This window comes from Coptis chinensis, chromosome 2 (genome assembly GCF_015680905.1).
Source record: "Coptis chinensis isolate HL-2020 chromosome 2, ASM1568090v1, whole genome shotgun sequence".
Classification (NCBI taxonomy): domain Eukaryota; kingdom Viridiplantae; phylum Streptophyta; class Magnoliopsida; order Ranunculales; family Ranunculaceae; genus Coptis; species Coptis chinensis.
In genome coordinates this window covers 67710588-67782026 of record NC_141457.1, presented here as the reverse complement: position 1 = coordinate 67782026, position 71439 = coordinate 67710588, and the positions used below count along the sequence as shown (strand labels likewise).

The following is a 71439-nucleotide window of genomic DNA, read 5'->3' as shown; positions in this document are numbered from 1 at the left end:
TTCGCTTTCATTTTACTAGGTTGCGTCATAGGAAATCTTGGTGCTTGATTGTGTTTGGATATGTTTTCTGTGATATTTATTTATGGAATGATCCACAACTATTTTGGTTGTTGATATATGGTAAACTGCATGTTCATACATATGTTTGGATAAGTCTCGAGTATCTGACTATAAACGACTCAACTTTTGTGTTTGGTGCATTTTCTTTCATTTCCATATATTGGTGAGTGCACCATTAAGGTAACCGGGCCCTCTCTATGGAGTGTGTGGCTGTAAGTACCGAAACCTAAGTCCACGTTTAAACATAATTCACGTTTTCCACTCTTGCATGTTTTCTCGGATTTTTGAGTCATGTTTCTCTATGGGGTGAATTATGTCCTTCTTGTTTATTGTTTTCTTTTTAAAATTAAAAATAAATATATATATATATATATTAAAGAATAAACAAAGTAATATAGGAAGTCTCGGGAATCTGACTTTAAAAGACCTACTGCTAAAAACAAAGTTTCTAAGCTTCGTTGTAAAAAATTTGTTTGGGGGTGGGGTGTTCGTGTTTCCGTCCTAGAATGTTTATGTCCCATTAGAGTTGTTTAGGCCGTTTAATTGTATAATGATTCGGGTTGACATAATCCATGATTTTAGAGTCCAATTGTTCGCATAACATACGTCATGCACGCACTTCGAGGCGTTTTCCACTATCTTATATGTCATCCACGGTCGGAATAGAGTGTTTTATGGATCATTGGATTGGAAATTCTCTCCTGATCATTTCCATATCTCATTCGCAAAAATTGGACCGGTAACAAAGCGGCAATTTTGATTTAAAGTTTCGCAAAAAATCGAAAAAAATCAAAAATTTCGATTTGGGCTTGGGCCCAACCCGCGCCCACCGACAGCGCGACTGCGCCCTTACCTTAGCCAACAGTCGCGATCTTCTTCCCCAAATCCGCCATTAACACCCAAGCTCCAAACAAAACCTAAACAAAATCAAAATAAAAAGAAAACAAAAATTAACCCACGCCCAAAATCAATACTCAACCCAAATCGACTCCAAACACGTCCGACTACCACTACCACCAAATTACATCACCAAAAATCCACCAAAATATCAAATTTTGGTGCTGCCGCGCCACCACTCCACCACCACCACTGGTTGTTTCAACCGGTCTATTAAAATCCCACCACCACATCACATTTAAACCCCCACTACATTCCAAACTTCCAATGGCTCAACAACGCCGAATTTTGCGGACAAGCTTTTATCCCGACCACTTTCGCGGTCGTTCTACGGTGACGAAATGATCGGTCGAGATCTGGAATAGCTTGTGGTTTTTCGAATTTGAAGCCTATTACCCGAGGATTTAGTCGGACGATTCTACGATCTACGAGGGAGTTGGAAGGGACTAGGATTTTTTTGTTGTTGTTAAGAGGCGGAAGGAAGTGACGACGGGTTGTTGGCTGAGATTCTAGGCATTCGCCTAGAATCCATCCGATCACCCCGCGGGGAGTCCCAACATAATGGGGTAGAGCCATTGATGCACGAGACGGTTATTGGAGGTTTGACTACAATGCGAGATCGCGATTGTGTTCGATGAGCTTCCCTTAGGACCAACCAACCGGCCGCAGCTCGATGGATTGGTCGGAACGCCCCGGGAAGGAGAAGGTCACGACATCGGCTGAACTGCCTCCATATCTTATGGATACTCGAGGAGTAGAAGTACGAAGTTCTCAGTATCTTAGAGTTTCGCTTAGCATGATTAGGGGAGTAGTCATTTTGCCCTCTCCCTGTGTTGATAACAAAGATCATGCTGAAGTTGAGAGCAGCTCAGGCGACTGATCGGACATACATCACCATCCACCGTAACCCTCGCATCTATAGGGAGTGTGTCCAATGGGTTTGGAGGTTGGCTGAGGATAGAGAAGAAGAAGAAGAGGCTGGTGGAGAGGAGAATGCCGAGGAGGCTGGGGGAAATCAGAATGCCTCGGAGGATGAGGAGGATTTGACGTGTTTTGACGCGGATGCCTTGGAGAGGTGCTGGTCAGATGCAGAACGCATGGCTGTGATTCATCGTGGCATGCGTTCGCTCAACACTATCTGCGAAGACCTCCGAACTTCGACAGTAACGATGCATCATAAACCGAGGTCCGCACCCAAAAGAGAGGGCGAGAGGTGGGGAACAGATGAGGGCCGAGCTAGAAGCTCGGCGCCCGATTCGGATGTCGACACGATTCCCACCTCACGGGGATTCTCCTTCGAGGATACACCCCGAGACACGCGCCATCGCCCGAAAAGGCGAATGGTGCTTCGGGTCCATCATCGAGAGCTCGGGGAGCGATCTCCGGACCGTGTGCCCTCTCGCTACCGGTTCGGAGTAGCTAGGGATAGTATAGTTTGATGTTTTATGTTTTATTTGTAGTTTCATTACTGTCATTTATTTTTATGTAAGTTTATTTCCGTAATTTGAATTTTGTAGTGAAATGTACTCCGAATGAATTATTTTTAATATAATGGGTTATTTTCATTATGCGTGGTTGTTTAATATTGACCCCACCTTCCCAACTTGTTTGAGGGTGGTTTTATCTATTCCAGCATGAGTTTTATATAACCCTCGTGTTAGAATTTATTGCGGAGTCAAGGTGAAAATATGGTTGTTTAGGCATATAAATGAATAAGTATCATGGTAGGATGAAATCTAGATTAAATAGGTACATTCTATCATAAAATCAACCTAAAAGATACTGGGTTTGAATTAGAATCAAGGAAATGAGTTGTTTCCGTTTTCGGGTTTGGAAATTTTAGGATTTCCGGAAACTGCCGTAATTAGTTTTGGCAACTTCCCGATCCATTTTAGCAACTTAAAACCTATATAAACTTCATACAATCTACACTCACAACTCACACTACACCTAAACTCCATCACTTACCTTTCACTCCCACGATTCCCACGTTTCGGCTCATTTTCCGAGATTCAAGAACTCCGCGCTTTTCAAGGCTTCTACAGAGGCGCTTTTCGCTCAGATATTTTTTTCTGAGTTTTTGTCGAGGCGCCAAGGCTTCAAGCCGAAGCGACGAGCTCAAACACTGGAAATTTCAATTTCTTCAGAGTGCACTCGCGCCCTGACTTCCGTGGACCAGGAAATTTCCAGTTTTTGTGAGTAGTATCCGGATCATTCGCAACTTTTCCAGAGCGTAATTTTGAGATGACATCTCCAACATTGATACCGGAACAGTCTTTCGAAGATTTGTTCCAAAACACTACTTATGGTGCTTGGTTTTGCGAGGCGATCACATTCGTTGGCTGGGAGCCGCTTATGGTAAGACCGGATGCACTTTATTCTCCAACACTAGCATCTTATTTTTACGATAACTGCATTTTCTTTGAAAGACCAGATGGAGAACAAGTGTTCTCCATCAACATTGATAATGAACCAATGGAAATTACCGGGTTCTTGCTAGCATTTGTTCTTGATCTGGCTATGCCCGCTGAAATATAAGACCCATGGTGCTATTGGGTCGATAATATGTATGTCTACACTTACGAAGTTTTTGCATGAGTCGATGGGCGGGCATTTTCCGTATTGAGGACCAAGGGGAATATAACCTCGCCTTTGGTAGCCCGGTCCATGAACATAGGAACTGTTATGTTTTGGATCATGCTAAACATTTTAGGGGAATGACGCTTTTTTTCTTACGTGGAATGATGCCACTTGCGCCGCGTCTTCCTTGCTTTTTAGCCACGGGACGTATGTGTCATGACCTTCCCCGAACCTTGATGTCTAGTTTAGCACGAGCCCATAGCATGAGGCATAAGTACATTCTTATGCCTATTCTGATTTCCCGTATTATGCTATGTTTCTTTCCTGTTTTTTGTACACGTTTCCACGGATTGGATTACGGTGGGACATTAATCGCGACCCCACCCACCAATAGTATTATTCGATCTTTCCGTGCAATGACTTGGCAAGGGTGGAGGATACAACCTCATCTGGTTGCACCTTACACCCCGTCAGACCAAGTGGCTCTTAATAGGTTAGCAATAATAGATGATAAATGGCGGGAAGCCTGACAAATTATCATGGCATGGCAGGACGCAAAGGAACCTCACTTCCTTATGGAAGAAGAGGATGAGGAAGATGATGAGTAATGCGGGAGATAAGGTAAGTTTTCATTCTAGTTAGTGTCTGCTTATGTCCCAAGCAATTTCATTCTTGTTAACCCCATAATGGGTAAAACTCGTATAGAGTTGCGTCAGTTTTTATTACCTATATTAGTACGTTCTAACTTTGTTTTGCAGATATCCCTGAATTTCAATTCACGCGTTTCAATGGTATTTTTCCTACCCTATTTATTTAAATGCTTTGAGGACAACGCATGCTTCTTGTTTGGGGGGGGGGGGCATAGAAACACGTGTAATTAAGGCATCTGTTAGGATATAGATAGAGTTAATATGCATTTGTTTTCTAGTTAAAATTTTAAAAATTCAAAAATATAAATAAATAAGTTCATGCTATACACTTAGGAATAGTGGTATTGTTTTCCTTCTTTATGCTCTTATAAAGAAAAGAAGTTTCCATCCAAGGAAAAGAAAAAAAATAGAAATAAGTAAAAACTCCAAAAATAGAATAAAAGGGAGTCAAAAGCCAAAGAAAAGAAAAAGAAAAATATGGCTAGGGATGGAAACAAAGTATAGAAGTAAAAGAAAATAACAAGGTTTTCTCTAAGTTACATAATATGAAAACTCTATTATCTCAGATTTGTCCTTTTTGAATATCCATTTCCTTCCTTCTTAAACCATCTCCTAATCCCAAGAACACCTAATAAAGACCTCTAGCTCAATTAGGAATAGGCTAGTGTGATAGTAAAGTGGCAGATGTGTTTGATTGACTCGCTTCCTTGTTGTCATTTGAGATTGTAAGGTAAAGTGTGCCCACTCAAGCACTAGAGTAGCTAAACTTGAGTGGAAAAATCGAGTGTTGTATCTTGACTATTATTGTGAGAACCTACTTAAGGACGCTTATTCGAAGTTTTAAACGGACCTGCTAGACATTTCATAGTATTACTCATTGTATATATGTTTATTATAGATGATTGATTATTATGCATATATTAGCTTAGGTTTTTGACTTGGTTATTCTTGTTCATAGCTAGTGAGATGTATAGATAATTTGGAGCATGAATAAGGAAACAATAGTTTTATTTCTTAGTCGTTATAGTATAGATGAAGTTTGTGAGTACCTTCACTGGGAAACTCTCACGAGGCTATAACTCGTCCACTAGGAAATTCCTAGTGGTTTAAGGCCTTGTTGCATATGGTCAATGCAATCGCACTCAGCGAAACGAGAGTAGATAGAACTCCATTTTTGGTCACTTATTCTAATTTCTCATCTTTGCTTGAGGACAAACAAAATGCTGTTTGGGGGTGGTTTGATAAGAGCCCAAAACTATAGTTTTAACCCTTTAACAATCATACTTTTAGACCAATTATGTGAGTAATAATTAAGAGTTAACAATGATTACGCGATTTTATGTATTTCAGGCTTCAAAGTCCATTATGTGCAGAAATGTGCCACTTTAGTGAGATAAAGGAGCAAAGGTCGGTTACTAAGGAGTTCCGTGATTAAAGGCCAAGATTCAAGAAGACAAAGCCTTTCTAAAGCCCAGTCAAAAGCTGAAAAGTCGACGCGGGCAGAAACAGCACACAAAGTCAGCAGAACTTCCGAAGGCCGTATCTTTGGACTTAGACCTCGGAATGGGGCCTACCTTATGTCAAAACAACCAGCTCGGAAAGCGCTTTCCAATGGTCTAAGCCGTGATCCAATCAGAGGAGCAGAAGTGTACGAAAAGTCTATTGAAGCCAACTGCAGCTGAAGAGGCCTTTTTGGACTGAAAGAATTGGGTTTTGGGCCTGATTCTCTGGCCCAAAACATGGCTCCAAGCCCATGCACGATTTTTGGATCTGAAAGTATAAAAACCAAAGCTTAGCTCTTTGTTAATAGTAGATAGTTAGACCTAGAAATAGATTAGATTAGTAGCCTCCATTAATGAATTCTAGATCTAGTTTTTCATGTAGATTAATTAAGTTTAGTTCCATTTCAATTATTGTATTAGATTAAACCTTTGAATCTTGTTCTTCATTTTGATTAGATCAATAAAGTAGTATTTTTATCAATTTCGATTTTTGTCATTTCCATTTCTAGATCTAATTTCAATTCCTGTCCTTATTTCATTTGAGTCATTAAATTAGATTTCATTATTGTTTAATTAAGTAAATTTCAATTCTTTATATCATGTTTAGTTTAAATGTAATCGGAAATGATTGCGTAATGATTCTCGGCTAAACCTCCATTAGAGGGGGTTGAGAAGCCTTGATGAAAGCTTGATTTCGAATATCGTAGAATCGTCGTAATTTCCTTTCCACTCTAGAAACGATTAGTTCACCATGAGAATTGGTTTAATCGTTCACATGCTAGTTATGAATTGGTAGGAATGCCATGTGTAATTAGGGATTAGGAAGAACCAATTTGTTCGCTGGGCAGATTCAATTCGGATTACGACGATTCGTCGTTAATAGGATTAAGTCGAGTTAAGGTAGAATCAATCCCCCTCTAACTCCTTATCATAGAATCAACGTAGCATTCCCTTAGTTGTTCTAATAGTCGACTAGTGCATCTTGTGGGTAGTTGCATCGTAGTCTAGTTGCCTTTTCATAAATCTCTCATTAGACTTTAGAGTTAAGAGTACTTATACGTAGAGAACAATAACATGTGGAAGGACTAGGAGTGGAACGAATCACTCTACTCCACTATATCTCATAGGATTGAGAGTAGAAATCTTTGATAAATTAGGCACGTAAACTATCGTTTAGTTTTACTTACGTTTAGAGTTTCATCGCTTTATTCATTAGTAAAAGTAATCTTTTTACGTTTATCACATACCAAAAACTGGTTCACCCTCGTCTGTCAATAAACTAGGCTCCCAAAATCCAGGTGGACAGTGTAAAATCTGCCTAGGAATCTGTCCTTCTTTAAGTTCTATTCCTTCCGCCTCAACTATTTCTGCACTAAACAATTCTAACTCGCACAAAAGCCTAGTGATAAAAGCTGGAAGGATGAGATACCCATGATTTGCATTTTTGCTCTCCATAATATTCTTCATTATAGTTTTTCCCAAACAAAATTTTGCTATCCCTCTTCATTAGCATAAATAGAATATGACCACCAGGTTTATAGATCGTAGAAAAATTACTCGACCCAATGACATTATCACAAATCCAATGATATGTCAAAATTTGATTCACCTGAAGGGAGCAAACTCAGACACGATTTGCAGAATCTACTTCTACTTTTTCTCCAAGCACGGCTCGATAATCACATGATTGTTTCGCCTTTGTTTGTGGTCCATAGTGTGCTGAAATTCCCATTTTTTCGACTAGAAAATCAGGAGTGATGATGATGGTGGGTTGGGTTGAGTTATTATCCCAATACAATTTCATTTTCCCATTCACCTCTTCATAATCGATTCTGCAGTCGTAGAAACGGCGAACAATACCTTCATGATATTTTTCTCCATTAGAATAAAATAGACAGTCCTAACCCCGAGTTTCGCATTCTTCTTTAAAAAATCCGTTCATGGCATTGTTATCAAACAACTCTCCATAACAAAGTTCAGCGTGAATCTTTCGTTCGGTCGTCATGTTCAACTGTTTGTGAACTTGTCCTCGAGCTGTCGTAATGTGTATGGCCAAAAGAGGGGGTAAGATAACACAACAACACCCCAGGAACAATACTGCAAATATTTTCTCAGTAATAAATTGTCCTGTACACAAAAATCTTGTTTCTCCGATTTTTTTTTCAAGCCTAACTATGGCACCATTCCTTCTTCACAGCCAATACCCCTAAATACCTTCACGTTTTTCCCATTCTCCTTATTCAACAGCCAACCAATAAAAGAAAAAGAAAAACTGAAAAACGAATTCAAATCCAGAATTTCAGCCACCCATAACCGAAGCTTAGCGGTGATAAGTAGGCATCGCGGTTAATATGGAAATCAGGACGTCCAAATTGGTAATTGACCGGCGGTCGATCTTGCCGGTGAGCAAGTGTTGAACGTCTTGGATAGGGCTGGAAGTGTGCGTCTGGTGATGGGTGGAGTTAAATTGTGATGAGGTGGTTGTTATTTGTGATGGATGCGGCTGGAAGGGTGTGTCTGGTGATGGATGCGGCTGGAAGTGTGTGTCTGGAAGAAGAAGAAAGAGTGGTGGGTGCGGCTGGAAGAGGAAGAAAACGTATTTTTTTTTTTAGTTGTTGGGCTTTTTTTGAGTTTTTAGGCCCAAAATAGATTACAGAGATAAACATAGTAGGATTTGGTTCCGAAACTAAGAGGTATTCTACCTCACTTGATCGAAACAGAGAGGAATTTCACCTCACTAGTTCGCACAGTGATACAGACGCATCACATAACACTACTAAGCTCATATAAATTAACTTCTTATTCATAAAAAAAAAAAAATCATATTCATAAACTATTGATAATATAAATAATTAAAAGTAACTAATCTCATGACAGTAGAAAATAAAACTACTACTACTTTCTTCCTAATACTATACTATACCATAACGACTAAAGATAAATAGATTAATTCTCCGTACTCTTGATACTTCAAGCTCTTTCCCGAACCTTGTCATTGCTATAAATGTGCTCAAAAATTATCTTCCAAACTTTCTTGTTGGTACAATTTTTGTAAATATCTTCATCACTCCAATAACACCTCGACAATAACTTTCTTCCGTATTTGATGTCCAATTTAACCGTATAATCCCAAGCCAAGAGTCTAGAGCGCCTAAGAGTGATGTGTAGTGCATTGACTGTTTGAATTGGGATCCAATCTTTGTAGTGATTCTCTAAGCCTGGACACAAGTGACGTACCATCTTGCAAATAAAAACGGGGAGCACTAGCTTATTGGTGTTCCTAAGAAAGACGTATACGATTTGTGTTAGCATTCTATAGAATACGTTGTATAATTCTCCGTTCTCCAAAGCCTTTAGTAAGTGTAGGCTATATTTATCAGCGTAAAATAGATTAGGATCACCGAAGATATTGGCAGAGATCCACATCAAAGCTAAGGCACGGTTTCGAGCAATGGTGTTTATAAGGATGCGCTTGCGATCTATTACTTTCAAACCTGGTCCTAGTTGCTTCTCGCAAGGCCCAAAATATCGATATCGATGAATATATCAGTGTACCCAAAAACCGATATATATCGGATATATCGGATATTTAGGATATATCCATTTTTTTTGGTAACCAGTCCAAACTATTTAAAATATCGGAAATATAATATCGGAAATATCGGATATATATCGGAAATATATTGGAAATATCGGATTTATATTTTAAAATGGTCAAAAAGTCAACCGATATATATCGATTATATCGGAAATATCGATTATATCGGCGATATAAAGTTTCATATCGGAAATTCCGATATATATCGGAAAAAAAGGGTTCTATATTCGGTGGATATATGTCGGAAATATCGATGTCGGTGTACCAAAATACCGATATATATCGGCGATATATCGGATATATCGGCGATATTTTGGTCCATGGCTTCTCGTAGGTGAGAGCCCTATTATTTGGTTCTTGGTTTAGAAAGTTCCTATTGATTCCTCGACTCATATCCTCCACCAATCCTGCTAGTTCACGCCTAATCTCTTCATCTTCTACTCCAAACATCCTTGCAATCACTTCGGGGCTTATGCAGAAGTGCATGGTTTTAAGAGATCCTACTAGGTATCCCATAGTACTGAAGGTTTGAAGACAAGAATAGAATTCATGAACCATCTGAGGAAAGTAGGTGTCTTCTGGTGTATAAATCAAACCAGCCCAGTTTCTAATTTCTAATTGATTTCCGAAGTAATGTCCTAAAGAACATTAAACAAATCTTGATAGCACTTCTCGGTATGATCTTGGCATCCGGGAGAGATTGATTTGGGTGAATTCAATAAATCTGGAATGTACCTAAGTTCATGTAATTCATTGTAGCACATGGTCGGTTTATGATTTGAGAGGTATTTGCGGTGAAAGCGGTGAAATATGGAGAGTATGGGTCGATTTCTTTTGACATGTTTTGGCGATGAGATACAGAACGAAAGAGATGTAGAACGTATTGAAATAGTGAACTCAGGAGACGCTACAAAGTATGGCTTTATAGGAGAAGTTTCAGAAGTGTTCCACTTCTCTCCTAGTCAGAAAAGCAAAGCTATAGCTTCCTGACGCTGGGTAGATTTCTACTCCTTTTTGAACTCGAATTCTATAGATTACCTGACTCTCTCTTCTTTCTTTGTACGAAAATATTTAGTCTTTTGGGTTATGTTGGACTATCCTAAGTCCTCTGATCCTAGTTAAAATGGAATTAGTATAAAACTAATGAGAGCTAAAGTGGAAGTCCATCTTTTTATAGTTGAAGCAATGTGAGTTCAGTGAGGTTTTTGCTGTGAATTTTCAGCACAGGCTCAGGTACGCATCTCTCTCTCTCTCTCTCTTTTTTTTTTTTTTTTTAAACGAATAATTTACTATCTATTTAAACTACTTGGGTTGCCTCCCATAAGCGCTAAGTTTAATATCGCCAGCCGACACAGAGGGGGAAAAGTTAAGTTTACCCCCCTAACTAAATTAGGCTCATCTTCTAATGTGGTCTGATTTGTTCTATCCTTCGTTTTCTAGCGGCAGAAAATAAGAAATGAATGGAGCTTATTGTAACTGGTTCTGCTAGTACAAGGATATAATCTTGCAACACCGTGGGTAGTTTATCCCATAAATTGTTTTCCGGATCAGGTATGTTTTTGTATATTGGTTCTATAAGTAAAGTTTCCTCTATATCTCGTGTAGGTAGCTCTAAAAATGGTTTTAAACGGTGTGCATTTACTTTAAAACTAGTACCTCGTTTTGGATCCTCTAACTCTATTGCACCATGGTGTGTAACGTTTCTTACAAAGTAAGGACCTGACCATCTAGACCCATGAACTTCCCCGGAAATAATTCTAATCTAGAGTCATAGAGTAAAACTTTTCTCGACTGAGTAGAAATCTTTCCTTAAAATTTGTTTATCATGGGCTAGCTTTGTTCCTTTCTTATAGTTCTTTGAACTTTCATAGGCGTCACTCCGTATTTCTTCTAACTCGTTTAGCTATAACTTTCTTTGTTCTCCAGCCTTATCTAATTCGAAGTTCATGGCTCTAACAGCCCAAGAGGCTCGGTGTTCTAGTTCGACAGGTACGTGACAAGTCTTGCCATAGACAATACGATAAGGGGACATAGCTATAGGAGTTTTGAATGCAATACAATAAGCCCATAAAGCATCATTAAGTCTACAATACCAATCTTTCTTCGAAGGGTTAATTGTTTTCTCTAGAATATTTTTTATCTCCCTATTCGAAACTTCGGCTTGCCCATTTGTTTGTGGATGGTATGGAAGAGCAACTTTATTTGTTATTCCGTACTTGGACATTAGATTTCCAAATACCCGATTGCAAAAATGCGAGCCATTATCACTAATTATAGCTCTAGGAGTTCCGAATCTAGGTAAAATATACGCTTTAAGGAAATCTACAACCACTTTATGATCAGCGGTCCTTGTTGCCACGACTTCTACCCATTTGGACACATAATCAACTGCCACTAGGATGTATAAAAAACCATTAGATTGAGGAAAAGGGCCCATGAAGTCTATACCCCATATGTCAAAAATTTCACATATGAGAATGGATTGTTGGGGCCATTCATTTCGTTTGGTTATTTTTCCTAAATGTTGGCATCTAGAACAGGCTTTACAATAGGTTATACCATCTCTAAACATGGTAGGCCAATAAAATCCACACTGCAAAATCTTAGCAGCGGTTTTTCTTGAACCGAAATGCCCACCACAAGCTTGGTCATGGCAAAAAGATAGAATAGATTGTTGCTCAAATTCCGGGATGCATCTACGGATTATCGATCCGGGCAATACTTAAATAGGTAGGGTCATCCCAAAATAATCTTTTACTTTGACGAAGAAAATATCCTTCTGGTTTGGTCCAATGAGATGGGATTTGATTTGTCACTAAATAATTCACGATGTCGCATACCATGGTACTTGTGAAATATTATAGAGGTGTTCGTCGGGGAAAGTTTTCTCGAATAGGTGGGGATTCTACGAGAGACTCACACACTAGTCTAGATAAATGGTCAAGAACTACATTTTCCTTTCCTTGTTTGTCGTGGATTTCTAAGTCAAATTCTTGTAAAAGAAGGATCCAACGAATTAAACGTGGCTTAGCATCTTGTTTAACTAATAAGTGCCGGCCGCATGATCGATTATAAACTATAACTTTAGATCCAATAAGGTGCTAACGAAATTTGTCAAGGGAAAAGGCGATAGCTAACAACTCTTTTTCAGTTGTGGAATAGTTTCTTTGAGCATCATTAAGTGTTTTACTCGTAGGATATTACATAAGGTACTTTGTCCACTTTTTGGCCTAGAACGGCTCCTACGGCATAATCGGATGCATCACACATAATTTCAAAAGGTAATCTCCAATCAGGAGGTTTGATAATTGGTGCGGTTGTGAGTGCATGTTTAAGTTGTTCAAATGCGGTAAGGCAATCTTCCCCAAATTCAAAATCACTATCCTTGACTAAGAGATTTGTTAAAGGCCGTGCAATTTTGCTAAAATCCTTAATGAACCCTACGGTGGCGCGGTCCTAAGAAAGCTCGAATATCTTTTACAGATTTTGGGACAGGGAGTTTAGCTATTAACTCAACTTTTGCTTTATCCACTTCAATACCCGCATCAGACACGGAATGACCTAAAACAATCCCTTGTTTTACCATAAAATGGCATTTCTCCCAGTTAAGTACTAGGTTGGTGTCATGATATCTTTTTAAGACTAAAGATAAATGGTGTAGACAATCGTCAAATGTAGGTTCAAAAATAGAGAAGTCATCCATAAAGATTTCTATGAATTTTTCTACCATGTCACTAAAAATACTCATCATACAACATTTGGAAGGTAGCGGTGCGTTACATAAGCCAAAAGGCATAATGCTTTATAAGCAAATGTTCCAAAGGGACATGTAAATGTAGTCTTCTCTTGATCGTCAGGATGAATAGGGATTTGGTTATATCCAGAGTATCCATCTAAGAAACAATAAAATGCTTGGCCGGCTAATCTTTCTAGCATTTGATCTATGAAAGGTAAAGGAAAGTGATCCTTTCTAGTAACACTATTTAGCTTTCTATAGTCAATACATACTCTCCATCCGGTTTGCACTCTAGTAGGCACTAACTCATTGTGATCGTTGGCTACAACCGTTATACCTGATTTCTTTGGTACTACTTGTACTGCACTAACTGATAAGAGCCCAAAACTGTAGTTTTAACCCCTTAATAATCATACTTTTAGACCAATTATGTGAATAATAAGTAAGAGTTAATACTGAGTACGTGTTTTTATGCATTTCGGGCTTCAAAGTCCATTAAAAGAAATGTGCCACTTTAGCTAGATAAAGGAGCAATGGTTGGTTGCTAAGGAGTTCTGTGATTAAAGGCCAAGATTCAAGAAGACAAAGCCTTTCTAAAGCCCGGTCAAAGTTGAAAAGTCAAAGTCAACGCGGGCAGAAACAGCACACAAAGTCAGCAGAACTTCCGAAGGCCGTATCTTCAGACTCAGACCTCGGAATGGGGCCTACCTTATGTCAAAACGACCGGCTCGGAAAGAGCTTTCCAATAGTCTAAGCCTTGATCCAATCAGACGAGCAAAAGTGGATGAAAAGTCTGTTGAAGCCAACTGCAGCTGAAGAGGCCTTTTTGGACTGAAAGAATTGGGTTTTGGGCCTGATTCTCTGGCCCAAAACATGGCTCCAAGCCCATGCACGATTTTTGGATCTGAAGGTATAAAAAGAAAAGCTTAGCTCTTTGTTAATGGTAGATAGTTAGACCTAGATTAGAATTAGATTAGTTAGCCTCCATTAATGAGTTTTAGAACTTAGTTTTAGAATTTCATTTCTTGTTTTAGATTAATTTCTTGAATAATTGAATATCATTCATTAGATAAATAAAATAGTTATTATTCTTGTCATTTCGATTTTTGTTATTTCAATCTATTAGATCTAGTTTTAATTATTGTTGGTTACCATTTCTTAGTTGTTAATTAGATTTTAATTATTGTTAAATTTAGATTAATAAATTTCGAATCTTGATATTATGTTTAGTTTAGATTCATATGGAAATGATTGCGGAATGATTCTCGGCTAAACCTCCATTAGAGGGGGTTGAGAAGCCTTGATGAAAGCTTGATTCCGATTATCGTAAAGTCGTCGTAATTTCTATTCCACTCTAAAAACGATTAATTCGCCATGAGAATGGGTTTAATCATTCACATGCTAGTTATGAATTGGTAGAAATGTCATGTATAATTAGGGATTAGGAAGAACCAATTGTTCTGCGTAGCAGTTCAATTCGGATTACGACGATTCGTCGTTAGTGAGTTAAGTTGAGTTAAGGTGGAATCAATCCCCCCTAATTCCTTATTATAGAATCAACGTAGTATTTCCGTAGTTGAATCAATTATAGTTTGTATCTTGTGGGTAGTTGCATCGTAGTATAATCCCCCCTCGTAAAACTCTCATTAGACTTAAGACCGATTAATTAGACTAGGAAACATTCCATGCTGGAGAACTAGGAGTGGAACGAATTTGTTACTCCACTTTATTTCGATAGATTTGAGAGTAGAAACTTTGATAAATATAGACACGTTAAAGTTTTAGTTTACTTACGTTTTGAGTTCATCGTTCATTTCGTAGGTAGACTATTCATTTTATGTTTTATCAAATGGCGCCGCTGCCATCTTAGTTTCACTTTAGCATTGTTTTCATAGTATAATTAGTCATTTTTAAGTCCCATTTCACCCACCCACCCTTGTTTGATTCATACTGTGGTTGTTCATTTCAGCATTGAAAAGTTTCGCGAAAAATTACACGTAGCGCGACTGCGCCCATACCGAGCGCGACCCGCGCTAAGTTACTGGAACACGGAGCGTGACCCGTGCCCATACTGAGCGCGACCCGCACTAAGTTACTGGAACATGGAGCGACCGCGCCCAAAGCGAGCGCACCCGCACCCTAAGCTGAAATTTGCCGAATTTCCACAGGTTTGGTTCGAATTTCGATTTTTCAAGTTTTTCAGTGTTTTAACTTGTTATATACACTGAACATGCGTAAACAAGACGCTACTCATAAGCGAAGCAAGGACGCAATCAGGTATTCCTTTCTTCCACACCTCGCATCTCCAGTTAGAGGTTTCTACTAGTATATCAGAATTGTTTGGAGTGTTGCATGTTTAGTTAAGTTCGACTTAGTCTTGCATGAGATTAAGGTCTGGTCGAAGAAAAACAACTAACGTAATTACACGGTAACGTCAACAAACAAGTTTATCTAGTTTCCCACCCACTACACCTCTAGCTACTATTTCACATACACCACCTGATATTATGGATGAAGAAAGAGAGACTCCTCTATCTGACTTTTATAAAGCCTTGAGCGATAGCCCTAAATATTGCATCGTTCTAGCAGACCTAGTGGGGATTTCCGTGATCCCCCAAATATATTTAATTTGTTACCCGTTTTTCATGGTTTAGACCATGAAAAACCTTATCGGCTACATACGCGTAGGATTGAACAAGTCCTTACAATATTCCACCATTCGGCGGTTGGTGTGGAACAAATTAAATTGAGGGTATTCCCTTTCACCTTAGGCGATAAAGGCGTCTTGGTTAACGCCCAAGCGCTTAATTCTGGTGGACTCGTGGGCCAAACTTGTCAAATTGTTTATGGAACATTTTTACCCACCCCTAAAGACGGGATGAAATGCTTTCCAAGATTCACTTCTTTCTCGACGAGAATCCTCATGAATAATTTTCAGAGGCTTGGAATCGTTTCACCGATCTCCTTATAGAGTGTCCACACCATCACCTAGCAAAAGACACGTTAGTTCGTGCCTTTTCAAAGGACTTCTACACCACCATAAAGAAGTCCTAGACATAATGAATGGGGGTAGTTTCCTAAGTAAAGGAGCCTCCAGAGGCATATAAATTTTTGGAAGATCGGACTAAAGCGTAATAATTTTGGGGTAGTGGCGATTACTCCCCGCTCCGCTAGTTCTTCTTCAACAGATTAAGGCTACCAAGTATGTTTGAGGTTAAATTAGATCCCGAGCTTAAAACTATAATTGAATCCCTCACAAAAAGGTAGAGGCCATTTCGTACAACAAAAGCCTATCCCGTCATGAATGTAAATTCAAATCCATGTAGTTTCATTGGAGTCCCGAAGCATCCCGACTCCCATCGGCCCCTATAGCCTATGAACATTCTTGTTCCATTAATAGTGAACCTAACGCCCCTTGGAGACAAAATCCCAACTTCGGTTGGAGAAATAACCAACAAGTCACACCTACAGGGTACAATAATCAATATGTTAGGCCAACACACAGTTATAACCAAGCTCCACCACAACAAGGACAGGATCAGGGTAATTATAATAATTATAACAACCAAGTGCAACCTCGACAAAGTCAAGCACAAGGTCAATGTAGTTATAATAATTATAATGCTAATAGAGGTATCGTTCTAGTAAATAATAACTATCACAATCCGCCCATAAATAATCAACGCGAGATAGTTCCAGTCACACCACCCGTGACTACTACACCCACACAACCGGATCGTCTTGACACCTTCATACAAGTGAGCCAACAACTTTTTCAAACCATGGCTCAATCTAACCAACACATTCTACAATCCGTTAATAATTTAAACCAACAGTTAGCCCAAGAGAAAGCTCCAACCAAAGGCTGTTTCCGGGGCGATACCCAACCCTAGAGCAAAGAAAACATCCTTTTGAGGTAAACGGTAATACTAGTACGAAAACTACAACCGTAGGTGAGCTAAATGCCATCACCACTCTCCGTTCTGGAAGAGTGGTTGATAACAAAGTAACTATGCATATAGTTACCCCATAAGTACTCCCTACACCGGATATCAAACTAGATACCGAAATAGAAACTGAAGAACCTACCACTGTAGAAGTACCAGTTAAACCATAACCTAAGAAACAGAAAGCCAAGGTTACACATCAAGTCGAGACATACGCTAAATATAGAGCGAAACCACCGTTCCCTCAGAAATTAGCCATGCTAACCAGGGATACTAACTTTGAGGAGATTAGGAATGTTTTCAAAAATCTAACGATAAACCTTCCTTTTCTCAAAGCTATAAAAAAGCTACCTAACCACGCTAAGTTTCTTAAGGAGTTGTGCACTACTAGGCGTAAGACCAACATACCTAAAGATGCCTTTCTAACTGAATAGTTCCCAACTTTATCCGAAAATAATGGAATTGTTAAGTACAAGGACCCTGGTCGTCCTACTGTACAATGCACCTTAGGAGATTCTCACACGACGACCGCTTACTAGACACGGGGGCTAGTGTTAACTTACTCCCATTTTATTTGTATAAACAAATAGGTCTAGAGGAGATGCAACCTACTAAAATGACATTGCAATTAGTCGATCGGTCTATTAAGTATCCTAAGGGTGTGGTTGAAAACGCGTCTTTGGTTAAAGTCCAAAATTTTTACTACCCGGCCGACCGTTATCCTCGACCACGAAGTCACTAACGACTCTGTGTACCTATCATTTTAGGGCGTCCCTTCTTTGTTACGCCAACGCTCATAAAGCCGCGATGGTTCGATGTCTTTGTCCTTTAGCCATCTTTTCGTTGAGGTAAATGTTTTCAAAATGAGGACACAGTATCATGATTCATCTACAAATGGCGAGGTTAGCATGATCGAGAGCTTAGCTCAAGATTACTTCAAAAACATGTTTCCGGAGAAACAGATTAACAAATTCCTTTCCTTCGGAAATTCCGACTTTAACAATGACTCCCCGGTAGTAGGCTAAATCGAAGAAGAATTCACGCAACTCTTTTGCACCGCTTCTTTACCACTTCAGCGAGTCCCCCTTGCCAACAACCATTCATCCCTTGATCTTTGGACGGAAGATGAATTTTTCAATCTCTATCCCGGTGATCCTTTTGAGCCACCTATTGAGGAATGTCTTGCATATATCAAGATTTTTGATGATATGGACTTGAGAGCTCTAGCTGAGAATCATTCACCTTCCATCACCAATATTCCCCACCCTCCACCTTTTCAAAGGAACCTCGAGTTTGCACTCGATCCTTTAGTTTCTCCCAGGCTTCATGATTTTTAAATCCACCTAGTAAACAAATACTTGCCAAGGATAAACCACTTGACACCTTCATTTTCAGACTTGAGACAGTCCCTAACTACACCATGAATGAGTTTTGTGCTAAACCCACATCCTCATTTTTTCCATGCTTTCCTCTAAAACTTATCCCAATCCACCCTATTTTCCACAACCATTCACTTTTCCACACTTATTCACTAGGACACCCTCTCGTTCAAAGATGAAACATAAGGTGCATGCTCGGTTATGTTATAGGTCTATCCGACTTCGCTTTCATTCCACTAGGTTGCGTCGTAGGAAATCTTGGTGCTTGATTGTGTTTGGATATGTTTTCTATGATATTTATTTATAGAACGATCCACAACTATTTCGGTTGTTGATATATGATAAACTGCATATTCATACATATGTTTAGATAAGTCTAGGGAATCTGACTTTAAAAGACCCAAGTTTTCGTACAATACCAACTTTTCGGGTATAGGCCAAACAAAATTTTCGAACTTAAAAAGAGTTTTCCAATTTTGTTTTAGGGGCATGATTTTTGTATCCATTTCAAATCATGTTGCCACCCTAAGCCTGTCGTGTTTACTCCAAAGAGAGTTTGTGTTAGTTAAAACGCATACCGGTTTAATTGTGCTTCATATTATCATATCATCTTTACAATATTTCTCATTCACAGTGCGCCAATTTTTGCCACGCGTTTCTATGGTAAATTCTTTCCTTATCTCTTTACACTTTGAGGACAAAGCGTTGATTGTTTGGGGTGGGATAGAAACATTTGCAAAAATTTGACACTTTTAGGATGTAAATTACGACTTTTATTTATAAAATATTAAAAATTATAAAAATTAGTTAGTTACATAATTTAATTGTGCTATTGAATTGTTTCATGAACCCCCTTCTCCCAAATTGTTTGGGGGTGGTATAGAAACACGATGTAAATGTTAAGCACATATTAGGTTGTATATTATGTATTATTTGTCTTAAAAATAATAAAAATAAAAATAAAAATAAAAAGTTTATGCTATACACTTAGGAATATTGGTATTGTTTCTTTCTCTATGCTCTTAATAATCTAGAAGTCTCACGTAGCTTTTGCATTAGAATAGTTTTTAGAAACTTAGGTTAATATGTAGGTAATAATCTTTGCATTTATCTATAAATATATTACATGAGTATCTATGATTGTTGGGTAGTAAGTTTCTGAAATCTAGGCTAGAGTACTTATTCTACAAATCCTGTGAGAATATAGCCTAAAGCCTTATATGAGTGAAACATTTGAGAAATGACACAAGGGAGAAGTATATTCCGAATAGAGAAATCACACGTCCACTTGCTTGACCACTATACCATGTCCTAAGAGAGAATTTAGGCCCTTTTTGGATCGATATAGCTAGAAATTCCGACCTAAGTATATTTTCCGCTAGTCACCCCACTGAGCCTTTCATTAGCCCTTTCATAAACCACAAATCCTTTACCCTGTTACAAAACAAAACAAAATAAAAAAATTCAACCTACCCAATTTAGATAAGTCTGAGAATAGAATAAGGAAGAAAGAAGAAGAGAAAAACCTGTGTAAACAAAAGTTAGTTAATTGCTTGGAAAATAAAGAAAAGAAGTTTCCATCCAAAGAAAAAAAAAAATAAAAATAGAAATAAAATAAAAACTCAAAAAAAAAATAGAATAAAAGGAGTCAAAAGCCAAAGAAAAAGAAAAAAAAAAAAAATATGGCTAAGGATGGAAACAAAGTGTAGAAGCAAAAGTAAATAACAAGGTTTTTCTAGTTACATAATATGAATACTCTATTATCTCGGACTTGTCCCTTTGAATATCCATTTCCTTCCTTCTTAAACCATCTCCTAATCCCATGACACCTAATAAAGACCTCTAGCTCAATTAGGAATAGGTTAGTGGGATAGTAAGTGGCAGATGTGTTTGATCAACTTCGGCTTTCTTGTGTGTCATTGAGATTGTAAGGTAAAGTATGCCTTGCACACATTGGAGTAGCAAAACTTGAGTGGAAAAATCGAGTGATTTTTGTCTTGACTTTTATGTGAGAACCTACTTAAGGACGCTTATTCCAAAGTTTCGAAACGGACACATTCATGCATTTCATAGCATTACTCATTGTATATATGTTTATTAAGTAGATGATTGATTATTATGCATATATTAGCTTAGGTTTCGACATGATTATTCTCAGTATTCATTGCTAGTAAGATGTATAGATAATTGAGACATAAATAAGGAAACAATAGTTTTATTTCTTAGTCGTTGTAGTATAGATGAAGTTTGAGAGTACCTTCATCGAAAACTCTCACGAGGCTATAACTCGGCCCACTAGGGAATTCCTAGTGGTTTAAGGCCTTGTTGCATATGGTCAATGCAATCGACTCAAATAAACGAGTAGATAGAACTCCATTTTTGGTCACTTATTCTAATTTCTCATCTTTGCTTGAGGACAAGCAAAATGCTATTTGGGGTGGTTTGATAAGAGCCCCAAAAACTGTAGTTTTAACCCCTTAATAATCATACTTTTAGACCAATTATGTGAATAATAAGTAAGAGTTAATCGACGATTCGTGTTTTTATGCATTTTCGGGCTTCAAAGTCCATTATGTGCAGAAATGTGCCACTTTAGCTAGATAAAGGAGCAATGGTTGGTTGCTAAGGAGTTCTGTGATTAAAGGCCAAGATTCAAGAAGACAAAGCCTTTCTAAAGCCCGGTCAAAGCTGAAAAGTCAAAGTCAACGCGGGCAGAAACAGCACACAAAGTCAGCAGAACTTTCGAAGGCCGTATCTTTGGACTCAGACCTCGGAATGAGGCCTACCTTATGTCAAAACGACCAGCTCGGAAAGAGCTTTCCAATAGTCCAAGCCTTGCCCAATCAGAGGAGCATAAGTGGACGAAAAGTCTGTTGAAGCCAACTGCAGCTGAAGAGGCCTTTTTGGACTGAAAGAATTGGATTTTGGGCCTGATTCTCTGGCCCAAAACATGGCTCCAAGCCCATGCACGATTTTTGGATCTGAAAGTATAAAAACAAAAGCTTAGCTCTTTGTTAATGGTAGATAGTTAGACCTAGATTAGAATTAGATTAGTTAGCCTCCATTAATGAGTTTTAGAACTTAGTTTTAGAATTTCATTTCTTGTTTTAGATTAATTTCTTGAATCATTGAATATCATTCATTAGATAAATAAAATAGTTATTATTCTTGTCATTTCGATTTTTGTTATTTCAATCTATTAGATCTAGTTTTAATTATTGTTGGTTACCATTTCTTAGTTGTTAATTAGATTTTAATTATTGTTAAATTTAGATTAATAAATTTCGAATCTTGATATTATGTTTAGTTTAGATTCATATGGAAATGATTATGGAATGATTCTCGGCTAAACCTCCATTAGAGGGGTTGAGAAGCCTTGATGAAAGCTTGATTCGATTATCGTAAAAGTCGTCGTAATTTCTATTCCACTCTAGAAACGATTAATTCGCCATGAGAATGGGTTTAATCGTTCACATGCTAGTTATGAATTGGTAGAAATGCCATGTGTAATTAGGGATTAGGAAGAACCAATTGTTTCACAGAGCAGATTCAATTCGATTACTGACGATTCGTCGTTAGTGAGTTAAGTTGAGTTAAGGTGGAATCAATCCCCCCTAATTCCTTATTATAGAATCAACGTAGTATTTCCGTAGTTGAATCAATTATAGTTTGTATCTTGTGGGTAGTTGCATCGTAGTATAATCCCCCCTCGTAAAACTCTCATTAGACTTAAGACCGATTAATTAGACTAGGAAACATTCAATGCTAGGGAACTAGGAGTGGAACGAATTTGTTACTCCACTTTATTTCGATAGATTTGAGAGTAGAAACTTTGATAAATATAGACACGTTAAAGTTTTAGTTTACTGACGTTTTGAGTTCATCGTTCATTTCGTAGGTAGACTATTCATTTTATGTTTTATCACTAACCCACTTACTATCTGATATTGGGTATATAATATCGGCATCTAGAAGTTTGATTATTTTTGCAAGTACCACTTCTTTCATGTTAGGATTTAGACGTCGTTGTGGTTGGCGAAAAGTTTTGGCATTTTCTTCTAGGTGAATTCTATGTTGGACAATTGAAGGACTTATCCCTTTTATGTCACCTATGGACCATCCTATAGCTTCTTTCGTTTTCTCTTAGAATTTCTAATAGTTTAGTTTCTTGTTTACTAGTTAAGTTTGAAGCTATCACAACGGGTAGTTCCTTTGCCTCATCTAGGAACACATATTTTAAGTTTGCAGGTAAAGGTTTTAACTCACGCCTAGGTGGTTCCGTTAATATAGGTGGTTCAATTATATCCTGTGTCTTTTCTTTAAATTTATTAGATGCACCTGGAATGTTCTCATCTAGCAATGCATTAACCTGACATCTAACACTATCCTTTTCATAATCAGTAACTAATTGTGATAGGAACATTAACAGTGGATCTTCTGGATAGGTTTGTTCAAATGTTTTGGATGTTAATTCCTCAATCATACACATATCATCTACCCCTTCGGTATCATCAGGATGTTTTATAAGCTTAAAAACATTTACTTCCACTTTTAGATTCCCAAATGTTATTGTCATTCTCCCATTCCTACAATTTATTAGAGCTTCTGCTGTTGCTAAGAATGGTCTACCCAAAATGATAGGAATTTGGTTTCCATTTGTAGGTAAAGTGTCAAGAACTATAAAATCAACGGGGTAATAAAAATCAGAGACCTTGATAATTACATCCTCGATTACCCCTCGTGGAATCTTAACAGATCTATCAGCTAACTGTAGTCTAACATTTGTTGGTTTCAAGTCTTTTAACCCTAGTTGTTTGTAAACTGAGTAAGGTAACAAATTCACACTAGCACCTAAATCCAATAATGCTTGATTAGTGTAGTCCTCTCCTATTCTACACATAACTATAGGACTACCGGGGTCCTTATGTTTTACTACGGCTTGGTTCTGTAGAAAGGATGAACACCCTTGTGCAAGGAAAACTTCTTTTGGGATATTTGTTTTCGTTTTTACTAAGTCTTTTATGAATTTGGCATAGGAAGGCATTTGTTTAATTGCACTTAGAAAAGGAATATTGATATGTAGATTTTTAAAAATATTCATGATCTCATTATATTGTGCTTCCTTTTTGTTATCTTTTAACCTAGAGGGGAATGGTGCGGGTGGAATTTTTTCAGTTACCTGCTCTTTGGTTTTCTCAGTTTCAACTGGCTTTTCCTTATCTTTTGTTATAACAACTTCATCAGAATCAGGTATGTCAACTTTGTTATCTACTTTCTTTCCTAACCTAAGGGTAGATATCGAGTTAACTCCCTCTGTGGGTGCGGATGAAGGGGTGGTTTCAACTTGATAAACATTTCTACCTTTTGGGTTTTGTTCAGGTTGGCTTGGTAAGGTTCCTTTGGGTCTCTCGGCTAGACTAGCTAGTATCTGATTGAATTGTTGGCTTATCTGTTGAGTCATAACATCAAATTTTTGGTCAATCCTTTTGAATTCATTCTCGGTCTTGGTGGCTAAAGCTTTCATGGTTTCATCTATGGTGTTGGGTTGGGTTTGGTAATTAGCCATAGGATCAATGGTTAATTCTCTGTTCAAGTTTGTTTGTTGTTGTTGCTGTTGTTGTGGTTGTGGATAATACTGTGGAGAAGGTACTACCGCGCCTCTATTATTCATGTATTGTTGCCTATTGTTCCCTTGATTACCTTGAAAACCATATTGGTTTTGCTGTGGAGACATGTTTTGTCTCCATGAATTGTTTGAGTTATTCCTAAGATCTGGGTTATAGTTGTTGTTGTTGTTAAAATTATTTTGATAACCCTGTCTTTTGAATGTATTAAAAGCACAAACATCATCAGTACCTTGAGCAACAAACATAGAGCAAACTGAGGTGTCATGATCTGTAGTAAGGCAATTTTCACAAAATTGATTGACACTCATTGCTTGTTGAGGTTGATTATTCTTTGGAGGGTTTAAAGTGAATGAATCAAATTTCTTGTTTAAGTTTTCGATTCCTGTGGTTAAACTAGCAATGGCACCTTCAAGTTTCTCATTAAGTTCATTTTTAACCTCATACATACCTGGTTTACTAAAACTTATCCCCCCATCTACCCATGCCATGTCCTCATGGTCATTACTATTGGCCCAATCCTTAGAACTCTCAGAAAAGTTTTGCAAAAAAGTGTATGCTTCATCAGGAGTAAGACTAGTAAATCTTCCTCCATTCATTGATTCAATTAACTGACGGTTCATAGGTGAAAGACCTTTTATAAAGTAATGTACTATATTAAGTATGTCAAAGCCATGATGTGGACAACGGACAAGTAAATCATTAAATCTATCCCATGTTGTATGAAACTCTTCATTAGGTTTTCCTTTGAAGGTTGAAATAGCCAATTGCATGGCTTCAATTTTATGTAAAGGGTAATATTGTTTCATAAACTTTTGTGATAGTTGCTCCCAAGTAGTTATAGAATTAGAGGGTAGGTATCTATACCAACGTAGTGCGGCATCCTCAAAAGTCAATGGGAACAACCTTAATCTAGTCTCTTCAGGGGAAAGATAAGGTGCTTTAAAAGTACTTAATATGCTCAAGAACTTACTCAGATGATTATATGGTTCTTCATTTGTTTTGCCATAATATCTTGGCAACATATTAAGAATAGTGGGCTTAATCTCATAGTTATTGTTATTGTCGGGCATCACTATGCAGTTCGGTGGTTGAACCGCGATAGGTTGAAACAAGGTGCTAAGAGTTCTTTGATCAGCCATGGCGGCTAATGGTACTCTCTCTGTTGTATCCTCGAAGTCTACTACTGGTGTGTGTGTTTGTTTGAGAATCAATAATCGGATCCCGAGTTTGATGGTGTGGTCTCCTCCAAAACCAGAATTGGAAGATTGTTACAAGAATTAGCTCTTCTAATTAAACGTTTACGAGGTGAATCACGAAACCAAGTTTTCATGTACTAGATAATAAAGCTATTTAAAATAATCTAATATGCACTTAATTAACTAAATTATATTATTAAACTATATGATGCTAACTATTAATGCTAATTATGAGACTGCTAACAGGGGATTCACGGTGGAAGAGAAGCACTTACTGTTACAACAAGCAAAACAAGTCCAAAAATTTTGAAATTTTTATAGCTACTACCTGATATGTCCAGAAAGTAGCCTGTAAAATTTCAGAGCAATCAGAGCTTGCTAAGTTCCTCTTCTGTATTGTTAAATCCTGCAGAGTCCAGTGAAGAAGTTTTCTGCACACACTGTAAACAATCGATTAAATAAATACTTAAAAGAAAACTAAAAATTACAAATTTTTTACTGGAGTCTTCTGACATGTCAGGGATAATTCTGTAAATATTTTGGATTATTTGAAGTTTTACAGATCCTTCTTCTCGACTGTTCTTCCAGAGACCTTGGTCCTGAAAAGCTGCAGAAACACACTGAAAACAAGCAACTAGTTAAGTGGTCAAAACAGGTCAACAATTACTCAAATTTTTACTGGAAGCTCCTGATTTGTCGAGGTTCCTCTAGTAAAAAATTTAGAATTTTTGATATTGTGCAAATAACTCTGCTCGACTGTTTTTACAGATGCTTGCGTCCTAAAAACTGAAAACGAGGTACTGCAAAGATGATGTTAGTTACCCAAGTAAGACAAGTACTAAAAATTCGAAAAAATTCCAATAAATTACTGATATTGTACAGATCAACTCTGTAAAATTTCAGAATTTATTGAAATTTATAAATACGTTTTCTGTCTTGTTCTTTTCTGTTAAACAAATACAAAACTTTATGAAAATACTTTCTACTATGCAAATCTAATTGAATTATGCTAAATTAATCTAATTATGCTAAATATGCAATTTATACTATATGAATTCCTAAATTAAAATAAACTAAATTAAATATTCTATCACCTAATTAATTTAGAGCGGGCAGCGGCGCCATTGAAAAAGCATGCAACACGTAGTTAGGCTTGAAAATTTTCGGAGAAACAAGGTTTTTGTGGACAGGACGATTTTTTTTTACTGAGCAACTATTTGCAGTATTTGTCCTGTGGTGTTGTTGTGTTATCTTACCCTCTCTTTTGGCCATACGACACGACGACTACCGAGGACAAGTTCGCAAACAGTTGAACATGACGACCGAACGAAAGATTCTCGCTGAACTCTGTTATGGAGAGCGGTTTGATAACAATGCCATGAATGGATTTTTAAAAGAAGAATGCAAAACTCGGGGTTGGGACTGTCTATTTTATTATAATGGAGACAAATATCATGAAGGTATTGTTCAGCTGTTTCTAATGAATCGCAGAATCGATTATGAAGAGGTGAATGGGAAAATGAAATTGTATTGGGATAATGACTCGAACCCACCATCATCACTCCCGATTTTCTAGTCGAAAAAAATGGGAATTCAAAGATACTATGGACCACAAACAAAGGCTTAAAACAATCATGTGATTATCGAGCCGTGCTTGGAGAAAAAGTAGAAGTAGATTCTGCAAATCGTGTCCGAGTTTGCTCCCTTCATGTGAATCAAATTTTGACATATCGTTGGATTTGTGATAATGTCATTGGGTCGAGTAATTTTTCTACGATCTATGAACCTAGTGGTCATATTCTATTTATGCTAATGAAGAGGGATAGCAAAATTTGTTTGGGAAAAACTATAATGAAGAATATTATGGAGAGGAAAAATGCAAATCATGGGCATCTCATCCTTCCAGCTTTTATCACTAGGCTTTTGTGCGAGTTAGAATTGTTTAGTGCAGAAATAGTTGAGGCGGAAGGAATAGAACTTAAAGAAGGACAGATTCCTAGGCAGATTTTATACTGTCCACTTGGATTTTGGGAGCCTAGTTTATTGACAGACGAGGGTGAACCAGTTTTTGGTATGACACCAGCTCATCACGACCCTGATTCCCCACCTCCTTATTTTGAAAACACTAGTGTCTTTGATGCTCAGATGGATCCGAATGTGCGAGACATGGGTTTAACACTATTTAAGGGTATGCACAAATTGTATAATTATCAGAAAAACAAGGAGGAGATGAATATTCAGTGACATAAGGAGTTGATGGAACATATTCTTATGCTCCAGAATAACAAAGTTGAAACATCCGTTCAAAAGAGAGGTCGTCCAAAATCGAAATAGAGTCCTTTATCTAGGATTATGTATTCCAGTACTTCTTAAAATGATCACTCATGTACTTGATTGTCTATTATGGTTTTATCACTCTTATTTGTAGGCAGAGACAAATCTTGCAACAATGAAACTATTAATTTAAGTTATTATTATTAGTATTATTATTATTATTCATTGTTTAAAATTTTCAGTCATGTCATTTGTACATGTAACTCTTACATTCTACCTCCACCTTTTTGGAGCCATATAACTCTATGGACATGCACATGACAAATATTTAGTCGTTGTAGTAATTTTATTCCTCACTTAATCATTACTCCTATTTCTTTTGTTAAAGATATAAATTCTACAGATTTGGTGATGTAATTTTGCTCAGATTTAAGGTAATATCCCTCATTTTCTCGATTATTTCAATTATGGTAAGCTTTCAGTTATTTTATTTAGTCATTGAGGACAATGCCTAATTTAGTTAGGGGGGTGAGAATTAAAATTTTGCAATATTTTAATTACAATATTTGGAAAGTTTATATGTGAATTATGGTGATTCTAGGTAAAAAGTATATTTTTATCGTTTAAACTGGCTAATGAAATTAGAAATTATAAGTCATGACCAGGATTAGTAAGACTTTTAGACTAAGTTTCTATTACTAGAAATAGATCTCACTGATAAAAGTCTTAGTCTAGAGTAAGTTCATATAATACACCACTAGAGGAATTTCAAATGAAAAAGCAACTTAAACTTCTACCAAACTAGATGATTAGTATAGAGACTTGACTTGTGAGACTTGAGCCTTTCAATTTTAATTTCTTTGAGAGTCTTTACGTAAATCTGAGTCCAAGTTGACTCAACCATTTTTCAGTGCTTAAATTCGTTGTGTAGTCTCATTTATTCTTGATTTGGTCAATCACGAGGTGGCATCAACTGGGGAGATAGCCATTAGGTCTTGTAGTCTATTCAAAGCGGAATATCATACTTATAAGTCAAGTAGTGAACCAATCAACCTTTATCCCACCTAGTAGGATTATCATATTAACCACTTTTGAGCCTTATATATTAAACCTTTTATTCTTAAACCAATCATCTTAAACCCAACTCCAGATAAGGAGTATATCCCATATTATTAGCCTTATCCATATTTCTGAGGATTTCTAAAGAACTAAAGAGAAAGCTAGAACGAAGAAGATTTTGAAGGAAATTTTACCAAAGTCAAATGAAGAAAATCATTCCTTTTGCTCAAAGAAAAAAAAGAAAAAAAAAAAGAAATATAAATAATTGAGCAAAAGTAGTGATAGAGTTCAAGTGTTGCAGTCTACAAGTGAAGAAAATTTCCAAGAAGGTCAAAAGCACAAAGTCTTTAGTATATTCTCAGAAATTTTTGAATCCTTTTTACCCTTTTCTTGTTAATCTGTCCTAAGCCCTGTTTTAATACCCAGACATATCACTAAAGTATGATATGAAGTGTACAATAGGTGAGAGGATGCTAAAGTGAAGGACCCAACACTTCAAATGTGATTGACATTCTTTCCATGAGACTTTATTTATATATTTGCAAATTTCCGTCTTTTTGACTAAATATGTAGGATGCTCTATTTTTTACTCATTTCCCTGTATATAGAGGTAAAATAGAAAACTTATCTGAGAGAGATTTCCTTGTGAGTGTATGAAATGGTGAGATTTGAAGTCGAAATATTAATCCAAAGGTGAGGTAGAAATTCCGTTGCTTGGAAAAGAGAAAGGAATCAAAATGGTTAAAAATGAATAAGCTCTAGTTAGGATGATTAGTCAGTCTTTTCTATCTTTATGAATAGAACCTTAGCCTAATGTTTTATGATTATGGGTGTGATAAGTAATAACCTTTTTATTTAGACATTTTAACTGAAAAAGTTGTTTTCTCTAGATTTCACCATAGTTCATATGTAAAATTGATTTTGTGGGTATATCAACTGAAAACCCTCACGATGCTATAACTCGTCCTTTAAGGGTAACTTAAAGGTTTAACGCCTTGTTGCATATGGTAAATGCAATCGCGATGCCTGCAAAAGTGAGTTAGTTTATTATTTAATTAGTATTGTTAGTTTTGAACACTTCTCTAGTATACCACATATTTGCTAAGAGACTAGCAAAATGCTAGTTGGGGGTTGTGATAAGTGCTCAAAAGTAATGATTTATAACCCCAATAATGTGTATGTTAGTTTCAATTTTATATTTAAATATTCTAATATGATGCAATTTGAGTTTTTGTAGGTCAAAGAACCTAAATATGAAATATGGAGGGAAAAGAAGTCAAACAAGTCAAAAAGTAGTCACTGGGAATTACAGCTAAAGGCCTAGGGCAAAAATGTCATATTTGTCTCCCTAAGTGCCAAGCCTAATGGGACTCTAAAAGAGGATAATAATTGAGTTAGAAGAGTCTTCAATATGATCTCAAAGCCTTAATTTCGATTTCATAGGAAGATGAGATCAACATGGAAAAGAAGTCAGAGTTTCACAAAAATTAGGAAACTGAAAGCTGTCAGAAGCTGCAGCTTGGGAAATAGCCTACAGGGAAAAGTGGGCCACATCCAACTTTGGTCCAACCGAATTTAACTTTTCCAGAATTGCTTCTAGAAAGATTACAGAGAGTTTGACACCAAATAAACATAGGATTCGGATCTCTATCCAGATGAGCATATAAGCCATTATATAAGGCACAAAAACCTCAGTTTACATCATCTAGGAAATTTAGTGTTTGCATCTTAGATCTAGAATTAAGAGAGAAGAAAGTTCAGACCTTTTCACAATTAATAGCTATAAAGATTATTCCTTTTCATATTGTGTTCATAGCATAGTATGAGGGGCTAATCTCCCTTCTCTTGGGAAGGGAGATGAATCCTTTTTCTTATGTTTTAGTTTAGTTCTTCTTCTATCATGTTTTAGTTTAAATCCCTCATTGAGTTTCTTCTTATTCGTCCATTGATCTAACGCTCCTGTGGAGGTTAGGAGGTCATAGGGTAATTCAAGATTGTGTAGAGCCAAATACCACAAACCCTAGATTCTTTTCTTCTAGTTTGTAGTGTTTTAGTGTGATGATTGGATTCTTTATGGCACCTCAATTAGTTGTATGGTTAATGCCACATGTGGATTTTCCATGGCACCTAGAGTTGTATATTGAATGCCACTTAAAGCACAATTTGGTTAGATAGAAGATATCATTGGAGATTGAAGAAGTATTTGATGGAAAGATAGAAAGCACGTTGAAAGCCACATATTATCATCATGGTTATGAGCATAAGGTTTGTAGGTATGGTGAGTTTCTATTGGTGATTTATATTATGCATGATAGGTAGATCTATTAGACTAATTCTATGATTTTGGTGGATTCATCTCTCCCAAGATATTTTCTCTCTTGATTCATATTCATATATTTAAATTTGTTTATTTTATGCATAGTTTAAATCTCAAATCAAATCAACCATATATTAATTATTACTTAGCCACATCACATCTTTTACTTGCATCCATTAGAGTAATTTAGATTAGAAATTTCTATTATAATCAACTAGTTATTTAGAGTAGGATTGATACCTTGCTAGCCACTATACTAATCAATATTTAATAGGCTAAGTAAGATTTGCAAAAGATACGTAACACAAACAAAGACATAAATAATAACGTGTTGCTTGTTTTTTCAATCTAAATTTTCAAGCCTAAGATGGCTGGCTCTCTACTAAAATGTATAGGTCACGCCTGGAAAAGAAGGATGATAAAAAGAGCAAAAATCGGATTACAAACAAGTTTTAAGTCTAGGGAATCTGACTATAAAAGACCCACAAATTTATAAAATTAATTACCTAAGCTAGTTAGGGGGGTAACCTTAAGTTTCCCCCCTCTGTGTCGGCTGGCGACATTAAACGTAGCGCTTATGGGAGGTAACCCAAGTAGTTTAAATAGATAGTAACTTATTCTTTAAAAAAAAAAAAAAAAAAAAAAAAAAAAAAAAAAAAAGAAGAAGAGATCGTGACGACCTGTGCTGAAAAAAAAAAAAAAAAAAAAAAAAAAAAAACTCACTGAACTCACATTGCTTTAACTATATAAGAGAAGATTTTTCCTACTTCCACTTCAACTCTCGTTAGCTTTATACTAATTCCATTTTAACTAGGATCAGAGGACTTAGGATAGTGCAACATAACCCAAAAGACTAAATATTTTTGTGCAAAGAAAGAAAAGAGAGTCAGGTAGTCTATAGAATTCGAGTTCAAAAAGGAATAGAAATCTACCCAAGTCGAGGAAGTCAGAAGCTTTGCGTTTCTGACTAGGAGAGAAGTGGAGCACGTCTGAAACTTCTCCTATAAAGCTATACTTTGTAGCATCTCCTGAGTTCACTATTTCAATACGTTCTACATCTCTTTCGTTCTGTATCTCATAGCCAAAACATGTCAGAAGAAATCGACCCATACTTTCCATATTTCACCGCTTTCACCGCAAATACCTCTCAAATCACAAACCGACCATGTCCTACAATGAATTACATGAACTTAGGTACATTCCAGACTGTTGAATTCACCCAAATCAATCTCTCTCCAGATGCCAAGATCATACCAGAGAAGTGCTACCAAGATTTGTTTAACAGCCCTTTAGGACATTACTTCAGAAATCAATTAGAAATTAGAAACTGGGCTGGTTTTATTTATACACCAGAAGACACCTACTCTCCTCAGATGGTTCGTGAATTCTATTCTTGTCTTCAAACCTTCAGTACTATGGGATACCTAGTAGGATCTCTTAAAACCATGCACTCTCAAAGATAAGCCCGAAGTGATTGCAAGGATGTTTGGAGTAGAAGATGAAGAGATTAGGCGGATTGGTGGAGGATATGAGTCGAGGAATCAATAGGAACTTTCTAAACCAAGAACCAAAGAATGGGGCTCTCACCTACGAGAAGCAACTAGGACCAGGTTTGAAAGTAATAGATCGCCAACAAGATCCCTATAAACACTTTTTTCTAAAACTGTGCCTTAGCTTTGATGTGGATCTCTACCAATATCTTCGGTGATCCTAATCTATTTTCCGCTGATAAATATAGCCTACACTTACTAAAGGCTTTGGAGAATGGAGAATTCTACAACGTATTCTATAAAATGCTAACACAAATTGTATACGTCTTTCTTAGGAACACCAATAAGCTAGTGCTCCCCGTTTTTATTTGCAAGATGGTACGTCACTTGTGTCCAGGCTTAGAGAATCACTACAAAGATTGGGTCCCAATTGAAACAGTCAATGCACTACACATCACTCTTAGGTGCTCTAGACTGTTGGCTTGGGATTATAAGGTTAAATTGGACATCAAATACGGAAGAAAGTTGTTGTCGAGGTGTTATTGGAGTGATGAAGATATTTACAAAAATTGTACCGACAAGGAAGTTTGGAAGATAATTTTTGAGCACATTGATAGCAATGACAAGGTTCGGGAAGGAGCATGAAGTATCAAGAGTATGGAGAATTAATCTATTTTTACTCGTTATGGTACAGTATTTGGAAGAGTTTACATAGAAGTTAATTTTATTTTCTACTGTCATAGGATTAGTTGTTTTTAATTTTTTAAAATATCAATAGTTTATGGAATGAGTGATTAATTTTTATGAATAAAAATTAAATTGATATAAGCTAAAAAGTGTATGCGCGATGCATATATATGTTAAGTTGTGCTTTAGTAAGGTGGAATTCTTCTCCATTACAGACTAGTTCTCTATTCCTGACCAGTAAGTTAGAATCCCACCTTGTTTTGAATCGCAATCCTAGTCAAACTATCTATAATCGATTTTGGGCCTAAAAACTAAAAAAAAAAAAAAAAAAATTTTCTTCCTCTTCCAGCCGCACCCACCACTCTTTCTTCTTCTTCCAGACACACACTTCCAGCCGCATCCATCACTAGACGCACCATTCCAGCCGCATCCATCACAAATAACAACCACCTCATCACAATTTAACTCCACCCATCACCAGACCCACACTTCCAGCCTATCCAAGACGTTCAACACTTGCTCACCGGCAAGATCGACCGCCGGTCAATTACCAATTTGGACGTCCTGATTTCCATATTAACCGCGTTGCCTACTTATCACCGCTAAGCTTCAGTTATGGGTGGTTGAAATTTTGGATTTGAATTCGTTTTTCAGTTTTTTTTTCTTTTATTGGTTGGCTGTTGAATGAGGAGAATGGGAAAAACGTGAAGGTATTTAGGGGTATTGGCTGTGAAGAAGGAATGGTGCCGTAGTTAGGCTTGAAAATTTTCGGAGAAACAAGGTTTTTGTGTACAGGACGATTTTTTTTTACTGAGCAACTATTTGCAGTATTTGTCCTGTGGTGTTGTTGTGTTATCTTACCCTCTCTTTTGGCCATACGCATTACGACAACTCGAGGATAAGTTCGCAAACAGTTGAACATGACGACCGAACGAAAGATTCACGCTGAACTCTGTTATGGAGAGCTGTTTGATAACAATGCCATGAACGGATTTTTTAAAGAAGAATGCAAAACTCGGGGTTGGGACTGTCTATTTTATTCTAGTGGAGACAAATATCATGAAGGTATTGTTCGACGTTTCTACGACTGCAGAATCGATTATGAAGAGGTGAATGGGAAAATGAAATTGTATTGGGATAATGACTCTGAACCCACCATCAGCACTCCTGATTTTCTAGTCGAAAAAATGGGAATTTTAGCACACTATGGACCACAAACAAAGGCGAAACAATCATGTGATTATCGAGCCGTGCTTGGAGAAAAAGTAGAAGTAGATTCTGCAAATCGTGTCCGAGTTTGCTCCCTTCAAGTGAATCAAATTTTGACATATCGTTGGATTTGTGATAATGTCATTGGGTCGAGTAATTTTTCTATGATCTATGAACTTGGTGGTCATATTCTATTTATGCTAATGAAGAGGGATAGCAAAATTTGTTTGGGAAAAACTATAATGAAGAATATTATGGAGAGGAAAAATGCAAATCAGGGTATCTCATCCTTCCAGCTTTTATCACTAGGCTTTTGTGCGAGTTAGAATCGTTTAGTGCAGAAATAGTTGAGGCGGAAGGAATAGAACTTAAAGAAGGACAGATTCCTAAGCAGATTTTACACTGTCCACCTGGATTTTGGGAGCCTAGTTTAGTTTATTGATGACGAGGGTGAACCAGTTTTTGGTATGACACCAGCTCATCACGACCCTGATTCCCCAACTCCTTATTTTGAAAACACTAGTGTCTTTGATGCTCAGATGGATCCGAATGTGCGAGACATGGGTTTAACACTATTTAGGGGTATGCACAAATTGTATAATTATCAGAAAAACAAGGAGGAGATGAATATTCAACGATATAAGGAGTTGATGGAACATATTCTTATGCTCCAGAATAACAAAGCTGAAACATCCGTTCAAAAGAGAGGTCGTCCAAAATAGAAATAGAGTCCTTTATCTACGATTATGTATTCCAGAACTTTTTAAAATGATCACTCATGTACTTGATTGTCTATTATGGTTTTATCACTCTTATTTGTAGGCAGAGACAAATCTTGCAACAATGAAACTATTAATTTAAGTTATTATTATTAATATTATTATTATTATTCATTGTTTAAAATTTTCAGTCATGTCATTTGTACATGTAACTCTTACATTCTACCTCCACCTTTTTGGAGACATATAACTCTATGGACATGCACATGACAAATATTTAGTCGTTGTAGTAATTTTATTCCTCACAAATCATTACTCCTATATCTTTTGTAAAAGATATATATTCTACAGATTTGAGCTGATGTAATTTTGCACGTATTTAAGGTAATATCCCTCATTTTCTCTGATTATTTCAATTATGGTAAGCTTTCAGTTATTTTATTTAGTCATTGAGGACAATGCCTAATTTAGTTAGGGGGGTGAGAATTAAAATTTTGTAATATTTTAATTACAATATTTGGAAAGTTTATATTTGAATTATGTTGATTCTAGGTGAAAAGTATATTTTTATCGTTTAAACTGGCTAATGAAATTAGAAATTATAAGTCATGACCAGAATTAGTAAGACTTTTAGACTAAGTTTCTATTACTAGAAATAGATCTCACTGATAAAAGTCTTAGTCTAGAGTAAGTTCATATAATACAGCACTAGAGGAATTTCAAATGAAAAAGCAACATAAACTTCTACCAAACTAGATGATAAGTATATAGACTTGACCTGTGAGACTTGAGCCTTTCAATTTTAATTTCTTGGAGAGTCTTTACGTAAAATCTGAGTCCAAGTTGACTCAACCATTTTTCAGTGCTTATATTCGTTGTGTAGTCTCATTTATTCTTGATTTGGTCAATCACGAGGTGGCATCAACTGGGGAGATAGCCATTAGGTCTTGCAGTCTATTCAAAGCGGAATATCATACTGATAAGTCAAGTAGTGAACCAATCAGCCTTTATCCCACCTAGTAGGATTATCATATTAACCACTTTTGAGCCTTATATATTAAACCTTTTATTCTTAAACCAATCATCTTAAACCCAACTCCAGATAAGGAGTATATCCCATATTATTAGCCTTATCCATATTTCTGAGGATTTCTAAAGAACTAAAGAGAAAGCTAGAACGAAGAAGATTTTGAAGGAAATTTTACCAAAGTCAAATGAAGAAAATCATTCCTTTTGCTCAAAAAAAAAAAAAAAAAAAAAAAAAAGAAAAAAGAAATATAAATAATTGAGCAAAAGTAGTGATAGAGTTCAAGTGTTGCAGTCTACAAGTGAAGAAAATTTCCAAGAAGGTCAAAAGCACAAAGTCTTTAGTATATTCTCAGAAATTTTTGAATTATTTTTACCCTTTTCTTTTTAATTTGTCCTAAGCCCTGTTTTAATACCCAGACTTATCACTAAAGTATGATATGAAGTGTACAATAGGTGAGAGGATGCTAAAGTGAAGGACCCGACACTTCAAATGTGATTGACATTCTTTCCATGAGACTTTATTTATATATTTGCAAATTTCCGTCTTTCTGACTAAATATGTGGGATGCTCTATTTTTTACTAATTTCCCTGCATATAGAGGTAAAATAGAAAACTTATCTGAGAGAGATTTCCTTGTGAGTGTATGAAATGGTGAGATTTGAAGTCGAAATACTAATCCAAAGGTGAGATAGAAATTCCGTTGCTTGGAAAAGAGAAAGGAATCAAAATGGTTAAAAATGAATAAGCTCTAGTTAGGATGATTAGTCAGTCTTTTCTATCTTTATGAATAGAACCTTAGCCTAATGTTTTATGATCATGGGTATGATAATTAATAACTTTTTGATTTAGACATTTTAACTGAAAAAGTTGTTTTCTCTAGATTTCACCATAGTTCATATGTAAAATTGATTTTGTGGGTATATCAACTGAAAACCCTCACGAGGCTATAACTCGTCCTTTAAGGGTAACTTAAAGGTTTAAGGCCTTGTTGCATCTGGTAAATGCAACCGCGATGCCTGGGAAAGTGAGTTAGTTTATTATTTAATTAGTATTGTTAGCTTTGAACACTTCTTTAGTATATCATATATTTGCTAAGAGACTAGCACAATACTAGTTGGGGGTTGTAATAAGTGCTCAAAAGTAATGATTTATAACCCCAATAATGTGTATGTTAGTCTCAATTTTATATTTAAATATTTTAATATTATGCAATTTGAGTTTTTGTAGGTCAAAGAACCTAAATATGAAATATGGAGGGAAAAGAAGTCAAACAAGTAAAAAAGGAGTCACTGGGAATTACAGCTAAAGGCCTAGGGCAAAAATGTCATATTTGTCTCCATAAGTGCCAAGCCTAATGGGACTCTAAAAGAGGATAATAATTGAGTTAGAAGGGTCTTCAATCTGATCTTAAAGCCTTAATTTCGACTTTATAGGAAGATAAAATCGACATGGAAAAGAAGTCAGAGTTTCACAAGAATTAGGAAACTGAAAGCTGTCAGAAGCTGCAGCTTGGGAAATAGCCTGCAGGGAAAAGGTGGCCACGTCCAACTCTGGTCCAACCAAATTTAACTTTTCTAGGATTGCTTCTAGAAAGATTACAGAGAGTTTGACACCAAATAAACATAGGATTCGGATCTCTATCGGGCGAGCATGTAAGCTTGATATATAAGGCACAAAACCTCGGTTTACATCATCTAGGAAATTTAGTGTTTGTATCTTAGATCTAGAATTAAGAGAGAAGAAAGTTCAGACCTTTACACAATTAATAGCTATAAAGATTATTCCTTTTCATATTGTGTTCATAGCATAATATGAGGGGCTAATCTCCCTTCTCTTGGGAGGGGAGATGAAGCCTTTTTCGTATGTTTTAGTTTAGTTCTTCTTCTATCATGTTTTAGTTTAAATCCCTCATTGAGTTTCTTCTTATTCGTCCACTGATCTAACGCTCCTGTGGAGGTTAGGAGGTCTTAGGGTAATCCAAGATTGTGTAGAGCCAAATACCACAAACCGTAGATTCTTTTCTTCAAGTTTTTAGTGTTCTAGTGTGATGATTGGATTCTTTATGGCACCTCAATTAGTTGTATGGTTAATGCCACATGTCGATTTTCCATGGCACCTAGAGTTGTATATTGAATGCCACTTAAAGCACAATTTGGTTAGATAGAAGATATCATTAGAGATTGAAGAAGTACTTGATGGAAAGATAGAAAGCACGTTGAAAGCCACATATTATCATCATGGTTATGAGCATAAGGTTTGTAGGTATGGTGAGTTTCTATTGGTGATTCATATTAAGCATGATAGATAGATCTATTAGACTAATTCTATGAATTTGGTGGATTCATCTTTCCCAAGATATTCTCTCTCTTGATTCATATTCATATATTTAATTTAGTTTATTTTATGCATAGTTTAAATCTCAAACCAAATCAACTATATATTCTGCATTACTTAGCCACATCTTTTACTTGCATCCATTAGAGTAATTTCGATTAGGAATTTCTATTATCATCACTTAGTTATTTAGAGTAGGATTGATACCTTGCTAGCCACTATACTAATCAATATATATTAGGCTAAGTAAGATTTGCAAAAGATACGTAACACAGACAACGACATATAAATAATTACGTGTTGCGTGCTTGAATATTTATGTCGTTGTTTGTGTTACGTATCTTTTGCAAATCATACTTAGCCTATTAAATATTGATTAGTATAGTGGCTAGCAAGGTATCAATCCTACTTTAAATAATTAAGTGATGATGATAGAAATTTCTAATCTAAATTACTCTAATGGATTCAAGTAAAAGATGTGGCTAAGTAATAATTAATATATAGTTGATTTGATTTGAGATTTAAACTATGCATAAAATAAACTAAATTAAATATATGTATATGAATCAAGAGAAAGAATATCTTGGGAGAGATGAATCCACCAAAATCATAGAATTAGTCTAATAGATCTATCTATCATGCTTAATATAAATCATCAATAGAAACTCACCATACCTACAAACCTTATGCTCATAACCATGATGATAATATGTGGCTTTCAACGAGCTTTCTATCTTTCCATCAAATACTTCTTCAATCTCCAATGATATCTTCTATCAAACCAAATTGTGCTTTAAGTGGCATTCAATATACAACTCTAGGTGCCATGGAAAATCCACATGTGGTATTAACCATACAACTAATTGAGGTGCCATAAAGAATCCAATCATCATACTAGAACACTAAAAACTAGAAGAAAAGAATATAGGGTTTGTGGTATTTGGCTTTACACAATCTTGAATTACCCTAAGACCTCCTAACCTCCACAGGAGCGTTAGATCAATGGACGAATAAGAAGAAACTCAATGAGGGATTTAAACTAAAACATGATAGAAGAAGAACTAAACTAAAACATACGAAAAAGGCTTCATCTCCCCTCCCAAGAGAAGGGAGATTAGCCCCTCATACTATGCTATGAACACAATATGAAAAGGAATAATCTTTATATCTATTAATGGTGAAAAGGTCTGAACTTTCTTCTCTCTTAATTCTAGATCTAAGATGCAAACACTAAATTTCCTAGATGATGTAAACTGAGGTTTTTGTGCCTTATATATTGGCTTACATGCTCGTCTGGATAGAGATCCGAATCCTATGTTTATTTGGTGTCAAACTCTCTGTAATCTTTCTAGAAGCAATCTTGGAAAAGTTAAATTTGGTTGGACCAAAGTTGGACGTGGCCCACTTTGTTCTGCAGGCGATTTCCAATTTTGCGACGCAGCGACTTCGGTTTCCTAATTCTTGTGAAACTCTGACTTCTTTTCCATGTTGATCTTCTATTCCTTTGAAGTCGAAATTAAGGCTTTGTGATCAGATTTAAGGCTCTTCTAATTCAATTATTATCCTCTTTTAGAGTCCCATTAGGCTTGGCACTTATGGAGACAAATATGACATTTTTGCCTTAGGCCTTTAGCTGTAATTCCCAGTGACTCCTTTTTGACTTGTTTGACTTCTTTTCCCTCCATCACTACAACAAATATGACATATGACATCACTAATTTTAGATCACTTTCAGTGAAGTGATGTCATATGAAAACTATGACATCACTTTTCTCAACATGTGATGTAATAATTATCACAATCTTTTTTTAACATCACTTATTTAAAAGACTGATTTAGTAGAGTTGTACAACATCATTTTAATAAGTGATGTCATGATAGTGATATAGTAACACTTTTCGTCACTTTCGCATTATCACTTATAAAGTGATGTAATATCTATGTATTCAACATCACTTTAAAAGTGTTGTTACTCACCGTGTCACTTATAAAGTGATGTAATATCTATGTATTCAACATCACTTTAAGAGTGATTTTGCCAAGTTTTTGAAATCACTTGTGATGTGACTTCGAAGTGTTATTAATGATATACCTATTAATTATTAAGTTAATTAGTTAGAAAAACAATCGAAAAAAAAAGGTTAAATAGAAATGAAATATAATTATTGATTGGTTTGCTAGACCAAGGTCCAAAATATTGAATTCGGTGAATATTTCGATGTACCTAAAAATCGATATATATCGAATATATCGTAAATATCGGAGATATCTATTTTTTGTTGACTAGTCAAAAATTTTGTTTTGTATGTTGATATATCGAAAAATATCGCCGATTATATTGGAAATACCGTCACAATATATCGGTCAAAGTCAATACTTTATATCGAAATATCGTATATATCGGTCGATATATATCATTATATCGAAATTGCGATATATATTGGGAAAAAATAATTCAATATTCGGTTGAGATATATCGAATATTTCTATATCGGTGTACCAAAAAAAACGAGATATATCGGATATATCTCCGATATATGGGCGATATTTTGGGCATTGTCCTAGCCGAGAAATAAAAAAATAAAGAGACCGCAGATACACTGAGGAGATCAACGACTTGTTAGCTCCTGAACATCGAAAATTACAGATTCATGAAAACCTCGAGGTACCTATCTCCTAATTTAGTAAATGAATCGGTATTACATATATCTTTGAATAATAGTTAACATTGGTGATTGATTATATTCTTCCCAAGAGGGGATATTTGTTCTTTGGATTGAAGGAAGAGATTGTTGCCGCCTGCAGCGGGTTCTTGATTTGATGGAGTTTGGAGAAATATTATTGTTCTTCCCGTCTTTCTCTTCCTCATTTGTTTTTGTGTGTTTTTTGGCGATCAAATTGGTAGTACAGTTGTACTTATTGATGCTAAATGGGAAAATATAGAGACAATATTGGTTGATAAGATATAATAATTTATTTTTATTTTTGTTTTGTTTTTGCTGTCGAAATTTCCTATTTTTGGTGTTTGAATGGACTTTTTTAGGGTCTATTGGAATTACTAGTATTACAATATTAAAGACTCTTAATTTGTTGGTAGCGGTCAGGTTGTGGGGTGGCCACCTATTAGGACTTATAGGATTAACGGCTTGGTTAATCAAACCAAGAATTCCTCGATCGATGAAGACAAAATGGTCATTGAGACTAATAAAAATAAGGATGTTACAAGAAATCGATGAAAGAAACAACAACAATGGCAATGTTCGGAAGAAAGGTCATCTTGGGAGTTCTCTGTTTGTCAAGGTTAACATGGATGGAGTACCAATTGGGAGGAAGGTGGATTTAAATCATGCATGTTCTGTTACGAGACTCTTGCCCAAACATTGGAGAATATGTTCTTCTACACAAATACGACCACTTCTTCTTTGCTACTACTACTGACTTCATAGGTAAGTCATTGTTGTGGCTTGTAACTGTGGAAATTATTATTTGAATCACTAAATTGCTAGCTCTGCTAGTTTTGATTTTGAGTCGTTGTTCATTTGCACCATTTCAGCCTGGTTCCAATAGGCCAAACCCGATTGTATATCAGTCGTTATGGTGATGAACTACCTAGGTATCGGGCGCGGGCTGGGACTTACCTTCCAACTTGTAAGATGAGAATATTTCTTGCAGCCTTTCGTTGATCCAAGATGTACCTAATTGTAGTATCTTAAATATTTGGGCTATGTATCGGTTTAAGAAGTCTCATCATCTTTTGAATATGGCTGCGGTTTAGCATCTTAGTTCAGTTCAATTGGACGGGCATAAAATACTTGTGTGTGTGTGTGTGTGAGAGAGGAGGGGGAGTCTAAATGTGTTCCTTTACCGGTGTTCGCTTCATTGCATGAATCGTTGGTTTAGAAAGAAGATGATTTTAAGCCATCTTTTTACGTTTCTCCGTCAAGTGCATTATATAATTTTCCGTCTCTATATTGTCTCCTTACGGAACCAATAGAGTGAACTGAACCAATAGTCTACATTCAAACTATATATTCCTCTTTGCAGCTCATCGACACATTGGCGAGACTAATATGAATGTTTATAGTAGTAGGTCTCACACAATTTTTTGAATGGTATGGCGTGATTTACGATATCTTTGTTGGTACTGTACACACTGCATTTACCAAATTTCTCAAACTTAATTACTTCTTATTTTGTTTATATTCTCCAATTTGGTAAACCGCAGATTATTGAGAGCCGGGTTAAAACGAGAAGATGACAATGTTGGGGCCTCCTGCGATGCTGTTCGTGTTTCGGTTGTGGTACATATCTACTAAAACGATCCTCTTAAATTTCGTTCGGAATAAATTTCTGAACCATTCCATGTACTTTATTCGTGTGGGACATCTTAACATACTTATTCGTGTTTTCAATATTCTGTTAGTCGTAATAAATCTTGTTTGTAGAATTTAGTTGACCTAATTTGGTTCAGAGCGTCTTTGCTAAGATCAGTCTTTGAAGATGCGCTTGAAAGAGGGATCTCATATAAATAAAAGCCTGATGACACTTGGGACTGTGATAAAGAAGCTAAGTGAAGGTGTTGAGAGCCAAGGGTAGGTTTTATTCAGTTGTTCTAACACATAGATTTATTGGGATTTATCTTCTATTTCCTTACATTCTTTACCATCGATGTAGGGGACATGTCCCATATATCGTGACAACAAACAAGCCGACGCCAAGATTTTGCAACCTTCCCTTGGTGGAAATGCAAAACTGCAATCATATGTAATATAACCCTTGCACGGGTAGTCTTTTCTAAATTTACTATGGTTCTTACTAGTTTCCCTGCATAATGTAAGATAAATATATTTGGGCAACTCTATGCTTATACTATTTGCCATGTGATTGCAGATTCATGCTGATGAAACAAAAAGTAGTCTTCGGTTTGCAAGTAGAAGCGTTACGTGTTACAAAGCGTGCACATGTGAATGAGGTCTTTCTGCACTTTATCTTTCATTGTTTGCATTTTCTTCTTTTCTTTGGGACCTCTTAAAGTCTCCAACTCTTATTCTTATGAATTTCACTCTCAAAAATATAATAGAGATAGAACATGTGCATGGCTTGAGTTGGTGTGGTGAGATTTTATAGTGATTTTGGTAACAACTCCTATCATTCTTTTCTTTTGCAGATTTTTGACGGATGGCTTTCTTTGAAGCGGCAAAAGAAAGAGATTGAAGAGCTTCGAGCAAGGCTGCGAGTTTGTCTTTTTCCGGTACATTTCACTTTCTTGGAACTTTACCTTGCGGGGCTCATTTATATACTATCTTGGAACTTTGTCGGGCATTTGACCAAATTTTCAAGGAACATCTAGATGGAGGGTAAGCCCTTCTCAAAAGCTTTGATCTTCCCTCTATTTAACCTAGCCCCATGTCCCCTTTGCTGCTGATTTTCGTAGACCAAATAAAGTTTTTAATTTTTTTCTTTAATCAAACTTTTCTTTATGATGCAAAGTAGAAGGAAGACGAGTTCATATTTCCGAGAGTTGTTAGTCATGGTGTTTTATGCTTTTAAGAGATGGGAAACTTGACCTTTCTCGATCGGCATGGGTGCTATCTCTCTCAATGCCTTCTTGGATTGGCTTTTTGTGTCCAGGTTCTACCTTGGCGCACGAGGACTGGTATGATACATTTTTACTTGATGGGGGCATTGAGAGCCTATTGTGTGAAGTTGTGTTAGTATATTTAGAGTCCTAACGAAGTCACTTTCACTGTTAAGGCACTTTCTACATCTTTGGTTACTTCTTTGTCAGCCTTGGCGCTCTTCACTCTCCTCTCAAGAAAACTTAACCAAGCTGGACCTGCAGGACTGTTCGACGCGACAGCATTGGTTCGCCCTCTCTTGCATAGAAGGTTACTGCTAAAATAGGTAGATCCATATTGATTTCTCATCAAAACAAAGTACATCTTTGTCAGTCTTACTGTAATGACCCGAAATTTTACCTACGGGTAAACCGGTCATTTTACATGTTAGTTCAGTGCCACTCTAGGTAATTACGTATATAGAGAGGTTTAACATTTATCTTTTGGCGGGCTTGATTAATTGATATGGGGTTTTTCATTGGGTTAATTTTATTTTGGGCCTAGTTATTGTATTGGGCTTGTTATTCTGTTGGGCCATTATATAATTATTGGGCCACTTCTTAAGCCTTGTTTTATATTGGGCCTGCTTCTAGTATAGGTCGGTTTGAATGGGCTATTGAAAAAAAAAAAAAAAAAAAGAACACCAGGACCGGATGGGTGACGGGAATTGGGATAGGAAGTCCTTTTGATATTTTCAACACCTGGAGTTAAAAAAAAAAAAAAAAGAAGGAAAACAAGCTTTGGTGTCTTATGGCTATAATCAATAACCGAAATGAAACTAAGACAGTCCATCAAGTTAGAAAGATAGAGTGTTATAATTGAAAATATTGGGTTTGGTGTTGCTGAAATTGAAGGATTAATCCACTCAAGTTATTTTGGGTAGTTAGGCGACCACTTTTACATGTCTAGCTAACTAGTAATTAGGAGAAAACACGGTGTTTATTCATTTAAGTTGTTTTGTAATAATTTAGTATTTCTTTATTGTCTTTAATAATGAATCCATATTATGATGCATCAATTAGTTAGAAACTATGACATGGATTAGCATCAATTGTGAAAGACCGATATGAGGAATGAGATTTGTTTCGGGGCTTCTGACTACTTGATTTAAGCGCTGGCATTGTCGAGATGGTTAAGTAGCGGTGCCACTTAATCAATATCTTTAGTAGTTGGGTTTACGGTTGAGGTCTTAATATGATAAATGGAAGTGTGTTATTTGATTTTTCAGGTTAGGACAGGTTGTAAATTTATGAAATGTTAGAAATACAGAGGAAACTCTGCCAAATTTTTGTTAGAACGGGATGTTCATGGGGGTTTATATTTTAGTTTAGTTTGGACTCGTGTGAGTCAAAACCGCTCACGTCTTGGTTTATTAGATAGTTGAATATTTGGATTGAGCTCTTTTATCCGAATATTCAATTGTCTGGAAAATCGGGACGTAACACTTACAAGCTGGAATAAGTTACAATGCACGACTGTTACTCATTAGTTCTAACTACTACTTGATAATTTTTAGGAATTCATCGCAAAGGTGCTTACTCTTCCTGGAGATGGGGAGATCATGGATATGATGGAGGTTGCAAATCCCGATGTTGTTCATGCTGTCAGCTCTTTCATCAGGAAACTTCTCGCTTCGGAAATGAAAGCTGAATTTCTTAGCACAGTATGACATCTTCAAATATAAATATATGTTAAATCAAAATAGTATTTGCTTTTATTGTTTTTATTCTCTATTCATTTGGTTTTCCTCGCTTCATTTAACGCATCACATGTTCTAGGTCGAAAATAATAGGAGTATTGAGCCTTACATCTTTGACCATGCTAATATCTCCAGACGTGCTTTGAAGAATATTTCTCTTGGTGACTCTCCAAGGGTTTTGTTTGTGTAAGATGGATGCAAGAAAACTTGTTATGCTATCAAGTACATTATCTGACTGCCTGGTTTTGTTCCTTGTATAGCCTATCTTGCTTCTCATGAAGATCCAGACATTGTCAAACTATTCTTGCATGAGTACAAGTCTGCATTGATTTTCTAGTACAATGTTTCGTACTGTAGAAAAAAGAAAACAGAGTGGTCTGTTAGGCTATGATAGGTTCTTGGATTAAATTGATTGCATCAAGTCAGGTTGTGATAGGTTCTTGGTTGGGTGATTGTGTTCTCTTTGGCTCAGTTTGGTACTGCAGATTAGATTTTGTTGGTATATGTTGGCTCGTTACAATTTTTTGTATTTAGTGTAATATTTGTAATTGGAGATGGTATTTGTGTGATGAATGTGATTTTAAGATACGTTTCATCTTTATTTGATGATAAATGACTAGGAAAATGGTATTATATTGGGATGATATTAGCAATTTTATTTTATTTTTATTATTTTTATTATTTTTTTTAATTATTTTGATAAATGGGACATCACTTTTAAAGTGATGTATAGAGTTATTTCACATCACTTTACAAGTAATTTAGAATCTGAATGAGACGTCACTTCCTAAGTGATGTTAATCGGCCTTATTGATTTCACTTAAAAAGTGATGTTAAACGTTATGACATCACTTGTGGACATCAATTAAAAAGTGATGTAACGTTATAACATCACTTGTGGACACCGATTAAAAAGTGATGCAAAGTTATAACATCACTTGTGGACATCAATTAAAAAGTGATGTGAAGTAACATCACTTGTGGACATCGTTTAAAAAGTGATGCAAAGTTATAACATCACTTGTGGACATCAATTAAAAAGTGATGTGAAGTAACATCACTTGTGGACATCGTTTAAAAAGTGATGTGGAAAACCCTGACTTTTCACGTCGCCACCAGTTACATCACTTGCAAAAGTGACGTCGTATATTTTTGACATCACTTATGGAGTGATTTTAAATGTCTTTTCTGTTGTAGTGCATATCTCATATTTAGGTTCTTTGACCTACAAAAACTCAAATTGCATCATATTAGAATATTTAAATATAAAATTGAGACTAACATACACATTATTGGGGTTATAAATCATTAATTTTGAGCACTTATCACAACCCTCAACTAGCATTTTGCTAGTCTCTTAGCAAATATGTGGTATACTAGAGGTGTTCAAAGCTAACAATACTAATTAAATAATAAACTAACTCACTTTTGCAGGCATCGCGGTTGCATTTACCATATGCAACAAGTCCTTAAACCTTTAAGTTACCCTTAAAGGACGAGTTATAGCCTCGTGAGGGTTTTCAGTTGATATACCCACAAAATCAATTTTACATATGAACTATGGTGAAATCTAGAGAAAACAACTTTTTCAGTTAAAATGTCTAAATCAAAAAGTTGTTACTTATCATACCCATAATCATAAAACATTAGTCTAAGGTTCTATTCATAAAGATAGAAAAGACTGACTAATCATCCTAACTAGAGCTTATTCATTTTTAACCATTTTGATTCCTTTCTCTTTTCCAAGCAACGGAATTTCTATCTCACCTTTGGATTAGTATTTCGACTTAAAATCTCACCATTTCATACACTCACAAGGAAATCTCTCTCAGATAAGTTTTCTATTTTACCTCTATATGCAGGGAAATGAGTAAAAAGTAGAGCATCCCACATATTTAGTCAGAAAGACGGAAATTTGCAAATATATAAATAAAGTCTCATGGAAAGAGTGTCAATCACATTTGAAGTGTCGGGTCCTTCACTTTAGCATCCTCTCACCTATTGTACACTTCATATCATACTTTAGTGATAAGTCTGGGTATTAAAACAGGGCTTAGGACAGGTTAACAAGAAAAGGGTAAAAAGGATTGAAAAATTTCTGATAATATACTAAAGACTTTGTGCTTTTGACCTTCTTGGAAATTTTCTTCACTTGTAGACTGCAACACTTGAACTCTATCACTACTTTTGCTCAATTTTTATATATATATATATATATATATATATATATATATATATATATATATATATATATATATATATATATATTTTTTTTTTTTTTTTTTTCTTTGAGCAAAAGGAATGATTTTCTTCATTTGACTTTGGTAAAATTTCCTCCAAAATCTTCTTCGTTCTAGCTTTCTCTTTAGTTCTTTAGAAATCCTCAGAAATATGGATAAGGCTAATAATATGGGATATACTCCTTATCTGGAGTTGGGTTTAAGATGATTGGTTTAAGAATAAAAAGTTTAATATATAAGGCTCAAAAGTGGTTAATATGATAATCCTACTAGGTGGGATAAATGCTGATTGGTTCACTACTTGACTTATCAGTATGATATTCCGCTTTGAGTAAACTACAAGACCTAATGGCTATCTCCCCAGTTGATGCCACCTCGTGATTGACCAAATCAAGAATAAATGAGACTACACAACAAATTTAAGCACTGAAAAATGGTTGACTCAATTTGGACTCAAATTTACGTAAAGACTCTCCAATGAATTAAAATTGAAAGGCTCAAATCTCACAAGGTCAAGTCTCTGTACTAATCCTCTAGTTTGGTAAAAGTTTAAGTTGCTCTTTCATTTGAAATTCCTCTAGTGGTGTATTATATGAACTTACTTTAGACTAAGACTTTTATCAGTGAGATTTATTTCTAGTAATAGAAACTTAGTCTAAAAGTCTTACTAATCCTAGTCATGACTTATAATTTCCTATTTCATTAGCCAGTTTAAACGATAAAAATATACTTTTCACCTAGAATCACCATAATTCACATATAAACTTTCCAAATATTGTAATTAAAATATTGCAAAATTTTAATTCTCACCCCCCTAACTAAATTAGGCATTGCCCTCAATGACTAAATAAAATAACTGAAAGCTTACCATAATTGAAATAATCAGAGAAAAGGAGGGATATTACCTTAAATACGTGCAAAATTACATCAGCTCAAATCTATAGAATTTATATCTTTAACAAAAGAAATAGGAGTAATGATTCGTGAGGAATAAAATTACTACAACGACTAAATATTTGTCATGTGCATGTCCATAGAGTTATATGTCTCCAAAAAGGTGGAGGTAGAATGTAAGAGTTACATGTACAAATGACATGACTGAAAATAAACAATGAATAATAATAATAATACTAATAATAATAACTTAAATTTATAGTTTCATTGTTGCAAGATTTGTCTCTGCCTACAAATAAGAGTGATAAAACCTTAATAGACAATCAAGTACATGAGCGATCATTTTAAGAAGTACTGGAATACATAATCCTAGATAAAGGACTCTATTTCGATTTTGGACAACCTCTCTTTTGAACGGATGTTTCAGCTTTGTTGTTCTGGAGCGTAATAATATGTTCGATCAACTCCCTATGTCGCTGAATATTCATCTCCTCCTTGTTTTTCTGATAATTATACAATTTGTGCATACCCCTAAATAGTGTTAAACCCATGTCTCGCACATTCGGATCCATCTGAGCATCAAAGACACTAGTGTTTTCAAAATAAAGAGGTGGGGAATCAGGGTCGTGATGAGCTGGTGTCATTCCAAAAACTGGTTTACCCTCGTCTGTCAATAAACTAGGCTCCCAAAATCCAGGTGCACAGTGTAAAATCTGCCTAGGAATCTGTCCTTCTTTAAGTTCTATTCCTTCTGCCTCAACTATTTCTGCACTAAACAATTCTAACTCGCACAAAAGCCTAGTGATAAAAGCTGGAAGGATGAGATGCCCATGATTTGCATTCTTCCTCTCCATAATATTTTTCATTATAGTCTTTCCCAAACAAATTTTGCTATCCCCCTCTTCATTAGCATAAATAGGATATGACCACCAGGTTCATAGATCGTAGAAAAATTACTCGACCCAATGACATTATCACAAATCCAACGATATGTCAAAATTTGATTCACCTAAAGGGAGCAAACTCGGACACGATTTGCAGAATCTACTTCTACTTTTTCTCCAAGCACGGCTCGATAATCACATGATTGTTTCGCCTTTGTTTGTGGTCCATAGTGTGCTAAAATTCCCATTTTTTCGACTAGAAAATCAGGAGTGATGATGGTGGGTTCAGAGTCATTATCCCAATACAATTTCATTTTCCCATTCACCTCTTCATAATCGATTCTGCAGTCGTAGAAACGGCGAACAATACCTTCATGATATTTGTCTCCATTAGAATAAAATAGACAGTCCACTACAACAAATATGACATATGACATCACTAATTTTAGATCACTTTCAGCGAAGTGATGTCATATGAAAACTATGACATCACTTTTCTCAGCATGTGATGTAATAATTATCACAATCTTTTTTTGACATCACTTATTTGAAAGGCTGATGTAGTAGAGTTGTACAACATCATTTTAATAAGTGATGTTGTGATAGTGATATAGTAACACCTTTTTACGTCACTCGTCGTGTCACTTATAAAGTGATGTAATATCTATGTATTCAATATCATTTTAAAAGTGTTGTCACTCACCGTGTCACTTTTTTTTTTTTGCACGCAAGTAAGGAAATTTATTAAAGAAGGAATTGTCGAAGATAATACAAGTTACATACTGTATCAACCAAAACGATAATATGTCCTAAAGGGACATTCTATCTTAGAGACAAAGTCTGGTCTACTAGAGTACCATACTGAAGTGTCCATCAATAAAGTGGATCCCTTCCTTGCTGCTGCATCTGCGCTAAAGTTGCATTCTCTCCAGACATGTGATAGCTTCCAGTGTTGTAAACGGGCGATTGCTCGCTTCCATCTCGCTCAAAACCTCCATGGGATTGCCTCGCCATTGAATGCTTTTATAGCAGCTTCTGAGTCGGCTTCTATCCATATGCAACCCCAATCCATCTCCACCGCTTTCTCGGCTGCCATGACAATGGCTGTGCATTCGGCATGGTAGCTGTCTACCCGACCCAGACCCACAACCAGAACCCCAACCACAGCTAACTCCTTATTCCGGCATACCATACCAGCCCCGCCCTTACTAGGAACTCCCTGGGCTGATCCATCAGTGTTGCATTTGATTACGTTGCCCACTGGAGTGACCCAGTGCACTTCTTGGATCGACTGTGCTGGTGCGCTTTTCACATGTATGTCCAGCCTATCAAGAATGCGAAATTCTTGCATGTCATTGCGTTTTTTGCCTTTGGACAGCCAGCCCGAAACCTTGATCCCCTTCAGCACTTCTCTCTTAATGAAACTCAAGCGGATAGGTATGTCCTCGAAGTACTCTTGGTTCCGGGTTTTCCATACCTGCACCATAATGTGGACTATGGACTCACCGTGTCACTTATAAAGTGCTGTAATATCTATGTATTCAACACCACTTTAAGAGTGACTTTGCCAAGTTTTCGAAATCACTTGTGATGTGACTTCCAGAAGTGTTATTATTGATATACTTATTAATTATTAAGTTAATTAGTTAGAAAAAATCAGCTAAAAAAATTAGGTTAAATAGAAATGAAACAGGCACGTGATTGGTTTGCTAGACTAGCCGCCCTTAAATGAGAAATAAAAAATAAAAGACCGCAATTTTTTCTACTGAATATATTTTGGTTTCCCTAGTTAGAATCGAAAGACCATCGAAAAATTAGTTTAAATAGAAATTAACCAGCCATTTGCTCGACTAGCCTTAAACGAAAATTAGAAATAAAAACCGCGAATTTGAGTACTCTACCAAAATGTTGCACGACGAGTGACGTAAAAAGGTGTTACTATATCACTATCATGACATCACTTATTAAAATGATGTTGTACAACTCTACTACATCAGCCTTTCAAATAAGTGATGTTAAAAAAAGATTGTGATAATTATTACATCACATGCTGAGAAAAATGATGTCATAGTTTTCATATGACATCACTTCGCTGAAAGTGATCTAAAATTAGTGATGTCATATGTCATATTTGTTGTAGTGTGGGGTACATCAGATTTCTTTGAAGGATAGCGATGGAGCTTGAAACAACGATCTATAGTGTGGTTATCTTTTCCACAATGATCGCAATGAAAATGTGGTTTTGATTGCCACGATTGAAATGGTTTCCACGATACGAGGGCTTTGCAGCAAGTGCAGCTACTTCTGGAATAGGAGATGAAAAAGAATGTATCTCTTGCGGTTTTTCTTCTTAACGAACAAGAGAGTAAATCTTGGTAATGGCAGGAAAGGGCTCCATGAGAAGTATTTGGCTGCGAAGTGGTTTGTACCTATCATGGAGACCTTGAAGAAATTTCATTGCTTGATCGTCAAGGATTTGAACTGCAAGAAGCTTGCCGATCCACAAGTACATGGTTGAGTTATAGTGAGAGAATTAATTTCATTCCACAAGGACTTGAGCTTGGTAAAATAAGCAGAGATAGACAGGTCGTCTTGCTTTGTGTCTTTAATATATTCCTTGAGTTGAAAGACTAATGGAGCATTTGATTGAGAGTAGCGTTCCGCAAGGTCCTTCTAGATTTCTCTTGCAGATTTGGAGTATGCAATGCTTCCACAAATTTTAGGATTCACAGGATTGAGTAATCCAGCAGGAAACAAGATCATTACATCTTTGCCATTGAAGAATTTCAGCAGCATCAGTTGGTTTGTCAATCGTACCAAACAAAACCAAATTTGTTCTTCGCTCTTAAGGCCATAGTCATGACACAAATCCATGTGTTGTAATTGTCACCTGATAAAGGAGGAGCAACCAACACAGTGGATGGATTGTTTGAGTGATGAACAAAGAAAGGGCCATTTGGGGAAACCTGAGTTTCATTAGACTCTGGTGTTCCAGGGGTTGGTGGTACAGCCATTGAACAATGTATATAGAGAGGAAGATAGAAAAAAAAAGTGTTTTAACTTGAATAAAGTGTTACTTTGATACCATGTGAAAATACGTAGATTAAGTTCCTCAAATATCTTTTTCTTTATTGATTTAGAGGTATTTAAATAGGAGATCACAACTGAGTTGAGAGATTCTCTCTACCTATCTAACTAAATGAAAGGGTACATAGTTGAACAGAAAGGATAGAGTCCAACTCTTATCAAGTAGTTTCCTGATTTGTTGGAGTGAGATGAAGTGGTTAACCACGTGTATAGATATGTTAATAAGATTACTTTTCTTTTAATTAATGAGAGTGGTGAGTTTTATGTTGCATTGCATTGCTTAGATGGTAATAAAGCCTATATGTTTTGTTTAAGTCACTTGAGATCGAAAACTTGAAAACTGAATCATTTGATATGATACTAACATGTTATTTACATTTACCAGGTCCCAGTTAAACTTCTACATTACATATTCATGAAAATAATGTGTTGAGAATTATGATCACTGTGGTGTTCGGTTGAGAACACAAGGCCAAGTACAGTAGATGCATTTGGGAGTTCATGCCTTCATTGAGTTTTTGTAGAAAATTTAACCGCCTAAAGCCCAACATCTAATGTATAGTCGATTTCGGATTTTAGGGTGACAAGTTCATTCTCCTTGGACCTTGGTCCACCCTTCTTTGATGTATCCTTACAACAAAGTACACTTTACTATTTTCAAACCAAATAAAAGGACACGTGGAAACTGTTGACACGTAATCAAGCATGTGATATTTTGGATTAGCCTTTGAAACGTGTCTCCCGCTGAGTTTCCCGTCCTTCCAAGATTGTCGATTATCGTGATCAACAACGAAGATTGCTATCATCATTTCTGGTGGGGGCTCTTTTCTTACGTTTCGATACACCATTGGCAAATAACTTCCACGTAGAGATTTATAATACAGTAGTCTTACACTCCTACTGTATCAGCTACGTGTCAAAGACTTGGGCGTAAATTGTGGAACTACGAATACTTATACGAGGTTAATGTAATACGAGGTTAATTGTACGGACGAAATTTAATGGCATAGGGTGGGTTGTATAGGAATAGTGAAGTCGAATCCATGATAAAAAGGTACTAAAAGATACAGAAGACTAAAATCTGATTGAATGGCTGATAAGACATTGGTTTCAAATGTCCTTGGCTTATGAGGCACAAAGGACTGGAATTACCATACCCTTCGCCAAAATCTCATTATTTAGGACATGGACTTCCACTTATTTATTCAGAATGTAGAAATTAGGATGTTTGGTGCTGAAAATTAACTTTAACATTGTAGAAATTTGGATGACAAATGCTAATAATGTTTTATTTCTATTTATTTTATTTTTGGTGCATGACAGATGCTAATAATGTTTTATTTTTATTTATTTTCTTTTTGGTGAATGACAAATGCTAATGGCAACTTTATTTTGAGTCTCATTTTAAAATATCATGCATATTTTGTAAACATGAATAAGTTTGGTATGATTCAAAATGTGAAAGCAAAACCACCTCAGTAGTTTGGCGTGATATTATCACTTTGCTGTAAGGGACATCCCATCAGTCATGTGATGCACACGCACAACGACTCCCTTAATATAATGCGGCTTCTAGACATACGAACATTCACAACACTCGCACGCTCAGCAACACTCTCATGCTCAGTAACACTCACGCACTCAACGACATTCGCATACTAAGCAGATTGGTGACTCGTCACTTGACTTCATCTCATGACATCATCACATGTTACTGCCATTATTACCAGCTTATCCTTAAGCCCCCTTCCCGCCATAATACATACACCAATACAGCCAAACATCATCATTACAAAGAACACCATCATTACATCCTATGCCAGATCAGATAGACCTACAACTGCTATCTATACGCCTCTCACAGGCACATGTCATCACTACTACAGAATGACACATATACCACGGTCAATAAGAACGTTTATACCACGGTTCTTCCAAAAACTGTGGAAAATACTTATATACCATGGCGGAAACTTCTTTGGTCATTAGTTTACTAGTATATGCCACAATTATATGAAAACCGTGGGATAAGTTGGGCCATATACCATGGTTAGTTTTTTTTTCAGCATGAGAGTACTCCATATCCCCACTACCTTAAACATAAACAGTGGTATATAAATTTTCCACTTTCTACCGTGGTTTATGACTTTATGTCAAATAGTCAAAACGAAAAAAAAAAAAAAACACAAAGATTTGAAACTCATTCAAATTGGATTCCCGCTATTCTCTCGGTCTCTCCCCATAACTTCTACAGGTTCTAACGACTCTTAGGATTCCCGCAGAATGGCGGAGAAAACCCACCGCAAATTGGGAGTGTGGAAGCTGCACAAACAAACTTCTGGCGTTCAGATCCTTTTGCAACCATTGTAAGCAACCTCAAATTCTAGTCGACAACAAAACCCCTGCTGATTCGAAATGGCTACCTCGCATTGGGTACTTATGAGTACAGTGACTCCCTATATATATATATATATTCTAACATCAGCTTTCTTTCTGTAATTTTCACTGTTCTATCACACACCTAAAATTTAGATTTTTTATTGGTAATATTAGGCAGCATGGGTTGCCGGCCAGTATGCACATATCAACTTCTCAGATCCAAATAATTTTCTTAAAGCCTTCCACAGCGTTGTAGCTGGGCTGCGTGATCCAGATCTTCCAGTCCGTGTAGATTCCGTTTTTGCCTTGCGCTCTTTTGCAGAAGCTTCCAAAGGTACATGTGTCCTCGTTTCTTGAATTGTTTTTGATTCCTTGAATATCGACAACCCCATTTTGGAGATGTCTATTTACAGAAGACTTTTATTTCTTCTTGCAGATTTGAGTGAAATCCGTCCAATCCTTCCCAATTTACTCGATGGTTGGAACTTTATGAGATTTATGTTTGTATTTATAACAGTATCTGATCTAAATTATCCATAGTGAAATCATTTCTTTTTCCCTTGCAGAATTCTTCAAGCTAATGAACGAGGTTGAGAACGAGGACCTTGTATTCACCTTAGAGACTATTGTTGACAAATTCGGGGAAGAGATGGCACCGTATGCCTTTGGATTATGCCAAAATCTGGTATATTAATGGGACAACTTCACAAATGCTTGTATATGTGTTCTTATTTTCTTCTTATTGGGATTTTCATTTTATTTATTTATTTTTTTAACCCTTCGTAGGTTCTTTGATTTTGGAAGTGCATGAATGTCTGTTTGGCGGATGATGATGTCGATGATCCGGCGCTCTAGCTACAGTTGGATGTTTGCGTGCCATCAACACTATTCTTGAATCTGTGAGCAAGCTTCCGAGCCTTTTCATTGAAATCGAGCCAACTTTATTACCTATTATGCGTCGGATGTTGACTCACGGATGGGCAAGGTATGCTAATCTTCTTCTTTCTTGTAAACTATGGTTACTATATAGTTTGATCTTGCCATTTATATCAAAATGATTGCTCTAACATCTCCCAACTTGGAATTATTACCTAATCGAAAGTATTTTTTAAACGGGTGAATGACTGTTTTATTTACTATTTTATTATTTCTAGTTTCATTCTTAGGAGGTACTCAACAACTATTTGGTATTCCTTTCTATTTTCTTTATAATGTTTTTCAATCCATTTTCCAAATAATGTTTTGGTAACTAAAATGTTAGTTTCTCCTGGTTTTTTCTGTTTTAGTTTCTTTTGGCCCACATTCAAGATTGTTGTATCCAAGTGTAGTTTTCCAGTGGACGGTTGAAGACTGATTAGTAGTTAGAAAACTTGGGAAAGTGATTATGAAATTTTTGTATGTATCGTTGAAAGAAATGAAAGGAGTTGTATTTAGGAAATTTATTGTACAGGAGAAAAAATTGCGTGGATGACAGAGCAATAGGCATTGGTCATGGTTTATGTTGTGAGGATGTCGTGAGATATGAAACCATTTAAGAATTGGCCAAAGTTACATCAACAAATGAAATGCATAAAGATTGTACACGAGTCTTAGTAGTTGATGGGGAGATGTGAAAGATAAAAGTGCATACATATATTGTAGTAAATTTACAATGTTGAAATCATCTCTCGTAAGGCCATAATGATTAGAGATGGGAATTTCTTAAGACTAAATGGTATGCCTGTAGAAACTTGGAACTATATTGGATGTTATTGCTTTGTCTTGGCTAACGTGAGTTGTTCAGTAATAGTTGAAGACTAAGAAGATACATCAAAACTTTTCATAAGAAGAAAGCAGACACAATTGAGAGATGGGAAGTTCTTAAGACTAAATGGCTTGGCATTAGAAACTTGGAACTACATTGGATATTATTTGGTTGTCTTGGCTTACTTGAGCTGTCCAGTAATAATTGAAGACCAAGGAAGATACATCAAAACTTTTCGTAAGAAGAAAGCAGACACAAATTGCTAGTCATTGAGGCATTTTCTTAAGATCAGAAACTTGGAATATGGAACTGTGAGAGTGACGCCATTTCATAAAATTACTGTGCTAATTGGATGACTTGAACAGTTTGTTAAAGATGATATTCCTTTCATGTTACCACTGCGTGCTATTTTAGCATGTTACTTGCAATGTTTTCCCACTGTGTGAAACATCTATTAAGTTAAGTTTAAATCAATTACAACATATGCTTGCTTGCTATTGAGAAAAAAGTTAGTTTTTTCTCGTTTCATACTCCTCTCACCCGCCTTTATATTTCTGCAGAGGTTTTGAGGAAGTTTTGGAAATAGTGTCATATATGACGTTCTTCTCTCCGACAATATCTGTTGATATGTGGAGTCTTTGGCCCTCGATGATGGAAGCTTTAGGTGATTGGGCTATAGATTTCTTTCCAAGTAAGTAGCATCCACTTATATACTTTTGATTGGTCACCGCATTTTCAGCTTATAATTTCATGCATGTGTTTTTTTTTTCCGAAATGTTCAAGTTATAGGAAAAGGACACCGTGTCGGAAAAGGATACCATTGACATTGTTTCTCTTTAAAATACTTGCAGCAGATTTTAATTTGGTTGGAATCAGTATTGTCAAAATCATACGATTCCCGTTTTGAATCGTATGATTTGAGTCGAGTCCTAATCAGGAAGATTATAATTGTTCGGCCAAGTCGGAACGTGGTGGAGTTGTGAGGAAACGCAGGTTAAATCGCCTGACTCGTATGGAATTGGATTATTTTGCGATTCCACGATCCAAAAAAAAATCCCCATTGAATCTGCTGATATTTTCTATAAGGAAAGAAAGATAGAAAGAAAGGAGAGATCGTGTATAGCCAATCTGCAGAAGTGATACTTAATCTTCTTCGATCTGCTCTCATCTTCTGTGATATGTACTTCCTATTTTTTCTTTCTCGATCTCTCTTTCTTCTTATAGCAGTGTGTGTTCTGGGCAAGACGGCGGCTTTAGGGTTTCACATAAGAGTTGAGTGCGATCTTCTTTTCAAAAGAGAATGTGGGTCAGCCTAACTAATGTAAGTCCCATTTATAGAAAGACTTGAGTATTTGACTACTTAGGGCCCATCTAAAGTAAACTTCAGTATTTCACTAAAGGCATGAGGCCATCCTATAAGACCAACTAAATACTCCATCCACGTGACCCCGTGTCATCATACCCCCTTGCTTTGTTCTAACCATGCCACTTACTATGTAATCACTTTTAATTCCTCCAAAGTTCTGACTCGGATTAAGTTGTGTAAATATTAAATAATATGTATAAGTAATATTTGTTGTTTATTTATAAAAATTCTTGAATGTGACGATTCGCGACTTGATAAGATTCATGATTCGCAAAATATAGGAAACGATTCATGAGTTGACAACTATGATTGGAATTAGGTTAAACTTAAACTTATAATCGTTGCTTTTAGTCCTGAATAATATGTATTAAAACTTGAACTTATATTCTAACAAGTCATCTGAAAAAGAAAAAAAAATGACGATGCTTACAACTCAAGATCCTTCAGGATTGTGCCTCACCTGAATTATCCTTCGATATTGTAAAGCATTGTGGGGGGACTGAGCAATGTGTTACTCGCTGTAATTAACGGCGAGATAGATTGCCTCGGTGGTGCTCACAAGTAGGGCGCAGAGATTAGGATTCAAGATCTAACAAAAAAGGTTGCCCCTTCTTAGTCAAGGTCACTCTTCTCTCTCTCTCTCTCAACCCATATCTGGTATTCTATCCTTTGATATGTGATTTCCTTTGGAAGATTTTACTTGTTTTTACTCCTTTATTTCTACGCTCTTGTTACTTGTTTTATGGTTCAATCTGAAAGTGAGGTGTACGGATCTGGTGTTTTTCTTTTAGAACAAGGTGGAGAAACCCATTGTTCACGTCTTCTTCTCTCTCGTTATTCTCTTCCGATCTTGAGTGTCACTAGGTGCTCGACTTCTGTTTGTGCTAGATCTGGTTCTGACTTGAGTAGATCTAGTTTGTAATTGTGGGGTTGAACAGATTTGGAATTTTAGCTCTAGACCTGGCGCTGAGGTCTGATCTTCCTAGATCCAACTAGAAGTTGTCCAAGTAGAAGTTGTCCTTTGAGCTACACTGGAATGGAGCTGTACTTTTGTTTGATATGGAGGGGAGATCGTCTTTGGGGGAAGACAGGAGTTGGTTCTTGAAGACGGAAGGGCAAATCTGATCCGGAATGAGGGGCTCCATGTGTCGGGGTTAGAGTGGCTAATGTGGGGGCGGGAGATTGACAGTTAGATTGTAGGTATTTTGTTGTAATTGGGTCTTGGGCAGGGTATGTTTGTAACAATGGTGTACATGTAATTTCTTTGTACTTGGGTCATTGCAAGTACCCGCACCAAGATACTTGGGTGGTCTCGGTCTTTGGAGAATTAGCAAGTTCTTTGATCATCCATATGTAATCTTCTTGATGTTATTTCTAAATTATATAAATGAAACCTTTATATAAAACTTAATTTCTAACATGTTATCTGAAAATTTAATGAACTGTCGTTGCATCATTTTCTATTCTAGACTCTAGAGTAGGCAGATGTAATCTGATACACTTATTAAATATGTCCTTTCTGTTTTCTTAGAGAATATAAATCAATGATAATGTTGTATTAGGCTTCTGACTGTCGAGGTCTTGTTAGTTTTGCCAAGGGTTTTAGCCTTTTAGGTTCAATAAGACAATAATACCTAGGTTATCGGATCACCTTACTCTACATCACACTGAGTCCAGAAGCTGACATTTTTCTCTTGCTCATTTTAATCGTGGCAAATAGTTGCCATTGGCAATACGTTCAGCAGTTAGTTTATCCTTGATATATATATAATATGAAGTACTTCACCTACTCTTCTTTGTGCAGTTTGTGATCTTTTGTTGTTCTCTTCTTTGTAGATATTTTAGTTCACTTTGGACAACTATATATCCAGGAGTACAAAGACATTTCTCGACGTGCAAAGATCCGCACTACCGAGAGAAGCCTTTGGAATATGCTCTCATCTCAGAAGTTGTTCATGTCCAATAACTCTTGTTAACTCAAACATGTGTTAAGTGCAAATATATGGCTCGTGATACGCAGTAGGTGGATCCTCTAGGGAGCCTAGGTGCTAGGTGATACTAAAGGGTCTTGATCTAGGCTCACCTACTCCTGTGCAGACCTGTCATTAGGTGCATGGCGATAGACAATAAGATTGGTTCCCCATTCTAAAGACCTTTGATTTTTCTTGTCTTTTTTTCACCATGGAATGGATGCCTTTAGGTGTCAGGTGGTGCATTGGCAGCCTTAAGCCACCCTCATTTGTCTTTGGGTCGCTATTTTTTTTAGCAACACAGCAAATTAGGAATTTGTTGTTTGCAAGGAATCTCTTTTTTCACTTTTTATTTTCTGAGACCAATTTATTGGACGTGCTATCCAAAGAGTAATTATAAAGATTTTAACTCGATCAATACTTTAACTTTTAAGTTTGTGGGAGCCACAGAAAGTTATGCTCATCTATCTTACTGCTTTTATATCTAATTGCATTAAGTTTATTCAAATTCAATGGCTGTAGTAAAAGGTGGTGACATCATTAGTAGAATGGATATGACTCGTGAGTCTGTGAGGCTCTCTAGGAGCAATCATGAACTTCAATCGCCCAAATAAGCCATCTGGAAGGCTACTATATGTACTGGTTTATGTTTTAGGGATAAATGCTATATTTTCGGATGGTTCTCTTTAAATTCGGAAAGGTGGGCTTAGGTTATTTGAAATTGTTGTTAGTTTGTCACTTGCTTATATGAGAACTTCGTGACCTTTTAGTATCTTGTAAAGGAGTCGCTAGCTCATTGCTCTAAACTCCGCCAATGAAACTTTTTGGCTTTATGTTAACTTGGATTACCAATTATCAGCACCACAGTTCCACAAACAACACCATAATTAAGGAGAAGAAAATCAATCAAATGTGAAAGAATAAGTACACGCGAGTCCTGAGAAGTTAGCTGTAGAGGATCTAAATGTTGTCAATAATCAATAGTCTTACCACATTACTGATAGCTAAATCTCTTGCTTGATTATTACATGTGCGGTAGAACTGGCTCAAAAATAATCGTTCAATCATTTGAATTACCTAGGCTCCAGTGTTGCAGTGCATGAAACAATTTCCATTATGCAGCCTTCCCAATTTGTTAAAGTTTTACACAATTGTATTGTTTGTAGACTCATATAGAAGAAGTGTGATAGGTATTTTACGTTTAATTTCTAAATCTGTGTCTGGGCATGTGTATTTCAAAATTTTGATTTTGTGATGCAACTTTTCTCTATGTTAGAGCAAAGCAATGGCGTGATGGAGATTGGATGTGCACAAACTGCAGCAACCACAACTATGCATCACGGTCGCAGTGCAATAGGTATGTGTCCGTTCTTCTCTATTTGTCCTCTGGGTCTCTACAACTAAGTTACTCTGTCATCTCTCCATGACTCCATGATTATCTGAGGTTTTGTCAAGGGAAAATATCTGCCTCTAGCAAAGTTGAATGTTACGTGTTGTTCTCTCAAACTCATAGACGAATCTCTACTGACTTATATATGATATGTAAGGCTGCGTTTGGTAAGCTGAGGACAAAACTTATGGTCCTTTGCCGCTCTGTGTTTCTGAAAAAAAGGAAAACCCCCTGCTTCTAAGTTTTCTTAAAATGCTCCAATAAGCGTACACAAATTTCATGCCACATGGTGAAAATATATACTTCTCCATCCTGATAAACTCGTCATAAATATGGCGGATGAAGTTATGGCGGTGTAAAAATACTGCTGACTGAAAAAAATACATTGAGATTTTCCGAAGAAATCTTTACTTTTCCAATCAAAGTCAAGCTAAACTTCTGGTTCAGTATCAACCTCTGGATTTACCATCAATATCACATCATGTTCGTGATTGTGCCTGACTGAGCCATAGTTTTGTATGTTTTGCACTTTCTAAGTATGTGTTCTTTTCGAAATATTTATTCCTAAATCTTTTTGGTTCCTTCCCAGTTCCCTCTAGATTACAATTACAATTTAGAATTAGGTAGTAGCTGATTGTTTAATGCATTCCACTCTGCAGGTGTAAGACTGAGAAAGATGCGGTCAATCAATCTGTTAGTGTTGTGCTTTGACTCATCCAGATAACAAATTTAGAACTGAAGGAGACATACACGCAAGATGAACTTGACGGTGTTCGACTCGATATTATGTAGTTCATCCAGGAAAATGGGGTGTTTCAAATGGAAGTTTAATGAGGATGAGTTTTAGCTATGTTCGGACCCCTCCAGTTTAATTTATGAGTCTTACCTTTTTAATTTATGAAAAGGAATTTGAAGTTTGTTTTCTTAGTGCACTCAAAAAATTAATGGAAGTTTTTTTTTATTATTATTATTATCTTTTTTTTGCAATGTTTGATAGTTTATTGTACATTTTGGAATTTGTTGGGAAGATGGAAATGTTGTATGTAGGCAGGCTGTATAAATTTTGTTATGCAGGTTCGGTTTTTAAGTGGAAGACTGTTACTAGCATTATTATTAAATATATATATATATATATATATATATATATATATATATATATATATATATACCATGGTTTGGCATAAACCGTAGTGTTTGGTATAACTATATACCACGGTATTATAACACATACACTAATATAAACTACGGTTTCAATAGTTTATATGCCATGGTTCTGTTGACAATCGTGGTATATAATGGGCATACAAACCACGGTTCTTTGAAAAACCGTGGTATCCGTTAAACATATATACCACAGTTTTGCTATTATTATATACCACACCACCTATTGTCACGGTTGTATAACAGTGGTAAATATATTTATACCACACTTAAAAACAGTGGTATAAGTGGCATTCTGTAGTAGTGCATCTATATCTCGACCGCACATCTGTACTTATCTGTACACGAGTTGCACCCGATGCTCATCCTCAATGACTATAAAAGCCACCCTTAAGAGCTATACGTATGACTTGATTCCAGACTCACTGACAGTGTTGGATACGTAGGCATCTTCTTACTTAGGAAGAGTAGCCATTAATACTACTCAAAACCATCCCAACCTGTTTATCTACATATAAGAGCTAAGAATTAATTCCTAATCCTTGGTGTAAATTTAGACATTTACATTTGGCGTCGTCTGTGTTTGATTCCTTGAGAATTCGACAACCCACTCAACTCTATCCCCAATCAATAACACTTCCCCTCCACTTTTCCAATGGAAGATGAGACATTTCCCCCCACCACCGCTGAACTGGCTGATCAGTTATGATTAATATAATAACAATATGATGCATTTAAGGCTACCAACCCCGACCCACTTGTCAACAGTTCCGAAGCTGACAATCAGATCGAGGCTGCCACTTTAGCTGTCACACCTCATCTACCCATCGTCACCGACCAGCATGGAAGCAAAGTTATGTCTCAGGCTGTCCTGCACACCCTCTAAAAGTTTAATGATTCTCCCCTCACCAAAGAAATCCGAGAAACCGCCGCTCCCCTACACTTCCAACAACCCAAGTTCACCATGTACGATGATTCCACCTGCCCCTACGAGCATATCAAGAGTTTCCTCCAACACTTAACGATGTACACAAACCTAGACGGCCTACTATGCCGTCTCTTTCCCTCCACTTCCCATGAATTTTACCATAATCGTGCCAAACAGCCCACTATGGCCACCATCTTCAAAACCTAACAACGACCCTACAAACCATTTGAATCTTACCTCCAACGTCTCAAGAAGGCCGTTTTGTCACTTGAACACTCTGCCCCTGAGTCAGTCATCATCATCGCCTTCAGAAATGGCCTTATCTTTACCTCGCCACTCAGCCGTTCCTTGTTATGCGGCGACCCAACCACTTTAAGTGACCTCTACAAAAAAGTGAACAAATACATCAAAGAAGAAAGCGGCCTTGCCGCCCTTGCAGAATGAACTGAGCACGTTGCAGCTACTTCTGATCGATAACCTCGACACAAGCGCCCCCGAGACCTTGACACTGACCTCTACCGCAATCAACCACCATGCCCCTTACCCAATCCACCCACCCAATCTCGCATTTTCACGCCCCTCAATCGTCCTTTGTCTCATATCTATCACCGCTTTAAGAATGCTCATTGGTTTAAAGCTGATGTTCGACCTATCCGAGAACTCCCCGATCGTCCCTACTGTCAATACCATGACATTCGATCCCATCACACCGATCAGTGTCGAAGTTTGAAGCATCACATCCAAAATTTGATTGACCGAGGAAAACTCGCCGAATTCGTCCATTATCCACAGTACCAGCTTGAGCGTCTATTACTGGCCAATACCCACCACCAACGCTCTCCAATTCGTCAGCACAACCTTGTTCCCAATCGCCACCACACTCTGTTACCCAGACGACGACCATCACCACCTCCTACACCTACTAATCAACACCTTCGTCTGCCCGCTCCCCTAACCCACTCGCAGAATGATCGTGTCATCCACACTATCACCCAAGCATAAGAGCCCAATCAAACTTACTCCAAATGTGACAAACGCCGTCAGATCGGCGACAAGAATCATTGCTATAACCTCACTCACACTTGAGCCTCCGTACTTCCCCCCATCAAGGGCCTAAGCCCAACCATTCTCTACTTTATTGATGGCGACCTCAACAAGGTTTTCACCCCCCATAACGATGCACTAGTCATCCAGTTGCACATCAAAGGTGTCAACGTCCACCGTATCCTCGTCGACCACAGCAATTCTTGCGACATCCTCTATTACAACACCTTCAAGAAACTTGGCCTCCTCGATTCCGTACTCGTCCCGACAGTTACCCCCATTTATGGATTCAACGGCCTACACACTGACCCCAAGCGCGACGCCTTACTACTCGTCTCCATCATCGACAAAACTGGATACGAAGTCACAATGTGCACTCACTTCAGCGTCCTCGATATCCTATCCTCCTACAATGCCATTCTCGGTCACCGTTGGATCCATAACATGCACGCCGTCCCTTCCACATTGCACCAAGTCATCAGATTCCCTAGCCCCCATGGCATCATGGAACTTTGAGGCAATCAACTCCAAACACAACACTGCAATCATACCTAATCTAGCACACCCAGAACTGAAAATCTGTACCACACAGTATTCACTCCACCACCACCCCCCATGAACCCCAGAGACACCACTCCGGCCCAGATCACAGCTCTAATACCCACACAAGGTCAGAATCCTACCCCTCCTGCTCCTCAGTTACATACCGACGTCTATAGAGTCCAGGTGAACATTGGTACAAACACCAACCCTCATCACATCTATGTTGACACTGAATTAGGACCTATTCTATAATAGCAAGTTGCAAAAATGATCACCGATAATAAAAATGTTTTCGCTTTCTCGTATACCGACATGCCCGACATCGACCCTTTCATTGTATGCCACCGCCTCAACGACGACCCTAAACATCGTCCCGTTAAGTAACGACCCCACACTTTATAACTCTTTCATAAGCATCAAGTACACGACGAGATCGAGCATTTGAAAAACGGAGGATTCATCAAACCTGTAACCATGCCTACGTGGGTAGCCAACATCGTCGTCGTGCGAAAGAAGAACGACAAAGTCCGTGTATACGTTGATTTTACGGACCTCAACAAAGCATGTCCCAAGGATAGTTTCCCCCTTCCTCGCTTCAATTTCCTTCATGGACGCCTATAACGGGTACAATCAAATCCCCCTCCACCCAGACGACCAAGAAAAAATAGCTTTTGTCACCGAATATGGTTTGTATTGTTACACCATCCTTCCCTTTCAAACTTAAGAACGTGGGAGCTACATTCCAACGCTTAGTCAATACCATCTTCAACGATATGACCGGCAAAACAATGGAAGTATACATTGACGATATGCTCATCAGAAGCCTCGAAGCTGCCGATCACATCATGCATTTACAAGCTGCATTCGATCGACTCTGACAATTTAACATGAAACTCAATCCAGCCAATGCCTCTTTGGCATTACCTATGGTACATTTATTGGATACCTTGTTTCCAAATGCGGCATCAAAGCTAACTCGGATCAGATCCGCGCCATCGTTAACATGCCCACCCCCACTACCAAGAAACAGATCCAACAACTCAACGGGTGCATCGCCGTGCTAAATAGGTTCATCTCTAGGGCATCTGATAAGTGTCGACCCATCTTGGAACTCCTTCACAAGGGATCACCATACGAATGGAATGGCCAATGACATCAAACATTCTCCAACCTCAAGACCAACCTATCTACCCCATAGTCATATCCACGCCCGTAGGCAACGAAGATCTCTACCCATACCTTTCTTCATTTTACTTTTCCATTAGCTCTATCTTACTCCAGAATGATAACGGAATCGAGAAACCAGTGTACTTTACCAGCAAAACCTTATTACCCACTGAGCAACGCTACACACCACTCGAAAATTAAAGGTCCTTTTCGCTCTCCACTCACTACTTAGCACAAAAGATTATTCCATACTTCTAGGGCTGCACCATTCGGGTCATCACCGAATACCCCCTGAAACACATACTAAACGACAAGTTCAAATCTGCACGCATCGCAAAATAGGCAAAAAAGTTAGCCGAGCATGATCTTGATTTCTCACCTCGCACCGCTACCAAAGCCTAAGTAATAGCCAACTTCCTCACCGACTTCCCAGCCGAAGACCCAAATTGGTAGCCTGAATACGAACCCCACCCGCCTCAACCTGCTGAGAGCGATGTTTGGTCCCTGTATGTAGACGAATCCAACAACAACGAAGGCAGCGACATTGGTGTGACACTTCAATCACCTGAGGGCTCTATCATAGAAAAATCCATTCGGTTGGACTTCGCCACTTCTAACAATGAAGCTGAATATGAAGCTTTCATTGATGGTCTGCGCACCGCCCACACCTTGGGCGCCACCAAAATTAAAGCATTTAGTGACTCCCATCTCATCGTTCGCCAATTGAAAGGCAATTACCTCACCAATATTGACAACCTCACTGGATATCTCCTTCTTGCCAAAGACTTGCTCAAACCCTTCGACAAGTTTCACCTCGAGCACATCCCCCACAAAGAAAATAGACACGCAGACTCCTTAGCATATTTGGCCACTCGTACCAATTCCAGTTCCCCTTGACTCCTCTTGATAAGAGCCCAAAACTGTAGTTTTAACCCCTTAACCATCATACTTTTAGACCAGTTATGTGAGTAATAATTAAGAGTTAATACTGGTTACGTGTTTTTATGCATTTCAGGCTTCAAAGTCCATTATGTGCAGAAATGTGCCACTTTAGCGAGATAAAGAAGCAAAGGTCGGTTGCTAAGGAGTTCTGTGATTAAAGGCCAAGATTCAAGAAGACAAAACCTTTCTAAAGCCTGGTCAAAAGCTGAAAAGTCGACGTGGGTAAACAAAGACACAAAGTCAGTGAGAACTTCCGGAAGGACATATCTTTGGACTCGGACCACCGGAATGGGGCCTACCTTATGTCAAAACGACCGGCTCGGAAAGATCTTTCCAATGGTCTAAGCCTTGACCCAATCAGAGGAGCAGAAGTGGACAGAAAGTCTGTTGAAGCCAACTGCAGCTGAAGAGGCCTTTTTGGACTGAAAGAATTGGGTTTTGGGCCTGATTCTCTGGCCCAAAACATGGCTCCAAGCCCATGCACGATTTTTGGATCTGAATGTATAAAAACAAAAGCTTAGCTCTTTGTTAATGGTAGATAGTTAGACCTAGATTAGATTTAGATTAGTTAGCCTCCATTAATGAATTCTAGATCTAGTTTTTCATATAGATTAATTAAGTTTAGTTCCATTTCAATTATTGTATTAGATTAAACCTTTGAATCTTGTTCTTCATTTTTATTAGATCAATAAAGTAGTATTTTTATCAATTTCGATTTTTGTCATTTTCATTTCTAGATCTAATTTCAATTCCTGTCCTTATTTCATTTTAGTCATTAAATTAGATTTCATTATTGTTTAATTAAGTAAATTTCAATTCTTTACATTATGTTTAGTTTAGATTCAATGGAAAATGTTAGTTTGATGAATCAAGGCTAAAACCTCCATTAGAGGGGTTGATTAAGCCTTGATGAAAACTTAGTTGTATAGTGTAGAAGCATTGTAGAATCTATTCCACTCTAGAAAGTCGTGATTCGCCATGAGAATGGGTGGACGACCTCACATGCTAGTTAGTACTTGGTAGAAATGCCATGAACACTAGGGATTAGAACTCGAAACTCTTGCCGTAAGAACGTAAGAATCGTGATACAACAATCTATGCTAGGTTATTAAGTTGGATTCGAGGTGGATTCAATTCCCCTCTAATCCTTTATCTAGATTCAAGCACAATCATATTTCCATAGTATTCGTAGTTAAATTCAACATATTGTTTTTCATATTGCATCGTAGTTTAACACCCTTCGTAAAGCTCTCATTGACTTAAGACTGATTAATTAGATTAGAAAACAATTCCATGCTAGAGCACTAGGAGTGGAACGAACTTCCTACTCCACTCTATTGCGATAGATTTGAGAGTAGAAACTTTGATAAATAACATAGCATCATAAATAGTTTAGTTTACTTACGTTTTGATTTCATCGTTCATTTCGTAGGTAAGCTATTCATTTTATGTTTATCAAATGGCGTACCGCCATCTTATCTTAGTTGCACTTTAGCATTGTTTTCATAGTAGAATTAGTCATTTTAAGTCCCATTAAACCCAGCCACCCTTGTTTGATTCATCTTTGTGGTTGTCCATTTCAGCGTTGAAAAAGTTCAAAAAATATACACCGACCCGACGGCTTATAAGGAGCGCGCCGCTGCTATACTCTAGACCCCGAAGCGACCACCCCTCATACCCAGCGACCAGCCCTCGATTCTTGGACCTCGAGCGACCGCCCTCATACCAAAGCGACCAGCGCTCTCCTTCATCGACACGCGCGGCCGACCGGGCCCAAAGCGGCGCGCCTCTAAGCTGAAATTTGCGGATTTCCACAGGGTTTGTTTGAATTTTGATTTTTCAAGTTTTTCAGTGTTTTAACTTGTTATACACGAACACGATAAACAAGACACAATTCATAAAGCGAAGCAAGGGCCTAATCAGGTATTCCTTTCTTCCACACCTCGCATCTCCGGTTAGAGGTTTCTACTAGTATATCGAATTGTTTGGAGTGTTGCATGTTTAGTTAAGTTCGACTTAGTCTTGCATGAGATTAAGGTCTGGTCGAAGAAAAACAACTAACGTAATTATCGACAACGTCAACAAACAAGTCTATCTAGTTTCCACCCACTACACCTCTAGCTGCTATTTCACACACACCACCGATATTACGGACCAAGAAAGAAGAGACTCCTCTCTCGACTTTTATAAAGCCTTGGCGATAGCCCTAAATCTTGCATCGTTCAGCAGACCGATTGGGGATTTCCGCATCCCCAAATATATTTAATTTGTTACCCGTTTTTCATGGTTTAGACCATGAAAAACCTTATCGGCTACGTCGTAGGATTGAACAAGTCCTTACAACATTCCACCATCTTACGGTTGGTGCGGAACAAATTAAATTGAGGGTATTCCCTTTCACCTTAGGCGATAAAGGCGACATCTTGGTTAACGCCCAAAGCCTAATTTCGTGGACTCGTGGGCCAAACTTGTTCAAATTTGTTTATGAAACATTTTTACCCACCCCTAAAGACGGATGAAATGTTTTCCAAGATTCACTTCTTTTCGATGAGAATCCTTATAAATCATTTTGAGGCTTGGAATCGTTTCACCGATCTCCTTATAGAGTGTCCACACCATCACCTAGCAAAGACCGTTAGTTAAATTGCCTTTTTCAAAGGACTTCTACACCACCATAAAGAAGTCCTAGACATAATGAATGGGGGTAGTTTCCTAAGTAAAGGAGCCTCGAGGCATATAAATTTTTGGAAGATCGGTAAAGCGTAATAATAATGGGGGTAGTGACGATTACTCCCGCTCCGCTAATTCTTCTTCAACAGTTAAGGCTACCAGTATGTTTGAGGTTAAATCAGATCCTGAGCTTAAAACTCTAATTAAATCCCTCACAAAAAGGGTAGAGGCCATTTCTGTACAACAAAAGCCTATCCCCGTAATGAATGTAAATTCAAATCCATGTAGTTTACATTTGGAGTCCACGAGCATCCCGACTCCCACTGTCCTATAGCCTATGAACATTCTTGTTCCATTAATAGTGAACCTAACGCCCCTTGGAGACAAAATCCCAACTTCGGTTGGAGAAATAACTAACAAGTCACACCTACAGGGTACAATAATCAATATGTTAAGCCAACGCACAGTTATAACCAAGCTCCACCACAACAAGGACAGGATCAGGGTAATTATAATAATTATAACAACCAAGTGCAACCTCGACAAAGTCAAGCACAAGGTCAATGTAGTTATAATAATTATAATGCTAATAGAGGTATCGTTCCGGTAAATAATAACTATCACAATCCGCCCATAAATAATCAACGCGAGATAGTTCCAGTTACACCACCCGTGACTACTACACCCACACAACCGGATCGTCTTGACACCTTCATACAAGTGAGCCAACAACTTTTCCAAACCATGGCTCAATCTAACCAACACATTCTACAATCCGTTAATAATTTAAACCAACAGTTAGCCCAAGAGAAAGCCCAACCAAAAGGCGTGTTTCCGTGCCAAGCGATACCCAACCCTAGAGCGACAAAACGACCTTTGAGGTAAGCGGTAATACTAGTGCGGAAACTACAACCGTAGGTGAGCTAAATGCCATCACCACTCTCCGTTCTGGAAGAGTGGTTGATAACAAAGTAACTATGCCTATAGTTACCCCCCAGTACTCCCTACACCGGATATCGAACTAGATACCGAAATAGAAACTGAAGAACCTACCCTTTGTAGAGGTACCGGTTAAACCACAACCTAAGAAACGAAAGCCAAGATTACACATCAAGTCGAGCCATACGCTAAATATAGAGCGAAACCACCGCTCCCTCGAAATTAGCCATGCTAACCGGGGATACTAACTTTGAGGAGATTAGGAACGCGTTTTCAAAATCTAACGATAAACCTTCCTTTTTCGAAGCTATAAAAGCTACCTAACCACGCTAAGTTTCTTAAGGAGTTGTGCACTACTAGGCGTAAGACCAACATACCTAAAGACGCCTTTCTAAGCTGAGCGGTTCCCAACTTTATCCGAAAATAATGGAATTGTTAAGTATAAAGGGCCACGGTCGATCTCTTGTCATACAATGCACCTTA

General features: G+C 37.0%; 1 protein-coding gene, 3 long non-coding RNA genes and 1 other non-coding gene across 8 annotated transcripts; 4 read left to right on the top strand and 1 right to left on the bottom strand.

The window, feature by feature from the left end:
- Positions 1-24642: 24642 nt before the first annotated feature.
- On the top strand, positions 24643-24751 carry LOC147517333 (small nucleolar RNA R71). The gene has a single exon (XR_015214603.1). It is a non-coding gene; the product is annotated as a small nucleolar RNA R71 (small nucleolar RNA).
- Positions 24752-43857: 19106 nt separating this feature from the next.
- LOC147517332 (uncharacterized) lies at positions 43858-46275 on the top strand. 4 transcript variants are annotated; one of them, XR_015213843.1, is made up of 4 exons: positions 43858-43947; positions 44080-44195; positions 45426-45572; positions 45688-46275. It is a non-coding gene; the product is annotated as an uncharacterized LOC147517332 (long non-coding RNA). The 4 variants fall into 4 exon arrangements; XR_015213844.1 differs by having other exon boundaries at positions 43875-43947; positions 44134-44195; XR_015213842.1 differs by having other exon boundaries at positions 43889-43947; positions 44046-44195.
- A 4336-nt stretch (positions 46276-50611) lies between these two features.
- LOC147517331 (uncharacterized) lies at positions 50612-51112 on the bottom strand. Its single transcript, XM_086593566.1, has one exon. It carries the CDS (start codon positions 51110-51112, stop codon positions 50612-50614), a length of 501 nt encoding a protein of 166 aa, XP_086449692.1.
- A 3988-nt stretch (positions 51113-55100) lies between these two features.
- On the top strand, positions 55101-55778 carry LOC147517330 (uncharacterized). Its single transcript, XR_015213840.1, has 3 exons — positions 55101-55426; positions 55529-55570; positions 55659-55778. It is a non-coding gene; the product is annotated as an uncharacterized LOC147517330 (long non-coding RNA).
- A 5197-nt stretch (positions 55779-60975) lies between these two features.
- On the top strand, positions 60976-62529 carry LOC147517329 (uncharacterized). The gene is made up of 3 exons (XR_015213839.1): positions 60976-61362; positions 61449-61529; positions 62222-62529. It is a non-coding gene; the product is annotated as an uncharacterized LOC147517329 (long non-coding RNA).
- Positions 62530-71439: the final 8910 nt, after the last annotated feature.

Bases quoted from the DNA above. Each gene is read 5' to 3' on its own strand.
- LOC147517331 (XM_086593566.1), bottom strand. From the start codon at position 51,112: ATGGTGCAGGTATGGAAAACCCGGAACCAAGAGTACTTCGAGGACATA.